The sequence below is a fragment of the Helianthus annuus genome, chromosome 5 (genome assembly GCF_002127325.2).
Source record: "Helianthus annuus cultivar XRQ/B chromosome 5, HanXRQr2.0-SUNRISE, whole genome shotgun sequence".
Taxonomy (NCBI): Eukaryota; Viridiplantae; Streptophyta; class Magnoliopsida; order Asterales; family Asteraceae; genus Helianthus; species Helianthus annuus.
Window position 1 is genome coordinate 138,679,527 of NC_035437.2, and position 72,089 is coordinate 138,751,615.

Sequence of the window (72,089 nt, forward strand, 5' to 3'; positions counted from 1 at the left end):
CTGAAGTGGAATTCCCCTCCTCGGGTGGACATACGAGCACCCGATCTTCTACGCCTTGGCGGATCAGGCATTACTGGTTGAACCGGTGGCGGAGGTGGTGGCGTAACTGCCACGAAGCGTGGATCCTCATAGGGATCTTGTTGTTGTTGCTGTGGTGTCTGATGAGATGGCGTGAAGTACCACTCATGTTGGTTGAACAACGCCTGGAAGCTATCTGGGCCCTGATAAGGTGTGCCATGGAAAGAAGATCCATCTGAGATCTCGATAGGATGTGTGGGCGTACCACGAGCAGGTTCGATTGGATCAGTGTCCTCATCCATATGGTCTTCTGAGAAGTGATCATGTGGTCCTAACGGAACAAAGCCTGCAGGTTCCTGAATGTAATCTGCTGGGTTAAACTGGCCTCTGAAGTAAGGAGTGGGATCGTCAAAAGCACGGTGCGATACCGAACGCTGCAGAGGTATGTAGGAGGGTTGAGGGTTATTGGGATCATTTTCGGAATCTGGCCCAAACGAGTGACGGTACGATGGTGTTGAGCTGTGCGAGGTGGAATGTCTCGCAGGTTCGAAAAGGTTTCTCCGTCTTTGCGGTTCTTCACTCCTTGTGGTCGAAGGAGCTCGCGTATTTGAAGGTCCAGCTTCGTGATCATGGTGAGTAACGATCTCTCCTCTGCCTCTTCTTCCTCTTCCTCTTCCTCGGAAAATTACAGGTGCCATATTCCTGCTTTTAAAACTTTAAATAACAATGATAATAAAAAGACAACTTGGAATAAAAATTCGAATTTGTCCTAAGTTCTTGTCTAGATTCAAGTATGTGCAATTGTGTCACTGAGATCAAACACATTACGATAGTGTTTAATTCACTCAATGTTGGCTCTGATACCAACCTGTCACACCCCGATTTCCACGTGTATCACCGGTGGGCCCGGTGGGGGATTACCGTGATGTAGTTGGCAACAATATAGTCAAACCACACAATTATATGAATGCACAGCGGAAGCATAAAGATAAATATAATTCAACCATTGATTGTAATATCGAATGCATCACAAATAGTCGAATGGTATCCACAGGGGGATCAAAATAATAGAAAGTATTGTTCAACAGACAAGGCATCAAAAGCTTGTGAGACTCTTTAAGATGCTAAGGAGCTATAGCCAGCCGATTACGTTTAGTACCTGCATTTAATCTTTTTGGGAAAATACATCAGTTTACACTGGTAAATACATTCAACCGACACTTTTGTAAAATGTTTATTAAAATTGATTTGAATGCACGAGGCACAAACTCTTTTATAACTTGGGAGAATTATTTAATATTATAATCTTGTGAACGAATTACATGTTCCTTTTGCGTTCGGTAGCCCGGATCTAGTCCGGGTTAAAGATCAATAGACACACCACATAGCATATAACACCGTGGCGGGTAACCAACGGCTATGCCTTTATAATTATGGACATAATGCCGGGTGTACGCCTACACCCGAATGTCAAGGTCGTGGCCATTTCGTAAAATGCTGCCAAGGATATCCGGGACATGGTCATTAACCCCCCAAAGGCTTTTAAGTAACAAGACTGTTTAAACGAGCCGATCAAATTATTCAATTAACCACCAAACGATGGAAGATTTGATGCTCGATCAAGCGGTATTTTATATATACCGTAACCCAAGCCCGTATAACGGAAAATAAGTTAAAAGTATTTACCTTTGCAAGTATAGTCCTTTATTGATTAAATCACAGATATCTTTTACTGGTCTCCTAATCTGGAACGAAGGTTTTAAAATAACCTATTAGAATCCTAACGGGTCTTTATATTAGTCGTAGCCTAGACCGGTGAGTTTCAACGGATAGATACGGTTTAATCACGTGAAAGGCGAAAACCGTGAATGGAATGTGATTCTGACCCAACAAGTTTGAAGGCTTGTTTTATATGGGTTTAATATTCACACTCTGGATTTTGGGGTCAAAACAATATGGTTTGACCCGTATCGGCTAATTTATGTAAACTAGTTACATACGCCGAACCGTGCGCGCAATAGGCGCAACGGGTAACCGTAAGAGTCCTACACTGATTTCCTAAGTCAATATGCCTTAAAGAGGTTGTGGTATCAGTAGGATACCTCCCGTGATGCCCGTAACGAGTTTAAGTTCATTTTATGCCCCGAAGGGGTATTTCGGTCTTTTTAAAGATTATAAAAGAGGTTTCTGAGTTCTACAGGAAATCTGAGTTTCCCGATCAGTTTATAAAGTTCAAAATACTTTATTTATTATTTAAAATCAGTAGCAACTAGAATCGGGTCAAAAGACCTTATAGAACTCAAGTTATGGCCGAAAAGGGCATATTCGGTATTTACCGAACCGTTGCCATAACCGCAGGTTATGAGCAGGTTAAAAATAATTAAAAATATTTAAAAATCCCAAAATATTATTTTACATCAGTGAGTAAAAGGTTTGGTGTCGAAATCCGGGTTTAGATAGGCGTTATGCTAATTGCGCTATTTAATTACTAAAGTTTCGCAATTTGCGCTATTTAGCATAACTCCTATTCTGGACCTCGGATTGTCATGAAACTTTAGGGACATGCTTAGAATTTAGTAAGCAAGGTTATGGTCCCTTCACGTGTCCGAAATACTCGTTTTATTTTGAAAAGGGCGTTACGGTCAACTTTTAAGCAATTAACGGAAAGGCGTAAAAGACTCGGACAAACAACGAACCGGTCACAAAGGGTGGTACCATCACGTGACCTGGTCCTAAGAGAGTCCTAAGGCATATCTACATTGCACTAAAACGGGTCAGAACTGAAGTCAAAGCAAAAGTCAAACTTTTGCGACATTCGGCTCCGAACCGGGTCAATATAGCAAATGGCCGGACCAAACAAGCTTAGACAAGTTTATATACTTAATATCATGTTTTATGAACATCAAAACAGGTTACATATCTCCTACATTACAGATTATGTATAAAATCACAAAATAGCTTTCTGTTGACTTTTTCCAAGCATGTTTGACTCAATATTTGAATTAGTTAGAGTGGTGATCAGGGGGAACCCTTTTAGGGGTTTATTACCCACATAAATACCAACACATAACTACTTTTGATTCGACAATTCACTGGACCATTCATGATTTATCGCAAAGTCAATCGTTAGTTACGACGGATTGACTTTTAATGCTAAACTAAGCAAAAACAAAGCCATAGAAGGTTTGGCATACTTACAGAGGCTTAGTGCACGACTTAGGATTATAGAAGAACACTTGGGAGCTTCAGTAATGATCAGAAGATGTGTTTTGAGGTGTGTTTCAATTGTGAACTATGTATGGCCTTTTATAGTGCAAGAATGGCCTCTAGATCATTACAACTCAGGCTACAAGTGAGTATGGATGTTCAGCAGGTGGCCCTTGATGCTAGGAGGCAAGTAGGGGGCGCCCATGCTTCACTTATTGCACTTTTGATCGTTCACAACTTCAAACAACAAATCTGTCCAAAGTTTCTGCATCTGGGTGGTTCACGCGGCCCGCATGGGAGATCAGGCAGCCTTGTACGCGGGCCGCCTGGATCTTTATGACAGACGCGTATAATCAGGAGGCTCGCGGTTAACTTACCCAAATCCTTAACGCGGCCCGCATTAGGTCGGTTTTTCAAGATTTCTAAATCTTTTATAATCATTAACGAAATCTTTGTAATTAATAGCCTGACCTTTCGGTTTTGAAGGGGTAACTTTGCGATTTGGCCCTTGATTATTTACAACTAAGGGCCTCGTGTTATTTACCCGCATTGTTAAGTCCCCGGTTAGTTTAATTACTATCCGGAAAGCCTTAACTTTCATTGTCGACGCTTTTAACCCTTCTCGTACGAATTTGATCATAACTTTCTCGTTTTAAAACGGAACTTCGCGGAATTTATACAGTACATTCTAGTGAGCGTATTTTACTGTTACAAAGCCTCGGGTTCGTCAAAGGGTCACTCAGAGGTATAATTAAACATGTTGACACAGTTAACCCCTGCAGCTTGTAATCTCTCACTTTCTTCCGCGTTTCGCTTCCGTACGATCCATGATTTATTCGTTTGAAGGTACGAGCATCGTTTTAGGGTTACTATACAGTATACTTACCCTTGTTTGACATTTATAACCCTCGAATTTACATACTTTCAAGGTTTGTCAACTTTAGTCCTTTATTTAATATTAAATGCCACGTGTAAACTCAAGACACGTGTCAATACATTATTGGACACAAAATTTCGAGGTGTTACAGCAGAGTACCCATATAACCTTTTCCTTTGTTCTCAACACCGGTTGCAGCTCTGGCCGGTGTGCTTGATTCACCCTTCTTGTTCACATTAATGGTACCTTGCTTGAAGTTTGAAAATTTCCTTTTGTTTTCACCAGACGACTCCACATGAGTCTCTTTCTTCTTCTGCTCAGTAACTGAAAACTTGTTCAACCGAATGGCTTCCTCGGTGAGTGCCACACTAAGATATATGGCTTCTGTGATCGTCGCAGGCTTGGACGTAGTCACCATGCTCATGATCTGAGGTGCCAATCCCCAGATAAAGCGCTCAACATGTTTGAACTCGGGTGTGACCATGTACGGCACTACATGGGACAAATCATGAAATCTCTGAACATATTCTGCAATCTCAGGACATTCCATTTTTAGGTGCCAGAACTCAGTCTCTAGCTTCTGTATTTCAGCACGCGAGTAATACTTCCTTCTCATGAGCTCCTTTAGCTCATTCCATGATAACGCATAAGCAGCAACTTCACCTAAAGTTTGCACTTGCAGATTCCACCACGATAGGGCTCCATCTAGAAACAGCCCTGAGATGTAGGTCACTTGTTGCTCGGGAGCACACTTGCTCATTCTAAGGACATATTCTATCTTTTCAGCCCACCTAACAAACGCAACAGCACCTACTGTGCCGTCGAAATTCACGGGCTTGCAATCGAGAAATTGCTTGTAAGTGCACCCTGCACAAACGTTAGAATTTACAAATGGTATTAGCGGACGTGCTATAAATATCCAAATGTATAGTAGTACATCTCAAACGACTTAACATTACCATTGGGTGGATTGTTATTGCCGTTGTTGTTTGAGACATTTCCACTCGTCTCTGCATGAGAGGCAGCATATTGTGCGATAGCTGCGGCAATGATCCCTTGGAGTTCTGCCTCAGTAGTGGGCATGCACGGGTCACGTCTTGGAGGCATCTTCTAAAAGGGTGATCATATTGGTCAGGTCATAGTAAGTAAATAATATGCGTACGTAATAACATTCACCAATCACATAACATCACATGTTATAAAATTAAAACAATCAATCCAACAATGCATATAATGAGAATACTGCGATTGAGCTATCATAAAATCAAGACCACAATACAATGTTTACAAGTTTTATAACTGTATCGTACATCAAAAGTGACTAAGGGCCACATCGCCCTTGTCTGAACTATCTAGTCATCTACAATAACCATAAACTAAATATCAAAAGTCATGACATCAAAATGCGGTCTTCAAGATGCTGTATAGTCGGCACAATCGCGGTCTTCTCACCAAAAGCCTACCTGCATCAAACCAAAATGCCTATGCTGATGGCGGAGGAGGAGGAGGAAAATGAGAGAAAAGTAAACGACGCATGTGTAACTAGTCCTCCTCTAAGGCACGACAGGCACGACAAGACGGACGTGGAGCTCTCTCCAAATCCTGAATACGACGTGTCAATGCATCCTGCTGCATCATCAAGGATGTAAGTATGTCCTCCGTAGTGTACCCAACATGGTACGGGTGGTACGGATCAGACAATGGCATGAAAGGGGGCGTAGTCCATAGAAATGGCTCGCTTTATGGTATGAAAGATGGTGCAGTAGGTGGTGCAACTGAGATGTGAACGGTAAAGATGATGACAGTACGGGTGGAACAAAAACAGGCGGCTGCCTCGATGACCCCTCTCAAGGACGAGGTGGCGGTATGTCCTGGAGGAACGTAATGGGAAGATCAGTGTGATGAACATCCGTGGTGTGTTGGGGAGACAATGGGATATCAGTGGGTGCAGAAACAGGTGCTACTGGAGGAGTAACAGGTAGCACAAACGGTGGGTAATCGTCATCATCATCGATCCACCCGTTGCGGGTGTCGGCGTAGCGAGGGTCTATGTGAGCAGCAAAAGGTGCACGGTCAAACAATACCGGCAAGGGATCAGGTAACGGTGCATCAACAACAGGATCATCCACCAATGGTGGAGCAACAACGGGAAGATCAGCAATGGGTATATCATCAAGAGGTGCAATGGATGGTGCACCCATATCAGGCGGTGCATCGGCTGGGACCTCATCAAGAACAGGGTCATGGTCAACAACAGGCTCTGGGGCCATGACGGGCTCGGGGTCAACAAGATCCATATCAAAATCAGCAGGAATGTCAAACAAAGGATCAATAGGAGCTACGGGCGCCTCTAAGGGCTGGTCCATGTGAATAAACTCGATATCATGGTCAGGATCGAAGTTAGGGGGAAAGACTGGATCAAAATCATCATTGATCTCGTGGTCGAACTCGAACTCGTGTGATGGACCGGGTGCAGCTGACATCGCCATGTCGGGGTCGGCGTCAGAAGAGTGATGCTGCACTCCCTGGTCGTGCAGAGACGCAGATGCCACAGACTCCAATGAGTCTGGGACAGGTGAACCAACAGGAAGCTCCTCTACAGGGGCCTTAGCAATAGGAAAAATTGCATCAGCATTAATCGGGGCCCCGCCCTCATAGTCGTCCTCAGGCGGACCTTCCTCGAACAGATCAATGTCGTCATCAGATACGACATCGAGTGGCACATCCACCATGGGGAAAGCAGTAAGCGGAACGGGAGCAGGGATCACCGCAAGAGGTAAATCCCCAACAAGAATGCCATCAGCAGGCTCAACTCCGATGTCTGGCAGCGCGAAGGGCATAAAATCGTCGTCATCTGTACTCGTGGTGTCTGAGGTGTATACGTCCCCCTCTGATGGTATCTCGTCATCTGACACAACTGCCATGGGGTCTACTGTGTCTGATACTCCTGTGTCTGAAGATGAAACCATGGTGTCTGTAACACAATCACATATATGCACAAATATCAACATGAAATCAAATAAACATGTAAGTCGCAATAAAGCAAACAAGTAATTCTCCTAGTCTCCTAGACTACCCTCCCAGTCTCTCAGACTGAACTTCCTGGCCTCTCAGACTAACTCCCTGGTCTCTAAGACCAACCTCCCCAATCTCTAAGATTGAACCCTTCAGTCTCTAAGACCGAACCTCCCCAGCCTCTAAGGCTGAACCTCCCTCAGTCTCTAAGACTGAACTCCCTCAGTCTCTAAGACTGAAATATAATTTTGAAAAAGCGTATTTGTGCCTTTTATTTGTAAAAATGTTTTGTGCACTGTATCTGGACGTTTTAGTGTATGCAATGTAAAAATGTTTTCGTGAGAGCCCTAGTGATCATAGTCTAGACTCGAGAAAGAATCCTAGTTCACTATGAACCTGGCTCTGATACTAAGCTGTCACACCCTGGCTTTTGCGGAAGCGTTGGTTTATTTGGTGTGACTTCTTAATACCATAGCATAATCACAACAATGCTATATGAAAGTAAAACACATGATGTTCATCCATTCATAAGGTTTTTAAAGTTACCATGACAACATTGTTTTAAAAAGTCGACACATAAGACTTAATACAACCACGACATAAACTAAAAACATGTTCATACGATACGACAAAAGACTTGACTAAAAACACGGTTTAAGACTTGTAACCCGTCCAGGCAAGGGTCACACTTCCTAAACTCGGATGACATCATTATTCCTTACGAAGCTTGACGTGATTGCATACCTTGCCAGATCCACTAATTTCCTGAAATACATGTAGCTTGAAAAATCAACAAAAGTTGAGCAAGTTCATGTAAAAGTGAGTATGCATAAACCTTTAAAGTATGTATAAAAGTCTCTGGTATGTAGCAATAAGGAAAAAGAGATCACCAATGGGTTGCAAAGCCACTGGTATGTGTGAGAAAGTGCAGGGAAACTCAAACCTAGCAAATTTGTTACCGGGCTTCGGCTGGAAGACACAGTCACCTCTATGGGCCGCCCCGGCCTCACGGGTGTGGGCTCGCTACACCCAAATAGATCTATCACTCTTGTATCCCTCGGTCCTAACAACGAGGATTAATGGCCTCAAGTGTTGTACCCGCCCCTCACATGATCTAGTAGTATAAACCCTCCCTACGCTGACCATACCATGTAATAAATGTTTGTAATAATTGTCGCATGTATTTTACCCCCGAAGTATAAAACTCAAAACAGTAAAGAGAAAAGGGGGACATGAACTCACAGAAGTGCGTATCCTGAAACGTCAATCTCAAACTCGATCCGTTGCGTGACGACCTACACGTACTAATGCCTATTAGACGGATGGCCATGCCTTGGCTTAGGGTTTAACGTTCTTGGAAAAATAGTTAGGCAACTATTTTGTATTCACACTTCTTAATTATTTAATAAGTGTATTTCCTTCCCAAGGATGGGGGTATTTATACATGTACGCTTTATAATTCCGAAAAATATATTTTAAGTACCATTTAGAAAATATATTCTAATCACTTGTCTAAAACATTTTAATTCCAAAATATATATATTTTTCCCAAAAATATTATATTTTACCTCATACATTTTCCAAAATAATACTTTATCAAAATATACGTATGAGAGTATTTTCCGAAATATACATAAGTTACGTTTTAGCGTGTCGTAAAGCAACAATACTTGTGTAACTTAAATATTTATTTTGTGTGAGCGTTGGTATTATTTTGGAGTCGTAATTTCATGGTATTTTCAAGTTATATTATTTTTACCCTAAAAATAATATATCTAGTGCACAGAATAACAAACAATCACACAAGTATTTTAGTATAAAATATATATTCTAAATATATATTTAACATATTTTATTTACGAAAATCCACCTCCGGTAATTAGTAATTTTTGAAATAAAAATGATGGCGAAGTTTATTTAGAAAAATAAAGTTAAAAATATATTTGTAAACTCTTGTTAGAAAAATATTTCTAAGTGTTGAAATTCTAGAAAATTTTCGCCAGAGTTTCCTTTGTAAATGGAGGCGTCCATGCTTACTAGCATATCATTTTCTTTTGTAAAATCATTCAATCAATCATCATCCAACAACATACAATTTCTAATCATCAATCTTGACAAAAATAAGCATAAATCATAAGCTTATGGGCTTGATATATTTATAAAGGCAAGCAGTAACTTACTAGCGTGATTAGTGAGTCTTGTTACATTTAAAAATGTGGTTAGTTTCTTAAAAACTTTATTTTTAAAGGATTTGGACATTTACAACTTCTAGTCATGATTTCTAAAAATATTTCTTTGTGAAATTTCTTTTTACACAAGTGTTTACACACCTGTTTACTTACTAAAAATGCGTAAATTTTATGTAAGATCCAAGTGTTATCAAGAGTAATATTTTCCACTTGGTTCTTTCGAAAAACCACTCATAGATCTTTAGATCTACAAGTTTACAACTCATTTTGGTCTTCATTTTTCAAGAAAACATGTATGTAATCAAGTTCATAGCTTATGTGTGGATGATTTCATCATCCACAACATTTTTAACATTCACATCTTGCTAGTTCATGTCTTTAAACATGATCTAGCCAGTCTATGTGATGAATCATATCATTCTATCTAACAAACAACATTCAACAAGCATAACAACATAAGAACAACATGATTTTATCTTCATTTTATCACTACTTCATCACTAGTTAGTTTATACTTCAAGACTTTGATTATGTTCTTTAGAGTTTTTAACATTTCACCATTCTTTTTGCTATTAACCAACAAAAATATGAACAAGATGAAGATCTAAAGCACTTACTACTAGCACAAGGCTAGGGGGGTTTCAAAGCGTAAAAGTGATGGATAAAAGAAAACAAGAGCAGTCCTTGAGCTTCCGAACACACCAAGCTTAGTTGTAGGGTCTCTTGCACCTTTGGGTATGTATAGATTGCTTGAAGGAAGCTTGATGATGGTGGTATGATGGTGTGGTGGTGGCGGCCGAACACAAGGAAGGAGGAGAGGGAAAGAGTTTGTTTGGTGTAGTGAGAGCTCAAGACTTATGTCTTTATTTATAATCCAACTTCCATGTTTAACCATTGTACATAATGTTTCATTAACCAACAACATCTAAATAAAATATTGAAAAGAAAACCATGGGTGGGTCACCCTATGGTGACCGTCGCCCAGGGGGGGGGGGTATGGGGTTGGGTTGTAATGTTATGGTTACCATCTAGTTAGTATTTAATTGTTAAGTTAGTATGTTATGATGCATTGTTATTTTTAAGGTGAGTTAGGGTGTTCGGGGACCCTAACTAGCTCAGAAAAGTAAAAACAATGCGTTTGGCAATATTTTTATGTTTCGGGTAAAGTCCGGTTGTTCGGTTGGGTGTTGTTCCGTTAAAGTGCTAAATTAATCTTTAAAGTGTCTTTTATGTTACTTTTAGTGACACATTTAATTCTCAACACTTTGGAAAATATCTAGGACTATTTTGTCAAGTTTTTGCACTTTACTAGCATTATTAAATGCTGAATTTTTGTTATTTAGTGCAGAATTCTGCACTTGAAGTATGTTTTAGGCACTTCCGGGCACTATAACTATCACCTAGTGACGCAGTTTTATGGTACTCACCTCCCTACACTCTCTACTAGTGTAGTATTCTATCTCTGGCTCATACTGGCCTCAAAAAAATGTCTGTCTAGGTGTTGGCATTGTCAGCATGTTTTCTGGGTTATCCGCTCACTGTGCTAACTGCGCTTTGTGCATCAAGTTTGTCACTATTGTTTGTATAAAATAAATGAAGTGACAGTATAAAGTATGATGCATATGTATGTATGTAACAGAAATCAGAAAGCAGTTTAATCACAGTTGTAATCAAGCACAGTCATTAAGCACAAACTAAATATTAATTAATTGTACGGATACCTGGAATTGTGAGGGTTGTCACATGTAAGAGGAGTTGGGTTGATGGGTCTTGGGCCGGAAGGCGACAACTTAGAGGATATGCTCTTTGTCCCACTGGTGTCTACCGCTAGAAGGAGTTGGGTTGATGGGTCTTGGGCCTGGAATTGTGAGGGTTATCACATGTAAGAGGAGTTGGGTTGATGGGTCTTGGGCCGGAAGGCGACAACTTAGAGGATATGCTCTTTGTCCCACTGGTGTCTACCGCTAGTGTCTTCTAGAAGATCCCCGGTGCTGGCGCACCGTGATTGGAGTCACGTGTCCCTGTTGTCGGCCTTGTTGTCCTTCTGCCATCAGTAGGTAAGTGGAGATCGTGGGGCAGGTGTCGCCGCCCCCTGATTGGTGCCACGTCGACGTCCCTTGTGTACTTATTGTCTCCTGCACGTCAGACGATCGTGGAGCACGATAGAGCACAGCCTGGTGGACGCCAATGGGCTCTTTCTTCTGCCACTTGTACGTTGAGTACTTTCTGAAGTGGCCTTCGCTCTAACTCCTGCGAGACCCTTGCTGAGCACGTAACTAGCCCGCACAGGGTTATGGTTGCTGAAGGCTTTTATTCAAAATGCTAAGTGCTGAAACTGATGTTCTCTCTTGTTTGAACCTCACGCGGGGTGAGCCTTTTACATTACATTACATTACATTTATATTTATATTCTTATACCTTACATTTTGAAAGGACTTGTAGAGTAACTTATTTTAATTTGTATTTTTAATTACTTTTAAATTGAATTGTTAATGGAGTTCATCAAAAGTTATTTAGTTTTTTTCTTTAATTTTATAATTATTTTTAATTACTTTTGAATAGATTAAGTTTTTTTCTTTATAACTTAAAATTATAATGTTTCTAAAATTCTGAGTACGCTATTAAGATGTGCTTATTTTTATCTATCTTTAGACATAAATTTTATTTAAAATCGAGCCATACACAGTAACATAAAATGATGCAGTTTGCCCCTTTCCTTATTTAAGCAATATAATATGACGTTTTGGAAGAAGTTTACTCTTTTCGTTATTTGAGTAATATAATATGACGTTTACTAAACTTTTGAATATATCATTACGACGTGTTTATTTTTATCTACGATTCAATAAAATTTTTATTCGAACGAACACCGATACCGGTGTTGTATTTGGTTTAATGGTTTTCTAGACATGGTGATACAAAATTCGTTGAGTTATTTATGTACAGCTACATTGTTTACCTTTTTTTGTTATTTGAGTAACATAATATAAAATTTTGAATACACCGTTGCAACATGCTTTTTTTAACCTACGATTCGATAAAAAAATTAATCGAATGGGTAAATGTAGTTGAATTTTTTTGTTCTATATGGTGAATAACCGAACCAATACTACTCGAACCATATCGTTACCATTAGCGTATTCGTTTTTAATGATTTTCACGACGTAATGGTACAAAACTGATTAAAAATAAAGTTTGTATTGGCAACAGAGTATTTTTAGTACTATATGTTATAACAAGTGCCAGGGACCGAACTGTGGCCACCGAAACAACATCGGTATCGGTATCAATATTTGTTTATATAGTTTTCGATCGATGTAAAACACGCGCCGATATCCTTTTGGGTGTATCTCTTTTGGTTTCAATAAGAACCGAGCCGATACAGTTTTGATACATTAACGAACCGAGTCAATGCCGATCGTAAGCCCGTCGCGAAGCGCGGGAATCCCACTAGTACATTTTTACTTTTTAACTTTTAGTAGTTACATTTATAACTCGTTAACTTTTTAAAGACTTTGTAATTAAGTTTTACGTGGTTATTTTTATTTACGTATCGGTATAAATTCAAGTTAGTTTATGTTTCGACTTAAATTTTTCCTAAAAATGAGTTGGATCGAATATTATATATTCTTATGCTTATTATTATGTACGGTTTCTATTTTTTTTTTTTTTGTTTTTGAAAATGTGTTGGGTCAACTATAATACATTTTCATGCTTATTTTTATGTACATTTTCAACCGGTCTGCGTTTTGACGCAAATTTCATTCGAAAACGAGTCGAGTCAAATATAATACGTTTTCATTAGACGATATCAATTTGAGTCACTTTACGTTTTGACACCGCCGCAACGCGCCGTACTATTCTTTAACTTAAATAAACATTATTTTCTTACTGCTTCTTTTTATGCACGTGTCGTCATAAATTCAAGTTGGTTACGCCTCGACATAAATTTTTCTTTGGAAATATGTCGGGTCAAATATAATATTTTTCGTGCTTATTTTTATGTACATTTTCGAGGGGCCTACGTTTTGATGTAATTTATTTTCTGAAAACCAGTCAGGTAAAATACAATACATTTTCATTAGACATGTATAAATTCGAGGTATTTTACGTTTCAACGCCGCGGCAACGTATTACGTTTCCATTTAAGTTTTGTCAAATATCGGGTCGCCCCGTCACAGAGCGGGGGTGTAACCGACTAGTTTCTTCAAAAGAAAAGGTTATCTCATAAGCCTATTTCTTCCATTGTCAATCTGATCAAAGCATATGGGCTCATAACTTGTGTGAAGTGGCCCATTTCCAATCCAACAATGAATCACAAATTCACAATTATCCAATATCCACCATGCTTGCGCTTGCCACGAGATAGCACATTAGCACGTTTATGAAATATGGGAGGTAATCCTAGTTTATGAAAATAACACATTTTATATAATTTAATTAATTGTTTTCCTAATTTCTCATGTGTAAAAAAGTATAGTTGTTATAACACGAAAAATTTTAAACTTATATAGATTTTTCAAATCTCATTATTAGAAAAAAAAAAGAGTAAATTGCCATTTTAGTCCTTGAGTTTTGTCCAAATTTGTCATTTTAGTCCAAATAGTTTTTTTTTTCGCCTATGAGTCCCTGACTTTTTCACTTTGTTGCCATTTTGATCACATTGACCAACTCCGTCCAAAAACTTCATTTTTAACCAGGGGTATTTTAGGGATTTTCAATTTAAAACTTTCAAATTGCCATTTTGATCCATTCTTTTTTATTTTGAAAAAATAAAAAGTAATATATAAAAGAACCTTTAATTTCTAAAAACAAAATATTCAATAATATATATTAAAAAAAACCCCCTTAATCTTATTCTTATAATAATTATTATATTATTCTTATAATCTATACTTTATTATTATACACAATTATATATACTGATATTATATACACACACATATACTTTTCCTCTCTCTTTCTTGACTATCACAATCACCTCCTTCTCTGTTTTTGAACAATATATCGAGGGATTTGATTGAATAACATGAGATTATGAATTGGGGGCTTAATCAAAATAGAGAACTCAACCAAAACCCACCACCCATCACCAAAAACACCCACAAGTCTGCAACTGTCTCCTCAAATCTTCCCTAATAAACCCTAAAAATCAAAATTAATGGTGAACAACATACCAATCGACATCCCAGCGGAATCGTTGGTGATGGTGGGGTTGGTGGTGACGGTAATCGTTGAATCCGGTTCCTCTCCTTTGATTTTGACATGTCACCTGCGTTTTGTTCCGGTGAAGAGGAAAAAAATGGTTGATATAGCCAACATGTGCCACTAGCTTCCATTAAGATTAATGGTGGCATGCGAGGAAGAGTAGTGGTGGATCTGGCCGAAAAAGGTAGAGATGGTGTTGTGGGATAAGTGGTGGCAGTGGTGATGGTGGTGGAAGGTGTTGATGGTGTTGTGGGGTAAGTGGTGGCGGTGGTGGAATGTTGAGAGAGAGAGAGAGAGAGAGAGAGAGAGAGAGCGTGTGCGGCATGAGAGAGAGTGTGGGGTTGTGAACGGTGGTGATGGTGAGTGGTGGTGAATGGCGGTGGCAGTGGTGGTGCACGGTGGTGATTGTTGTGGTGGATGAGAGAGAGGGGGTGGGGGTTGTTTTGAGTTATCTGTATGTACATATGTTATAATAATTAAAGGGGTTTTTTTAATATATATTATTGAATATTTTGTTTTTAGAAACTAAAGGTTTTTTTATATATTACTCTTTATTTTTTTCAAAATAAAAAAAGAATGGATCAAAATGGCAATTTGAAAGATTTAAATTGAAAATCCTCAAAATATCCTTGGTTAAAAATGAGGTTTTTGGACGGAGTTAGTCAATGTGATCAAAATGGCAACAAAGTGGAAAAGTCAGGGACCCAGAGGCGAAAAAAAAAACTATTTGGACTAAAATGGCAAATTTAGACAAAATTTAAGGACTAAAATGACAATTTACTCAAAAAAAAAAAATTATATAAATTTTCAAATCTCGTTATTAGAAAAGTGGCTGTTAACATATGAAAATGATATAATTGTAAAATCAAGAGTGTATTAATTTTTAAATCCTTCAAAATTCCATTTCATAACAATCCCAATATCCTATTATAATACAACCTACGTTTAATTTTTACATCATCATATATGTAACAACCTAAAATTTTGATGAAAATAAATTTTGTTAATATTATTAAGAAACATAGCGAAACTAGTTAGATCATACGGTGTGACTGTTGTTTAGTGGCGTTTAGGCCTTTCCACGCCGGACACACCACCTTGGCAACGGCGTTGAGTTTGGAGCTAGAGGATTTCCACCGGCGTGAAGGTAAAGAGTTGGCTCATTGGTGCGACATGTAGCCGTTGGACCCCAAAGGCACAATTAAAACAAAAAAAGATTTTTCAATTAAAAAAAAGATATTTTAACCCACCTATATAAAAAACTCAACCTTTTCACCATTTTTCACCTCACTCTCTTCTACCCAACTCAATTTCAACCTTCATTTATATAAAACCACTCAACTTTTTTTAAAAAAATAATACATCCATACAACCACAACTTCGATCCAAACAACCCCTATGGTGTGGGTGAAGTACCGAACACTATTTCGCCTCAAGGGTCTCAACCGATGCGCACCCTTGACGCTGAAGAGAGGGAAATGTATGAGAAAATGAAAAAAGAAATAAAGGCAAAATATCGTACTTAGTTTCAGCTGTTTTTTTTTTCGTTTTTTTAGCTTTCCTTTTTTTATAATTTATGTAAACTTTTCTTTTTAATTATGTAATCGTTTTTTATTTAAATCATGTAATCCTTTTTATTTAGATTCTGTAATTTTTTTATTATTGCTAATTGTTGTTAAACAAATTAAATACATTTTTATAGTTTTGAATATAAAATAATAACAAAAAGTGAGTGTCACATGTCGAATAACGTCATTCTTCCACATCTCATGTTTTTGCACCACAGCACTTTTTTGACACGTACTGACGTGTCGTCCACATGTCGCATAACGCTCCATTTTCATGCCCCTCCACACCGTATATTGTTAGAATACTTTAATACCGAGTGTGAAGTGTGAACTCATCGCAATTCTCCAAATTCAAACAGTTCTTGATTACATAATACAACTTCATTATAAAAATAGAATATACTTCTCGTCCAATTATGTCTTGAAAAGTACTTGTTAGTACATCTTCAATATTCACATGACAAACTTCACCTAAATTCACATATCACACATGTTTAGAGAAAGCCAAGTAGATGCTAAAAAGTATCAACTCCCAAAACAATTTAGAAAACCTTTTGTTCTAAAATAATTAAAAAATATCCGGAGATCGTTTGTTTAACTTGTGGTCTTATTAGGGCTCAAAGTTGGCAACTTGTGTAATCTCCAATGCCTAAGAACATGTATAGTGGGGCGTTTTTTTTTAAATAAATTCAAAAAAAAAAAACGTCAAAAACGCCCCTTGCCCATTACATAGGGCGGTTTTGAGCATTATTTTTTAAAAAAATTACATCGCCGTTTTTAAAACAACGCTCAAATTGGAAGAGAACATGTTGACTGGCCAATGGGAGTGGTCCACTAGTAGTTTCTTTTTCTTTTTTTAACCTCCTCTCTATACAAAAATAATTGTTTAATAATTGGAAGGGACATTATTGGGCATTATTCCCACTACGCCACTTTTACAATAACGCCCAATAATGCCCCATGCTGACTGGACTGCCACGTGTCGCAAAATGCCCCATAGTGGGGGCATTATTGAGATAAACAACTACACATGGTCTAAGTGTAATATCGAGGCTACAACCTGGTTTACCCAAAATCTTCCTTTATATTTTAGATTTGGATTAACTTAATAACCCGTTCAAGGGGAGTCTAATCACTTGATTTAATCTCATTATAAAAAGGCCGGTGGGTATGGTGACGGGGCTTTATACCACATCCTGCAAGTTAAAGGAAGGAACCTTAAAGCCTTCCTGTGTGACGTGGACGTGAAGTGACACTGAGGTGGCGTGATAAAGCCTCTAGGGGCTTTATCACACCCTCCAGCCTAAGTATCATCATCAACCGATACGGCGATACATTATTTAGAAGTTTTGTAACAGACTCTAATTATAATAAACAAATTGTATAAGAAGTGCCTACACAACCCAATATATCCATAAATTAAGAGTGTAACTTGCAAGTAGTTGAGCTATTGTTTCAAGCTGGTAATAGAAATGAAACATCTCCTTCTAAACTGGTATTGCCCAGTGGTTTTGTAGGTAGATATGGACCCTACACATGTAAAAGGAAAACATTCTTCAATATCAAGTTATTCTTGATCCCCCTTTCTATTTTTAGTTGTGCTCATCTACCACTTCTCAACTACCCTTCTTTTCATCTCATTATCCTCCAAAAATTCTTTAGCAACATCATTAACTTATTTTCAATGCTAAAAAAACAATATTTTAATGTAAAATTGGAATAATACTGTTTAAATAACTAAAAGTGATCTAGAAACATACATGTGATGTTATTATATATGTATATAGTTTGGGAAGTTGTTGACCTGTGGGATTAAGCAAGGATCACCATATTTATCACCATCAAAAGTTGGTCATGATACTAACAAACACCTCTTACTTTAATACTAATATAATATCAAGTAATCTCTAAGTAATCAACTCTTAAATTCATAATTTAATTTTCACTAAGATGTTAGAACTATTACTATGTTAACTTACAACTCATTGAACAAGTTTAACTGCTAAAATAGTATTCTCTATTTGTTTAAAAATTATTCTTACCGAAATAGATGTAAATGAACAACACACATATAATGTTTTGCTTTTTTTTTTTTTTTTTTTTAGTATGATCTCCTATATAAACATATTTTTTTTATAAGTTTAGCAAGTTTAACATGTGCCAATTGATAGAAGTTTGAGTGAGGAGATGGGGTTTGTTGGTTTAGTACCCCACAATCTAAAAATAAAATGGGATGATTGTAGCTTAAGATTAACTTAAAGGTAGATTATGTATGTGCGGAGGCACAAACACAAAAGGAAATGATATATTCATGATCATATTTGGACCTATATAAGAGTAATTGGTAACTAATTTTGTTGGTTAATTTGGAGTTTTGGAGGTTACAATAATCTCATGGATTAAGCTTTTACTTTGTTTTTTTTTTTTTCTTTTCTTGAAATGGCTTTCTAAATATACGTTAGAAACCGAATATACATTACAAACAAAATATATACGTTAGAAACAGAATATATACGTTAATAACTTAATATATATTTCATCTGAGTTTTTATTACTATAACCATCATACATGTTAATATAGAAGCAAGCACCGATTAAGACAATATAGTCTGATAGGAGTGGGGTAACAGAACTCTTCAATTTAAGGAGTGCGGTGATCAAACACAAGAAAGTCCCCATTAAAAAAAATAACCATCATACATGTGAAGTTACGTATTACCATAAATGTTGTAAAATAGTGGGACTCCCCCGTGGAGTTTGATCGTCTTTCCCCGTGGTAGGCGGCGTGAGTTTGGTCCTTATCGGCTCGATTCATCGGAAATCATAAAAGCAAAGATCGATAAAAGCGAATATCAATACCGGTTCCAATAATACCAATTAATAAAAGGAAAAAAAGGGTTTTACCCTCACGCTACGTGCCAGGAGTTTAATTTCTTCCCCATACTACGCGACGTGACTTTGGTCCATGGCCGGCCCTAGGGGTGGGCAGGGAGGAACACCGGCCAGGGCCCGATATTTCGAGGGGCGCGTTTTTTTATGAAAAAAACTCGATATGTATATGTAAAATAATTTTTTAATCGGGTGCATCCATACAAACACCGACATAGGCCCCCTTACAAAACTATTCTTATGGTTTAGATTAGTTATTAATCCCATTGGCATTAGGTTTAGACCTTTAGTGAGCCAAATACCCAATTTCGTAAAGCCCTAAGGGCACATTTTTTCGAGCTCGAACAGGGTACACGAATTCTCAGGGCCGACCCTGCTTTGTCGTTATCGATTCGACTCATCGGATACCATAAAAGTGAATACCGATACCAGGTTTTTCCATGCACTACACGACGAGAGTATGATCGGTTTTCCTTGTTGTTACGCGACATGACTTTGGTTGTTATTGGCTCAACTCATCGGAAAACTATAAAAGCGAATATCGATAAAGACGAATATTTTTATCGGATCGGATAATACCAATTAGAAAGATAGGTTTTCCCCACCGCACTACGCGACAGAATTTTGATCGTTTTCCTCCTTATTACGCAACATAACTTTGGTCATTGTAGGCTCTACTAATTGAAAACCATAATAACAAAAATCGATGAAAGCGAATATCAATACCAGTGAATGATATCAATAAAAAAAAAAAAAAAACACCACAAAAATAATAAAATATAAAAGACAAAAGAATAAGAGTTAATTGCCAAAATCGTCCATGAGGTTTGGGCACGTTTGCAATTTTCGTCCAAAATGACACTTTTGTACCAAATTGCCCCCAACGTTTGTAACTTTTTGTCATTTTCATCCAAACCACTAACTTAGTTTATTTTTCTGTTAAGTTGAGGATATTTGGATGAAACTGTCAAATATAAAACCACAGGGACGATTTAGGCAATTTACTCAAACCCTTTTTAATTTCTTTTATTTAATTATTTTTGTTACATATATAATAAAAAAAATATACATGAAGTTTTTAGAAGAAAAAAAATTAATAGTTTTGTCACATAATTTTTATAAATTTTCATCCAAATCACTAACTCAGTTTATTTTTTCTATTAAGGTGAAGAATGTTTTAAATTTTATAAATTAAGACAGAAATTAATTTACAGCTTCTTTATATAAATCAGTTTTGTTAAGAGAAAACGTCATTGGTGTGCAACACATAACAATCGATTACAACTTTTAGTATTTATCAGTTGTAGAGATAGAAAAAAATTGTAAAACGTTACATATTTTTTAAATATGTTGAGCACCTAGGAAATATGTTGGTTGAAATAAAATATTTATTTAATTAAGATTATGAGGGTAACTAACTAATACTTATTCTGAGTGGCTTGAGTAAAGAAACTTTTGGTTCATAACATTATAATTACAATTTGTTAGGTAATTTTAAGGTTTGGTAACGATACGTTGTTTGATAGGGGGCGGGGGGCACTGGCTTCTGTTTTTCCTTAGGAGCGAATTTAAAAAAGTAGAAGATGAATTACAAACTTGTTACATATGATAAGATTTTTTTATTTGACCTTTTTCAATAAGGTCACCAGCATTTAGTTTTATAAAATTTAGACGTTTAAGGAGATTTTATTTTTATAAAACTGATCTATATAAAAAATTAGTAATTAATTTCTGTCTTAGTTTATAAACATCATGCGCCTTAATAGAAAAATTAACTTAGTTAGTGGTTGGTTGAAAATTTATAAAAATTATGTGAAAAAGCTATTATTTTTTTCATATAAAAATTGCATGTATATTCTTTTTTATTATATATGTAACGAAATTAATTAAATAAAAGAAATTTAAAAGAGTTAGAGTAAATTGCCAAAATCGTCCCTGTGGTTTTATATTTGTCAGTTTCATCCAAATATCCTCAACTTAACAGAAAAAATAAACTAAGTTAGTGATTTGGATGAAAATGGCAAAACGTTACAAACGTTGGGGGCAATTTGGTACAAAAGTGTCATTTTGGACGAAAATGGCAAATCTGCTCAAACCTCAAGGACGATTTTGACAATTAACTCAAAGAATAATAAAAAAGTTCATAAAAGGCGAAAGGAAAAGAAAAAGACAAACACTGTTCTTAAGAGGTTCATGTTCCAATATTATAATATAAATATAGTGAATACAATATCTCTTAACGTACAATAAGTACGAGATGAATAATAATGTACGTGATTAGTTTTATAACATGCGTGATTCGGGTTTTATCACATGCGTGATTCGGGTTTTACCACATGCGTGATTTCTGATTTTGTACATGCGTAATTATGTTCATGCATGATTATAGTTTTCAACATGCGTGATTATGTTTTTTAACTGCGTGATTAGGGTTTTAAGTTTTATAATGTGCGTAATTTCATCTCATACGCATCATACAAGTAATATTGTATGTTAACTAATCCCTATAATTATAAATATAATAATATAATATAATAACAATATGTTTACATTTATTTGTTTATACATGAGAGCACGTTTTCCAAAGTTTTACAAAAAAAAAATTCATGTATTTTTTATTTTACGTATATCGTTTATTATCTATACATATAATAAAGTAAACCAATGTGTGACACGTGTCATTCATTGGATGCACTTATTTTTGGGTTTTCCTGCCTTTTTTCATATTTATTTTCTAATAATTTATCTTCTAAGGGTGAGAGGGGCACTCCCCTAAGAGGGGAGTCCCCTCTCTTACGCATAACCAATCCTCGTGTGCCACGTCAACTCCCCTCTTAAACTCCCCTCACACCCTCAATTTGATGGCGCCACTCCCCTCTTAACTCCACTTGTTTTTTTATTCAAAAAAAAAAAAAAAAGGAAAAGGTTTTGATTGGTTGAAAATCAGGCTGGCCGACCATCTCCCCCTCTCCTTCATCGGTGACTTCTCCCCGCTGCCACTCACCGAATTGGGTCACCGCAGGGATGGCGGCGGTGTTCCCGCTCGGGGAATAGGGTCACCGAAATGCCTGCCCGCTGGTGCCCCGGACCCCCTAATTTGTAGATAATATTAAATAGAAAAATGTTTATCTGATAATTATAACCCTTTTATTGAAATTTGAAAAGGGTTTCACGCTTTTTTGGATTTTATTAAAATTCATGACTACATTATGTAATTATAAGTTTGAATATATATGTCAAAATTAAAAATTATTCTTCAAAAATTCAGTAACATCCATACTCTATATATACATTTAGAAAAATGTTAATAATTGCAAATAATACTAAATAGAAAAATGTTAATTGAATACAAAAAAAATATAGGATATCATCAAATGTATATCGATTACTTAAATGAGTATACACATGCATGGGCGGTGATAAGGGTGTGCGGGGAGGACCACCGCACAGGGTCTGTGATTTCGAGGGGCACGTGTTTTTTATAAAAAAAAAAAACCCGATATCTATGTTAATTTTTTTAAAATAGCATACCAAACATGCTCTTAGTGAGCCCCATACCCATTGGCATTAGCTTTAGGGCATGTTTGGCTAAGTTTTCTGAAAAAATTTATTGACTTATTAGCTTTTTGAAAAGTTATAATCTACAAAATGATGTTTGACAATATGGGTGTATGTGAGAGGAAAAAACCAATAAGTCAATAAGACACTCCATACTGACTTTTCCAAAACCCCAATAAGTCTATAAGTTGTTTCAAAAAACATAACCAAACGTGCTCTTACTGAGCCCAATACCCATTTTATTTTAAAATTAAATAATAATATTAAAACATTACGAAAGAACATATTTTTTCGAGCTCAAACAGGGTATATGAATTCTTACAGACGATTCTGTACACATGTATGAGATTTTTTTACTACTATTATTATTAGTTTCATTATTTATCAAATATATATAAATGTCTCCGTCTTTGATTTGCATTTACAAGAAATATTTATTATATAGTTTAAATTGTTCAACCCGTATAACATACGGGGAACTAACCTAGGATTTATATAATATAATTCGATGTAGAATATGCGGATTTTAAATAAACTCTATTATATCAATAATAAAAAGTTTATTCTCAGTGATTTTTGCTAAAAGTAAATATTATCATTTCTTCTTCTTGTTTTTTTTTTTTTTTTTTTTTTTTTTTTTTGTACGTAGAGAACATATAGTTTATGAAAACATCAAACTCATAAAAATAAGAGTAATAATAATTAGTATTAATCATAATAATTATTATATATACCTAATCACACACAATTCAACAACATCTCTTAATCTCCCCCTTCATTCCGACATTCTCCGACGGTCATATCCTCATTCCGACATTCTCCGGCGGTCATATCCTCGTTCCGATCACCGGCCAATTGTTATGCATACCACATTGTAACCGCCTCTTGTTCTTTCAGTTCAAATTTCACATTCAAATTTCAAAGTTGCAATTAGTTTATAATCATTAATGGTTGCTGATCTGTCTTCTACCCCTACAACACCTAAACCTAAGGTGTTACCTCCGGCATCGGCTCCGGCAAAACCTAAGCGTGTGCCACTAGTGGTGAGTGATAACAATAACAATGGCGGTTCTCTACAACGCCGGCCGAAACCTAAAAATGTTACTTCACGGTACTTATCTTATTCAAATTCCGTTACCACTGCTACAAAGAGATTTCCGTCACTGTCTCCGGCGACTAACCGTCGAGATCAGTCCGTTGAAATGTCAACAAGCGCGAAGATGTTGACGAAAACGTCCGCACGAAGTTTATCTGTTTCGTTTCAAGGTGAATCTTTTGCGCTTCCGGTTAGTAAGGTCGGAAAACCGGCAACAAACGGTTTAAAAACCGGTACACCGGAACGGAAGAAAGCTCCGTCGACGGTTACTACAGGGAGATCACGGCGGGAGAGTTTTATGACGATGAGTGTTGATTTCACCGGAGAAAAGCCGGAATTAAGTAAATCAGAAACCGCCGGCGAAGTTAGGGTTTTACAAAAATCTATAACCGCTGAGACGAAATTAGGTCATAATAAACCAGAAACTGTACGTGAATGTGATAATCCGAAACTAACTAGATCTATAACCGCTGAGATGAACTTAGAACATAATAAACCAGAAATTGTACCTGATTTTGATAATTCTGATCATACTGATTCCGATCCGGAGAGTATTTCCTCCGGCAGCACTGTAGGTCATGTTCGAGGAGGTCCTCGTGCTATTGTGGTGCCGGCTAGGTTTTGGCAGGAAACGATTAATCTGCTACGCCGAGTGCAACCGCAACCGCAACGGAAACCAGTACCGGTTTCATCACCACCGCCATTGTTGAAGAATAATAAGATGAGCTATGGATATAAGGTTTTACATGACGGCGCGAAGGTGGCACCGCGAGGATCGTCATTGTTGAAGAATGATAGCTTGGGGAACACGGTTTCGATTTTGAGTTTTTGTGCGGATGCGAAGAGAGGGAAGGTGGGGGAGAAGAAGCTTCTAGATGCGCATGTGTTGAGAGTGTTGCATAACAAACATATGCAGTGGCGGTTTGCTAATGCTAAAGTGGATGCTGCCATGGTGGTCCAGCGAGCAGCTGCTCAGGTAACCGCCTTTAAAATCATTATTTGTAATTACGTTATTGATTACATGTAGAGTTAATTTAATTGCTTTTATGTGGAACTAGTGGGATACCCCTCACGCTACATTTCAGGAATTTGGTCGGTATCGCTTCGGTTTTTTATGTTATGGGCACTCGTAAATGGTGAACGAGGGGGCTAAAGTTTTGACTCTTGAGGGTAGACAAAGGGGAGGGTCACGATGCTGGATAAAGAAATTTTGTTACCCAAAATATTATGATCATAAGTTGACCCAATTATCAAGACTCATTTTCTATTCGGGTCACAAGTTGACCCAAGTTACTAACCGATCATAATGATTTTTTTCGTTTCTTCTCTCCTTTAATTTAATGATTGACTTTCTTATTGGATAAAGAATGTTTGTTACCCAAAAATATAAATAAGATAAAAGTACATGTTCTTTATACAAAATTTGCCTTTATAAGCAAGTGGTGTTACTTTGGTTTTTACTTTTGGAACAGTTTGTTTTATTTCTCTTTCATATAATTATTTGTTTCAGAAAACTTTATACAATGCATGGGTGACTATTTCAAAGTTGTGGCATTCTGTCATATCCAAACGACTCCAGTTGCAACAATTGAAGCACAACTTAAAGTTGCACTCTCTACTCAAGAAACAAGTAAGACTTCTGAAAATTCTAACTTCTATAGATATTCTCAAATCTTGAAAAATCGAAATCGGCAGTACAAAACTTTTTTTTTTTTGAACGGCTAAGGTTTGAACATGGGACCTGACCTCTCCTTAATAGGCATGTGCCTCAACCAAGTGGACTGCCACACATTGGCAGCAGTAAATGCATGATTAATGACTAAATAAATACATGAATTTATGAAATCTTTGATTCATGCATTTCTACAATCAATATCATGAAATTTGGGAAATCATCAAAATCAGGCAGCTTAAGGCGGTTTGTCTCAACATCCAGGCCATGCTCATTTGGTCCATATTTTCGACTGTAACTCCAAATGGATCAAATGTTATACCTGTTTCAAATACGAAAAACAAATTTTGGATCAGCTTCATATCAAAATGTGATTTGGATTATAAATTATATTGCCTTTCCATATGTTACATTTATTCTTCATTTTCTTATATCACAAATGCAGATGTTGCATTTAGACAATTGGGATATAACTGAAAGAGATTACTCTATCTCCTTAGCTGATGCTATTATGGCTCTGGAGTCAAGCTCTCTTTGTCTCCCAGTTATATCTGGTGCAAAGGTATGAAACTGATTATATCTTTTTTAAAATAAAAAGTGTATATATTTAACATTCATTGGTTTTACTATACAGGCAGATGTTCAAAATTTGAAGGATGCAATTTGTTCAGCTGTTGATGTGATGCAGGATATGGCTGTCTCCATATACTCTTTAGTAACTAAGGTTAATTGATTTAGATGTTAAAAATATATTTCCCATTTAAAAAATATAATCTTCAAAAATTCAATTTTACTTTTTTTTTCTAAAACTATTAGATTAAAAAAATATAATATATTTTTGTAACAGGTGGAAAATGTGAATTTCATGGCATCTGAACTCGCTAACGCTATGAAAACCGAATGTTCTTTGCTTGATCAGTGCAAGGATCTGTTATCAACTTTGACACTCTTGGAGGTAAGTCTCCAAGCATGGGAAATTTCTGTTCATGATACAATGAGTCCGAATAACCGTACCAATTGAGAAAGCATTGGTTCGGTAATGGTTATTTTTGATAACCAAGTTTTATGGTTCGGATATTGGTTATATGCATATAGATAACAGAACAAACAGTAATAGTTTTTGGTATATGATATAGCACCCATTAAAAGAGACTTATTTTTCATTTGACCCAAAACCTAATAGAAAAATAAGCACCTTTCTTATACTAGAAATCAAAACATCGGCTATAGATCCGGATTTGGCTCATAACTGAACCGATCCAACCATTTAAGTTGCAGTTTGATATTTGATAGATTATATTGCTATTTCCTTGTTTCAAGAACTGACACAATTGAAATAAATCAGCAGCAGGATTGTAGCCTGAGAGCACACGCATTACAACTCATGCCTGTAGCCACAATGACACAACGACCAGAGATGATGCCCTTTTGACTGCGCAAATTACTAACCCGATACTGGAATTTAGACACGACCAATTCCTGTATAGACGAGGAATAAGTTTTAGTATTCCGCATATATATACATATATCTTTTTCTTGTACAAATTTTTATTTTTTGGTACCGGGGGTACTTGGCATGATTTGAAGTGTTACAAAATGAGGGCGGCTTAGGGACATGTCCTATGTAGACGCGTATACAAACATACATATGTAAGTCTAACGGCATAACGAACTCATGTGTTTTCATGTATGAAATGCTATGCATAACTATGTAGTGACTAGTGACCATGACATTTCATGACGAATGAAGTATATGACGGGATTTTATGAACATATTGCAACATGCACGTACATGTGTAGGTACTTTTATTTTGCTTTCATCTACTTTTATGTTATCATTGTAGTTAACTAGGTGAATTCCCGTGCATTCTAACGGGGCATTAAGTTGGTATCTGCTTGGTTTGTAACAGTATCCGTACGATACCGTCACTCGGTATGACGGTATAGCAACCGAAAGATATATGACCAAGAGGATACTGACACATGTTTTGTAATGTTTGAAAACCATAGGAAAGAATACTTGTATTAGTTCAGGTAATAGTATCAATGTCATTAAGTCAGATTTGGTTTTGTTCGTCACAACCTCGGATGGTAATGGCTCGATTTGTCGAGGTAAAAAAATTAACATGTATTAAAACATAGTATTTGAATTTTAATAAAGCATTATATTAAATTACTAAAATAATGAAAAAGGTTAATAAAATGTATATTTGTGCTTTGATCACTTGTACGTTACTATTCAGAACTCGATTTTAAAAAAATTTGTATTGATACGTGAACAAAAATAAGTAGATTGTAACGACACACTCTAAATTATATAAAATATTGTATTTTAAAAGTTACAAGAGGAACAAAATAAACTAAAAAGTAATTATAACATAAAATAATAAAAAGTACATATAATATAAAAAATAATTAACTATATGACAAAGAATAAAAAAATAGTTGTAAATTTACTTCATGACTTTGGTTGTATCTATATGTAAAATTAAAATAAGTTAATTAAATATGGAATATGGGTCTTTTTCTTTAGTTAGAGACAAAGGTGAATATGAAAAAAATCCTAAACATGTAATTGACAAATAAAAAAATAAAAGAAAAGAGAAAAAGGTAAATATGAACAAAATCGTAAGCATGCAATTTACAAATAAAAAAAATCAAAAACTTATTGTACATCATCCACTTTGCAAATGCAGGTATATTAGTTTTTGCCCCGCCCGTGTTGCGGGGCAATAGATCGAATATTTCTCTCTCATAACATGTATGTCTGTACAGAGAGTAAAATCGTAATTATATTTTGAACTGGAGGCGAAATCATAATTTTAAACTGAGAGCAAAATCATAATTTTGAGCTAGGGGGGAAAACATAATTTTATTTTGAAGTATGAGAAAAACGGAATTTTGAGCTGAGGGCAGAATCGTAATTTTGAGCTAGAGGAGAAAACAACATTTTATTTTGAACTGGGGGCAAAAACGTAATTTTAAACGGAGGGCGAAACCGTAATTTTAAACTGGGAACAAAATTAAAAATGAGTTTTTGAACCGAGGGCAAAAGCGTAATTTTGAGCTAGGGGCAAGATTTTGAGTTGGGGGCAAAAACGTAATTTTAAACGAAGGACGAAAGCGTAATTTTAAACTGGGAATAAAATTAAAATAAAAATGGGTTGGTCTAATAAGAAAGTGCCAGGCAAACATAATTTTAAGCTGAAGGTAGAAGCGTAATTTTGAGCTAGAGGAAAAAACAACATTTTATTTTGAACTGGGGCAAAAACATAATTTTAAACGGAGGGCGAAATCGTAATTTTAAACTGGGAACAAAATTAGAAATGAGTTTTTGAACCGGGGGCAAAAACGTAATTTTGAGATAGTGGCAAAATTATAAATTTATTTTGAGCTGGGGGCAAAAACGTAATTTTAAACGAAGGACGAAAGCGTAATTTTAAACTGAAAATAAAATTAAATAAAAAATAGGTTGGTCCAATAGGGAAGTGGCACTATTACCTGAGCTTGTAAATGTATTGCCTGGCACTGTTCCTGAGCTTGTAAATATATATGTAGGTAATATAATATATTTTAATTCGTTATATAAGAAAGTTTATTTTACCAATTTGCTTTTAAAACAACATATAGATTCAATACACATGTTGTAACACCTCGAAAATTCACGCCCTATAATATATTGACACGTGTCATAAGCTTGAACGTGTGAAAGAATACTCTAGAGGGATTAAAGTTGACAAACATGGAAAGTATATGAATATAAGGGTTCAAAATGTCAACGATGGATAAAAATATTCTAGAATAGCCCTACAAAATGTATATACCTTCAAACGAATAAATCATGGATCATACGGAGCTAAATATGAAAGAAAGTGAGAGATTACAAACTACAGGGGTTAAATGTGTCAACATGTTTAAGTTATACCTCTGAGTGACCTTTCAGCAAACCCGAAGCTTTGTAACGGTAAATTATGCTCACTAGAATGCACGATAAAAATTTCATAAAGTTTCGTTATAATATGAGAAAGTTATGATCAAATTCGTATACGAGGGATTAAAGCGTAAACGTTGAAAGTTGTGACTTTTCGGGTAATAACAAAGTGACCAAGGATTTAACAAAGTGGGTAAAAGTCTTGAAGCCCTTGTAAGTAAATATGAAGGGCTCATAATGCAAGTAATAACCTTTCGAAGAGCCAAGAGCCAAGAGCCAAGCTGTAATAATTGAAAGATTTGAAATCTGACAGCAGATCTCAGGCGGGCCGCGTAAGGCTTAGCAGAACCTTACACGGGCCGCGTCAGACGCCCAGATGCAGAAAACACAGGCAGCAGCCTGTTCAGCCTTGTAACCGACTTTAAAAGGTCTTTTCACCAGCATAGGCGACCCCTAACAGTTCCTAGGCACTAGAGAACACTTATAAAGATCTGGGATCAATGCTAGACTTGCTTGTCATCATCATAATGGATTAAAGGCACTATATAAAGGCCTTGTGTTGCAACTTTGATCATTCACTCCCAACTCAACTTCTGATCATCTCTGGAGCTCAAGGGCTTTCTCTAATTGAGTTTTACTTAGTTATTACCTTAAAAGTCAAACCGTCGTAATTAATGTTTGACTTAGCAATTAATCACTAATGGTTCAGTGTTTAGTCGAATCAAAGATAGTTATAAGTTGGTGATTATGTGGGCATTAAACCCTTAAAAGGGCACCCTCTGATTCCCGCTCTAACTAGATCAAATGTCGGGTCAAAGTTGTTTAGAAAAAGTCAACAGAATGCTAGTTTTCGAATTAACGCGTAATTAACAATGTAGAAGACGTGTAACCTATTTTATCACTCATATAACTTGGTAACAAGTATAAGAACTGGTTCAAGCTTGTTTGATCAGACAATTTTCTGTTATAACCCGGTTCGGAACCGAAAGTCACAAAACTTTGACTTTTGCTTTGACTTCAGTTCTGACCCGATTTGGTATGATTTAGATATGCCTTAGAGCTTCCTTAGGACCAAGTTACATGATGGTATAACCCTCTGTGTTTGGTTCGTTGATTGCTCGATTCATTTACACATTTCTGTTAAATGCCTAATGTTGACCAATATGCCCTTTTGACCATAAAACGAGAATTATGGATATGTGAAAGGACCATAATCTTTGTTACTGATCTATAAACATGTACCTAAATTTTCACATCAGTTCGAGGTCCAGAATAGAAGTTATGCTAAATAGCGCATTTAAGAAACTTTTTGTTAATTAAACGGCGCACTTAGCATAAAGCCTATCTAAACCCAATTTCGACACCAAACCTTTTACACACTGATGTAGCATAATATTTTAATATTTTTAAAGTTTTTAATTATTTTTAACCTGCTCATAACCTAAGGTTATGGCCTTGACTCAGTAAATACCGATTATACCCTTTTCGGGCATAAAACGAGTTCTACATAATGTTTTGACACAAATCCAATTGCTACTGATTTTATATAATAAATAAAGTATTTTGAACTATATAACCTGATCAGAAAACTCAGATTTCCTGTATAACCCGGAAATCGCTTAAAATAGCCTTTTAAGTGTAGTTAAACGCATAATTTGGGTTTAAAACCATTTTGTCATGTAAAGCTTATTACCTACTGATATAACTTGTTAAAGTAAGTGGTTTTACTGATTACTTCAGACCCGAACATCAGAATTGTAAATATTCTCTTTTATAATCTTTAAAATGACCAAAATACCCCTACGGGGCTTATATTTAGATTAAACTCATTTTGGGCATAATGAAAGGTATCCTACTGATATCACAACATATTTAGGGCATATTAACTTAGGAAACCTGTAAATGACTCTCATGGTTACCCGTTACGTTTCCGGCGCGTTCGGTACAATTTATGTAACTAGTTTGCATAAATTAGCCGAAACGGGTCAAACCTTATCGTTTTTATCTCAAGATCCAGAAGGTGTTTAGTTCACCCATATTATACAAGTCTTTAAACTTGTTGGGACTAAAACACATTCTATTCCGGTCTTCGCCTAATCGTGCGTTCGAACCGTATCTTTCGTTAAAACTAACCGGTCTAAGTTTAGGCTTAATTAAAGACCCGTTAGGATTCTAATAGGTTATTATAAACCTTCGTTCCAGAATAGGAGACCCGGTAAAAGCTACACGCACTTGCTATTTGTGATTGATACTTGCAAAGGTAAATACTTTTAACTTAATTTCCCTTATACGGGCTTGGGGTACGGTAAATAAAAATACCGCTTGGTCCAGCATTGAATCTTTAATCGAATAGAGATTAAATCATTGATATGCTCCGTTCTGAAATGTGTTGTTTGCTTAAAGCCTTTGGGGGGTTAATGACCATGTCCCGGATATCCTTGGCATCATCTTACGAGATGGCCACGACTTGAGCACAGGGTGTAGGCGTACACCCGTCAGTGCATAAATAAATAATGTGGTGTGTCTATTGATCTTTAACCCGGTCTACGGATCGGGCTACTGAACGCATAAGAAACATGTAATTCTTTTACAAGATTATATTCATATAATTATCCCAAGTTATAAAAAGTCTGTGCCATGTGCATTCGAATCAATTTTATTAAACTTTTCAAAATGAGCCGGGTGAATGTATTTACCAGTGTAAACTGACGTGTTTTCTCAAAAAGGTTAAGTGCAGGTACTACGCGAACTAGGCTGGCTTTCTCCTAGCATCCACAATAAGCCTCGCAAAATTGGATGTCAAAATTGTGGAACAATGTTTCCTGTTTATTTTGATTCGCCTGTGGATTACTTTCAACTGTTGTGATACTTGATATTACAATTTATTGAAGTTGAAATATATCTATCTTTTGCTTCCGCTGTGCATATTTAATATTGTGTTGTTTGACTATAATGTTACCAACTACGTCATGATAATCCCCCACCGGGCCCACCGGTGAAACGTGGAAATATCGGGGTGTGACAGGTTGGTATCAGAGCCAACGTTGAGTGAATTAAACACTAGCCTTATGTGTTTAATCTCAATGACACAATTGCACATACTCGAGTCTAGACAAGAACTTAGGACGAATCCAAATTGTTGCTTTAGTTTGTCCTTTATTGTTTGTTATTTATTTCAATTGTTTAATCAGAAAATATGCCACCGTGATTAAGAAGAGGAGGAAGAGGCAAGGGGCCAATCACTGCCCCAAATGATCACGAGGCCGGGCCTTCTCACCTGCGAACTCCTTCCACTACAATGAGTGCCGAACCTCAGAGAAACAGGAGGAACCTTTTTGAGCCCGCTAGACGGTCTATCTCACACAGTTCAACACCTTCTTACCGTCACTCTTTTGGGCCGCACTCGGAAAACGAACCCGATAACCCACAACCTTCATGCATACCTCTCCAGCGTTCCGTTTCGCACCGTTCCTTCGGCGACCCTACTCCTGTCTTTCAGGGCCGGTTTAACCCGGCAAACTTTATCCAAGAACCAGTGGGTTTTAACCCACTAGGACCAGAGGACCACTTCTCAGAAGATAATGCAATGGACATGGACGAGGACACGGATCCCGTCAAACCTGCAAGAGGTACCCCCAACCATCCTATCGAGATCTCTGATGGATCATCCTTCCACGGAACACCCTATCAGGGTCCAGACAGTTACCAAGCAAAGTTCAACTAATATGAGTGGTACTTTACACCCTCTTACCATTTATCGCCTCATGAGCAGCAACAGCAGCAGCAGCAGGATCCCTCCGAGGATTCACGTTTCGTGGCAGTCACACCACCGCCTCCACCGCCACCAGTTCATCAAGCACCTCCAGAACCACCAAGGCGTAGGAGAACAGGCGCGCGGATATCCGCACGAGGAGGGGGTTTTCACTTTAGCACCCCTCGACATTCCAGTGGCAGTCATTACCCGCCACTGCAGGAAGACCCACAAATGGGTGGGCCCTCAAACCCAGTTCAAGAGGTGAATTCTGCACCAGTTGCACCACCACCGCCACCATTTGGTTATGATAACCCGATACCTACATACGCCGGTTCCACGGCATATAACCCATTTGAGCAACCGGCTCACACTCACTATAACTATATTGACGCCGACCCATACCTAGTAGCAGCGGCCAACTACAACGCCCTTCATCCTGAAGGACCATATGGAACTCCCTGGGGAATGGGATACCCAGCTCATGGGTATCAAACACCTGTTCAACCTCCGATTCAACAGCAGTCGCAGCCGCCACGTTTTTCCCCACCGGAGCAAGAAGAAATCCTCCACCGGTTAAACAGGGTGGAACGAGATTTTGAAGAAGAGCGTAAGAACAACCGTGGTTTCCACAAGGGCCTAGCAAGCTTATTGAAGGGGAAGAAGAAGAGGGATCATTAATCCCTATATGTATTATTCCCTATTTCAATCAAGTCCCTGCGTGGACATTTATCTGTGTATTTAGTCCCTGCGTGGACTTGTCTTTTTAGTCCCTGTGTGGACTTGTCTTCTTAGTCCCTGCGAGGACACCTATCTTAGTATTTGGTCCCTGCGTGGACTTGTATTTCTGTTTAGCCTCTGCGTGAGTAATTTGTCTATTTGAAAAGTCCCGTTTAGGGCAATGTGTAATCCTTTTTAATATGTAATGGAATGCTAAATTTATAAATTTCATTTTGTCATTATATGCATAAATAAATAAAAAATCATTCCTTTTAAAATATATCTGCCTGTTCAAATATTAATTTAGAATCTTAACAGTATAACCTAGCCTTCGTGTCATGATAAGACCTGGCCAAGATGGTAAGACCTGGTTAAAAGATTCAAATCTCTATTAACGTCTGAAAACATGTTAACACTCTTGGCAGACGTGATTCGCTAAAAAAAATCACACACGTCATTCCTATATAAGGATTCTTCAAAGATTCCTAAACCTAACTTCGTGATCTACAAATCACGGGTTAAAATCATCAATTAAGATGATCGTATATTAAACATCCATAGGTGATGTAGTGCCTACGGGCCATACTCATTATCGTATAAGACAAAAGACAGTAGTAGTCTACGGCTCCCTGTCAGAGAAAAGGTAAGGAACTATATTCAAACCTTCATGCCATGATTCTCTGAAAATCATGACTTATGATTTAAAAATGTCCCTCTGACTAGGCCTTTTGTGCTAATAATACTATTATTGTTTGTAAATAGGATAATTAAAAATAAAAAAAAATCCTAAATAAAACCAAATATGGTCTATGTTTACAATGGTTAATGAATTGCCATAAAAAGACAATTCCATAGTAAACCAGTGTCAATATCTTATGTAACAGTTCAACTACATGGCTGACTCGGATGAGATCAACAGTCACCCAAGGGAGAATCACGATAACGCCCAGATTAACATAGCGGGTGCAGAACTCCAAACATTAATTGACAATGCTGTTGCAAAAGCCTTGGATAGGCAGTATAGTGAGTCGAGCGGTACTCGGAGTAGGACCCTATCTGCACCGCATTCCAAGCCTAAGACTCATTCTAAGGCCCACAGCAAGCCATCACCCTCCAAGAAAGAAGAACCAAAGAAAGACGATGACGATCGTCACTCATCAAACCGGCAAAGTGTCCCATCTCAAAGGATCGTGCTGAATCAAGGACCCCGTGATAAGGGTTGCTCCTACAAATACTTTGTGTCATGCAAACCCAGGGATTTCACCGGGGAAAAAGGGGCTATAGACTGCATGACATGGTTGGATGAGATGGACACCGTGGTTGATATCAGCGGGTGCGCTGAGAAGGATGTGGTAAAGTTTGTGTCTCAATCATTCAAAGGTGAGGCCTTAGCCTGGTGGAGATCATTGATTCAAGCTACTGGGAAGACTCCACTGTACAGTATGACATGGGAACAATTTGTTGCCCTCATCAAGGAGAACTACTGTCCTTAGCATGAGGTAGAGAAAATTGAGTCGGATTTTCTGTCATTGGTTATGGAAGAATCTGGATTGCCAAGCTTACCTTATGAGCTTTAATACAATGTCAAGGTTGGTTCCTTATCTGGTGACCCCGGAACCCAAAAGAATAGCTCGTTTCATTGGGGGCTTAGCCCCGGAGATCAAGGCAAGTGTAAAAGCCTCTCAGCCAGCTACTTTCAGATCGGTAGCTGATATATCTTTGTCCCTCACACTGGACGCGGTCAGGCAGAGATCGCTGAGGAACACGGATGCCGAGAAAAGGAAGCGTGATAATGACAACTCACGAAGGTCAGACAAGAAGCACCGGGGAAACAATGACCACAAGAAGGGGTCTGGTTCTAAGAAGGATGGGCATCAATCTAGAGATAAGCCCAAGTGTAAGACTTGTCAGAAACACCACTTTGGGAGGTGCAGACTTGACCCAAAATCCTAATCTCAGCCAAGGCCTTGTGGGATTTGCAAGTCTTTGGATCATAAAACCCTGGAGTGCAAGAAGCTGAAGGACGCAACGTGCTACAGTTGCAACGAAAAAGGGCACATTAAGACAAATTGCCCAAAATATGCAAAGAAAGCTGATGAAGGAAAGAGGACCAATGCTAGGGTCTTCAGGATGGATGCAAAGGAAGCTGTGCAGGACGACAATGTGATCACAGGTACCTTCCTTATAAATGATGTTTATGCGAGAGTGCTGTTTGATTCAGGAGCTGATAAATCTTTCGTAGATAATAAGTTTTGTAAATTGTTGAATTTACCTGTTAAAACCTTAACTGTAAAGTATGAGGTGGAATTAGCAGATGGCACCTTAGAAACCGCCTCAACCATTTTAGATGGATGTTTTATATCCATTAAGAACCACTCTTTTCCTTTGTCCCTACTTCCTTTGAAGTTAGCCGGTTTTGACATAGTTTTGGGTATGGACTGGTTATCTCATAACCAGGCCCAGATTGTCTGCAATAAGAAGCAAGTGGTGATCAAGACTCCGTCTGGTGAATCACTTACCATTCAGGGAGATACCCATTATGGACTGCCTGAGCAAGTGACTATGCTCAAGGCCTCTAGGTGTTTGAAGAAGGGTTGTGTCATCTACATGGCACAAGTGACTATTGATGAGCCGAAACCCAAGATTGAAGATATCCCCGTCATTTCTGAATACCCTGAAGTTTTTCCTAGGGAACTACCTGGTTTACCACCAGATAGACAAGTAGAATTCAGAATTGACATTATCCCTGGAGCAGCACCAGTAGCAAGGGCGCCTTATAGGTTGGCACCAACAGAGATGAAAGAATTGAGAACACAACTGGATGAATTGCTAGCCAAAGGTTTCATTAGACCTAGTTCGTCTCCTTGGGGAGCACCAATCTTATTTGTCAAGAAGAAGGATGGATCGATGCGTCTGTGCATCGATTACCGTGAGCTTAACAAGGTCACTATAAAGAATAGGTATCCATTACCCAGGATCGACGATCTGTTTGATCAACTTCAAGGGGCAAGTTACTTCTCTAAGATTGACTTGAGGTCAGGTTATCACCAACTGAAGGTTAGAGATGAAGACGTACACAGGACTGCATTTAGGACCCGTTATGGTCACTACGAATTCCTATTGATGCCTTTCGGGCTCACTAATGCACCAGCGGCATTCATGGATCTCATGAACCGTGTCTGTAAACCGTACTTGGACAAATTTGTCATCGTTTTTGTCACACCCCAACCGATGGCGGAAACATCGGGATGAGACGAACAAATTGCTCAAAACAACATAACACTAAATGTGACAATATAAATTAAATCATTTTATTAAATTCTAAAGTAGGGTACATAGTTCCAAATAAATAAACATAACATTCGATAATTATCAAAAATGCTAAGTGGGTTTCTAATGTCCATCCTAGCTTGATTCTTGTTTTCTTGATCATTCAACCTGCAATATGTATTAAAATAATGTCAACAAAAGCATGTTGGCGAGTATACAAGTTTTCATACATAGCCTAGTACGTGTTTAAAATGTTGCTCATATCCAAATGTGAAATACAATATCATGTTAACAGTATATACTCGAAACGATGTTACTCTATGTGCCCAAACCAAAGTTTAACGCAATTAAAGTGTACCCAAACGAATTTGAGTAGGTTGACATAGTTTAACCTAACAATACCTGCTCATAGAACAGGAGGGGCGTTTCTCAACCTATAGCGCTACCATTGTTAGGGGAGGCTTGTACGAAGTTAATGAACACATAGTCATTAGGTGTTTACAGTAGCATAACATGTCTAACATGATTAAAATGTATCACATAGAGTAAGGATAGAGTGTGCATAAAATGTTTGATGTGTTGTGTGATGTTTGATATAGAATACATATTGCACCCAAAAGTGTAAAACGAAAATGGGTCATGTATACTCACAGTGATTGCGTTGCGATTCTTGTAAAGAGAATATGAGGATTGTTCCAAGTGTCGCTGCACAAGAGGATTACCCTATTAATTTTGAGGTTTGGTTAATATTGGGAATTTGGAGATTATTAAATAATAAGGCATGAGATAAACATATGTCCCATATTTTTATATTTAATGAAATATGTGCCAATTTATTTATAAATAAATGAGTAAAATAAATGTTGATTTTTATATGGTAATACTACTGATTTTACCAAAATAATATAGATATTATTACTAAAATGGATTATATATAAATAATGATTTCTAATACATATATATAAATATTATAGATAAATAATAATAAATCTGATAATATTTATAATTTAAATAAAATATATTTGTTACATAATAATTCTGAAAATATATAAAACAAAATTCGGCTTTTATATATCTATCTACTATAATAAAAGAAACCAACTTTTGGACACATGTCATTCATTGAAGGTATCATTAAATCTATAATTATCTTATATTAACTAAATAAATAATAAATTAATATTAAATCTTATCATACTCTAATAAAATATTATCCTTAAATATATAAATAATAAATTAATATTAAATGTTATTCTAATTTATTAAAAATATAATTTTTTTATTATTTAGTATACAAAATTATATTTATTCAACTCGTGTAAAACGCGGGATTTTTAAAAATATAATTTTTTTATTATTTACTATACAAAGTTACATTTATATAATCCGTGTAATACACAAAGTTTTTAAAGATAAAACTTTTTTTTATTTGCTATGTAAAATTAGATTTATTCGTGTAATACACGAGGTTTTTTTTAAGGATATAATTTTTTATTATTTGGTAAATTTTTCAACCCGACTATACACGATTTTTTTAAAGATACAACGTTTTTAGCATTTAATATACAAAATTACATTTATTTAATCTATATAATACACATGGTTTTTTAAAGATATAACTCTTTTTTAGATTTATTCAACACGTGTAATATACAGGGTTTATTATTTGGTAGATTTATTCAGCCCTATTATACAAGAGTTTTTTTTAAAGATACGACATTTTTAGTATTTAGTATACAAAATTACATTTATTTAGTCTGTGTAATACACATGGTTTTTAAAGATATAACTTTTTTATTATTTGATATATGAAATTATATTTATTTAACCCGTACAATATACGGGTTTCATAAAGATATAATTTTTTTTATTATTTAATATATAAAATTACATTTATTCAACCCGTGTAATACACGGGGTTCTAACCTAGTATACATATATATATATATATATATTTAAAATGATAATTCTGAATATAAAATAAAAATTCTGATTTAATTAGAAATTAAATGATAATTCAGATTTAAATAAATAATAACAATTTCTGTTTAAAAATATAGAATATAAATTCTGAATATTATTTTTAAATAATATTTCTGTTTTAAATTTTGAAAAATAAATAATATACATTCTGAAATTTATAAGTAAACCTGATTTAATAAATAATGTTTCAGATAAAAATAATTCTGATTTAAATAACAAATCTGATTAATTGAGTAATAATTCTGTTATGTATAATAATAATAATAAATCTGAATTAATAAAATAAAATTTCTGAAAAATAATAAATTCTGATTTAATATATAAATTCTGAAAAAAGAAAACTGAAATATAAATTTTGAAATTGGATAAAAACTGAAATAAAAATTCTAATTTAAATAATAAATCTGAATTAACAGAAATGAATATTCTGTTATAAAGTTTAGAATATATTAACATTTCTGTTTAATATTATTAATAAATAAAATCTGTTTATAATAATAATAATAATAATAATAATAATAATTATCATTATAACAATAACAGTAAATCGGGGGGGATAGCCGGAGGAAAAATATACCGGACTGGATGATCGGCGGCGAAGGTGGAGGCACGGCGAAGTGCGATCGTCTTCTCCGGTGAGGATGGTGGGCTCCGGCGACGAAGGTTTCCGGCAGTGGGGGTGGTGTGCGATGTCGAGGTGGTTACGGTGAGGAGAAACGGTGAGAGGTGCCGGGTATTTATAGGGGGTGTCGGGTGGGTCGGAATAATGGAAAGGTTTCGGTAAAAGGCAACTGGGTATGTTTGGTAACCGGAATGGCAATCAATCAAATGATTGATTGCCGGAAATCATGGTCGGAACGAAATGGAAGGTTTGACCGGAAAGGCGCGTAGGTTTGGGCGGTTGATTTGAATGAAAATGGTTTAAACTAAAACGCGCATATAATGAATTAATTTTAGTAAACTACCAGCTCAGGAAAGGAGGATAAACTGGTTAGTGTGTTGTTTGTTATACTTGAGGTCACCGGTTCGATCCCCGTTATGCGCATAAAAGTCCCTTTTTTTTTAAATAGCCAACCAACTAACTGGGTTAGCCACTAACTGAGATTTCTAACTCAGTTAGTGCTGCCCCTTAATAAAATTAACCTGGTTAGGCTCATTTAACCGGGTTTTCACTAACGGGGTTAGATTAACTAACAAAAAGCCTAAAAAAATCAATAAAAATTTAGTTTTTAATATATATTTATTTATTTATTTAATTTTAGTTATTAATTTATTTATTTAAAATACTAATAAAATGGTATAAAATCATTTTAACCCAAATTTTGATATTTCAACCGAATTAACGTACGAATTCCCAATTTTCGTACGGTTTAGGGTAATCTCTTGGCAACGATGAATTTAAGAGCTGAGATTAAGATGGAATTTCACTGTTTTTACGTGCTTAACATAGTTTCACCGTGTTTCAACGTGCAATAGCATAACTTAGTATTAAAACAAGCATATGATCAAAACGATGCAATTTTTCATTATGATTCAAGTCTCGAAATTCGATTAAGTTAACTGAGAGTACAATTGTCTAAAATAGGACAGTACAAGTCAACAAGCTATAAATAGAAAGTTCAAAAACGCGAGGCGTTACAGTTTTCATTGACGACATCCTCATCTACTCAAAGAACCAAGCTGATCATGAGAAGCATCTTCGATGTATTCTTTCACTACTTCAGCGGGAAAAGCTTTACGCCAAATTCTCGAAGTGTGAATTTTGGCTTCGAGAAGTCCAATTCCTTGGACATATGGTTAGTGAGCGTGGTATCCAAGTGGATCCCGCTAAGGTGGAAGCTGTCATGAATTGGCAAGAGCCGAAGACACCCACAGAAATTCGCAGCTTCTTGGGATTGGCAGGATATTACAGGCGTTTTATTGAAAAATTTTCAAGGATTGCTGCACCCCTAACTTCTCTGACTAGGAAGAAAATTAAGTTTGACTGGGGACCGAAGCAACAAGAAGCCTTTGATATCCTTAAGCAGAAGCTAAGCAATGCACCGGTGTTAACATTGCCTGATAGAATATAAGAGTTTGTGGTATATTGTGATGCATCACACACCGGGATGGGATGTGTGCTTATGTGTGTAAAATGCAACATATAAATTACATCAAATGAGGCATAAAACTAACCCTTTTTAAGTACTAATGTTGGAAAAAGTGTGTTTTTGTCTTCCTTTTGTATTTTCAGGATTAAATGAGCTCAAATTAACAAAAAAAGCAAAAAGACAGCTAAATCTAACATAAATACAAGAAAAGGATCGAAAGTGGACTGCCCGACCCCTCGACAGCATCCTCCCAAGCAAAACAAGGAAAACAGAAGGCTGAACACGCCCCGTGCTCAGCGAGCACGGGGCCGTGCCCAAGAAGCAGCAGAAAAGACAAACCTGTAGAAGCTTCTATTGCTCACCACGGGGCCGTGCACAGTGAACACGGGGGCGTGCCCAAAGTACTGCAGCGCATTAATTGTAATTGCGAAATACAATTAATGAGGAGAGATAGTGTCAGACAGGCACGGGGCCGTGCCCAGGCCTCTATTCAGCCTATAAATAGGAGTGCTTGGATTCATTGCAACTCATCCCTTGGCACACCACCTCTCTCACACTTTATCCACCACCCACCACCATCACAACACCATCATCCATTGTCCATCATAGAGTGTGTGAGTCGTCTCGGGATCCAAGATTGATCGTAAGAGTTCTTGACAATCAAGGCCATGTTTGCCTAAGCCTCTTACATCACTTGGTGAAGACAAGTGTTTAGTATAATACTTTTTATTTTTAATCTTTTGCACTTCTTAATTGGTTTTGTATTAATGACTTTAATAACTAGTTGCTTATGTTGAAGGTGATTCTTCCTTATCGTTTATCCGTGGTGTCTTGGCATTATTTTACTGTCTATATCTCCACGGTCTATATGGAGGTATGTTGGCTACCTGGTCGGGGGTTAAGGGAATGGTTTGGTAAGGGTCTTGCCCTTGTTCAACGTTTAGAGTTCCTGCAAGGGACCTGGTTCAAATTTAGTAGGACCTCCTTCAATACCCAAAGGTATTGGATGGCGGGGGTCCAAACTCTTTGATCCCCTCATAAGTTAACTACTATTAATACTATAACCCGACTATTTAGGACTGTATCCCTGCTGACTCAGACTACTTAGTCGAGGGTAACGTCACCTCCAAAAGAGGGGCCTATCATAATTTGCATTAATAACTTAATTAATTATCTTTCAATAATCCGACCCTTTAGGATTGTATCCTTGCTGACTCAAACTACTGGGTTAAGGGTAACGTCGCCTTCAAAAGAGGGGCCTACTACAATAACTAAGATAATCTCTTAAACAAGTGCAAAAGTGCGAAAATAATCAAAGGTTATACTAACACACGAGTCGGATCCAAGTGATTCATCTTGTCTATCTGTTTTTATTTTTATTTTATTTTTCAGCATTTAGTTAGTTTTATTTTCTTAGTTTAAAAATCTTTTTCTAACATTTTGATTTGATTAGACGTTGAGGATAAACCGGTACTAAAAGATCTTGTGTCCTTGGACGACCTCGGTATCTTACCAACACTATACTACGTCCACGATGGGTGCACTTGCCCATATGTGTGTTTAGTGTTAGTAAATATCGTGTTTTATAAATTTAAAACTTGGCTAAAAATTGTAAAAGGGGCTTAAAATATATATCTAAAATATATTACACTACACACGCATCAAGTTTTTGGCGCCGTTTCTGGGGACACAAGGATCTTAAGAAAGTTAGGAATCAACGGCCTAATCATTTTTTTTATTTTCTTTTAATTTTTTTTGGATTTTCTTAGTTTTTCAGCTTCTGCAGAGCTCAGCACGGGCCGTGCCTGGTCGGACACGGGCCGTGCCCAGCATTGTTACTGACAGTTTTTAGTTTTCCAAGTTACAGAAGGCTGACCACGGGGCCGTGTCGGTGCAACACGGGGCCGTGTCCAACTCTCCAGTAACTGGGATCTGGAAAACAATAACTGTAACTCCGACCACGGGCCGTGTTCAATGAACACGGGGCCGTGGTGAACCTTCTGACCAACAGTCTTTTTTGTTTTTGTTGCAGGACTTGGAACCAGACGCCACCTCTACGTAGTGTATGAGCTCCAGTTCTAATAAAGACATAAAAGAACCTCTAGAAGAACCCGAACGCTTTCTCGGAAAAAGACTAAAAGCTAAAAGCCAAGAGAAGGTTTCGGGGAACCCACTTCCAATGGCGGACCAACGTACCCTCATGGATTATCTACGACCCACCGTAGGTAATCTCGGCGCCACTATCAATGCCCCGAATGTTGAAGCCAATAACTTCGAACATCGGCCGCATTTGATACAGATGCTTCAAAACTCTGCAACCTTCCATGGGCTTGCGGACGAGGATCCCCATCTACATATTACTAATTTCTTAGAAATATGTTATACCTTTCGGATCAATGGAGCATCAAATGACGTCATCCGCCTCCGAATATTTCCTTTTTCACTAAAAGACCGAGCAAAAGCTTGGCTTAACGCCCTCCCAGCTGGATCGGTAAACACCTGGGATGAACTAGCCCAAAAATTTCTATATAAGTATTTCCCTCCCGCTAAAACGGCTAAATTAATGACTGAAATTAATACATATTCACAAGAGGACGGGGAATCCTTATATGAAACTTGGGAAAGGTTCAAGGAGCTATTGCGAAAGTGTCCACATCACGGCCTTGCGATATGGGAACAACTATCCACTTTCTATAATGGGCTGTTGCCACACACAAGGCAAACACTTGACTCTAGCTCCGGGGGACTTTTAGGTAATCGCCGCCCGCATGAAATATATAATCAAATTGAGGAAATTGCTCAAACCAATTTTCAGTGGCACACTCCCCGAGGCAATAAATCCATTGCCCCGGGCGCCCATAAGGTTGATGAAAGCACTTCTTTACAAGCCCAAATCGAGGCCCTTTCTTCAAAAATAAAAAAATTGGAAATGATAAAAACGGTCTCGGTTATGGCTTGTGAAGGGTGTGGTGGGTCACATGAAAATTGGAGTTGTATGAAAGAAACAGACGATCAACAAGAATCGGTAAACTACATTGATAATAGACCTAGGCCGTCGGGTCCTCCAACGGGCACCTACAACCAAGGATGGCGAAATCACCCTAACCTTGGTTGGAGAGAACCCGGCAATGGTAGTAACCATCAAAGGATAAACCAACGAACAAACTTTCAACAACCAAGAAATGAGTCACAAAATTTCCCTCAACAACAAGGTGGACGAGAAAGGCTTGAAGATACTATATCTCGCCTCATCTCTAACACTGAAAAGAAAAACTCGGATAGGTTTCTACAATTAGAATCAAATTTTAGAAATCAACAAGCTAGTATTCAAAACATCGAAAAACAAATAAGTCAACTAGCACAGAATTTCTCCGAGAGACCACAAGGCACGTTACCAAGCAATACCAAAACAAACCCAAAGGCACAAGTTCATCTCATAACACTACGGAACCGCACCGTGGGTCCTACGGAAGGCCCGCCGCCTACCGAGGAGACCGTAACACCGCCCTTACAAGAGAAGGGTTCCCCTCCCTCATCAGAGCCAACCAAGGCTCCTCGAGTTCCGTACCCCGGTAGGTTAATCCGTCAAAAGACCAATGAGCAATTCGCAAAATTCGAAAGTTTACTAATACAATTGCATGTCAACATTCCTTTCATTGACGTCCTAACCCAAATGCCTAAATACTCTAAGTTCATGAGGGACTTCCTCACTCATAAAAGGAAAATTGAAACATTGCAATTAGTTAACTTAGGCGAAGAATGCTCTGCCCTCGTACTCAACAAACTCCCCCAAAAGAAAATCGATCCCGGAAGCTTCACAATTCCTTGCTCGATCGGGGACTCCCCCATGCGTAATGCACTAGCCGACCTTGTGGCTAGCATTAACCTCATGCCCTCATCAATGTTCAAAAGACTCGGCCTAGGAAAAACGAGTCCTACAAAAATGAGCATACAACTTTTGGGGATGATGAAGTAAAGTTCGGGGTTGGGAAGAGAATAGAGGACGATGACCCGGTCAATTACATGAAGGTTATTGATTCGAGTTTGGATGATGCTCTCCGACGGTGCAACATGGGATGCAAAACATCCCACTCAGAAAACATATAACCTTGCCTTGGGTCTAGCCAAGGACCCTTATAAACGTGGCGCACCACGGAGGCAATCTGCGGAACTATCCTTAGTTTAAGTTTAATCTTTTAGCTTTAATTTGCAGGAATAAAACACACTCATGGTGGTCAAGGATGACAAGGGAAACGAGAAACAAAACCCCATGCACGAAAACAAGGCCATCCGACAACAATTTCCCCATTACAGTAAGTTCAGCATGGGCCGTGCCCAGCCAACACGGCCCCGTGCTAAACATCCTGCAGACAAATGCCCAGTTCAGGTAACTGGACACGGGCCGTGTTCACCGAACACACCCCCGTGTCCAGGCTTCTGTTTCTTTTCTTTAATTATTGTTACTGGCACCTGAACACGGGGCCGTGCCCGGTCACCACGGGGCCGTGTCCAGACTGCCAGTAACACAAAAATTTTGCTTTTAACACCATTTTGCACATTCAATCAACCTAAAAATTTATTTTTGGGACACATTGAGGATAATGTGTAATTTAAGTGTGGGGGGGATGCTAAAACCTTGAATTTTGCAAGTCCTAATACCAAGCCTTACACAAAACTCTATTGGAACCGCTAATCACCCCAAAAATTTTTCAAAAATTTTCATTTTTTTTTTACTTGTCTAAGTTTAAGTTGGGAATTCTAAGACTAACAAGGTTATATTTTTATAAGTTTACAACCGATAGCGTCGTGATAAAAAGAACCAACATAAAAAAATTATGAAACGGCATGACAGGCTTAGTTAAAATTCGATTATATATACTTGATCACATAAAAACCCATTCCCATAAAAGTGGGTTTTGAGCCTTTATTGAGCATACAAATATACATATTTACGCTAAATGCTCATTTTTCGTTTCTTGTGTGAATAGCCGCTTGTTTCTTACGACTCTAGAACTTGCCACGACAATTCATTCCCGGTCCTTACCAACTTAAACCCAAGTAAGTAAATGATGGAGGCATTAGGACTAACCCTTTTTCTTTCAACACCATTATTTTTATTTTTCTTTTCACCTACCCAAAAATTCCCCCTAGTTAGCCCCTTTGAGCCTAAACCTTTTCATTTCTTAACCCAAAACCCTTTTTACCCACCAAAAACCCTTTTTATTTTTACCTTTTATTTTAGTAACAAGCTCGGTCTTCGTGTGACAAAAAAAATTACAATGAAGTTAGAAATAAACAAACAAAACTCCTCAAACAAAAGCTTGTTTGAATAAATACTTCATTAAAAATAAAAAGTCACAAAAACAAAATATTTTACGAAAACCGACGCTTTTTACGCTTTTCGCCCTTTTTTTCTACTAACCACTAACCCAACCACCCACCTTTAGCCCAAGCCTAACCCTTCACCCGAAAAGTCCTCCTGATATTTACAAAGGTATAAAGTTAAAAAGGAGGAGGATTGATTGTTTGGCAAGCTTATGGTAGGAATAAGTTCCATGCCGCTCTCGAGTGATTCACTAAAAATACACCTTCGGCTGAGTGTGAGTGATTTCTCCCGTGAGGTATGTGAACTTGTATATAAATGGAATTTTAGAAAGTATGTTATGCCTTAATAAATAATTTACCTTATGAAAAGTTTTTAATAAATCATGACAAATAGGATTGTAAATAAGTAAAAATAAAACCTAAACCATCTTGGAAAATCCCGACACTCTATGACGAGCTCAAAACCTTCTCTTCTACCCATTCCATTTTGGGAGTGTAAGCCACATATTAAAGAGTTTTGCTTGAAGACAAGCAAAAATTCAAGTGTGGGGATATTTAATGTGTGTAAAATGCAACATATAAGTTACATAAAATGAGGCATAAAACTAACCCTTTTTAAGTACTAATGTTGGAAAAAATGTGTTTTTGTCTTCTTTTGTATTTTCAGGATTAAATGAGCTCAAATTAACAAATGAAGCAAAAAGACAGCTAAATCTAACATAAATACAAGAAAAGGATTGAAAGTGGACTGCCCGACCCCTCGACAGCATCCTCCCAAGCAAAACAAGGAAAACAGAAGGAAGGCTGAACACGCCCCGTGCTCAGCGAGCACGGGGCCGTGCCCAAGAAGCAGCAGAAAAGACAAACCTGTAGAAGCTTCTATTGCTCACCACGGGGTCGTGCCCAGTGAAAACGGGGGTGTGCCCAAAGTACTGCAGGCGCATTAATTGTAATTGCGAATTACAATTAATGAGGAGAGATAGTGTCAGACAGGCACGACGCCGTGCCCAGGCCTCTGTTCAGCCTATAAATAGGAGTGCTTGGATTCATTGCAACTCATCCCTTGGCACACCACCTCTCTCACACTTCATCCACCACCCACCACCATCACAACACCATCATCCACCACCATCATCCATTGTCCATCATAGAGTGTGTGAGTCGTCTCGGGATCCAAGATTGATCGTAAGAGTTCTTGACAATCAAGGCCATGTTTGCCTAAGCCTCTTAGATCACTTGGTGAAGACAAGTGTTTAGTATAATACATTTTATTTTTAATCTTTTGCACTTCTTAATTGGTTTTGTATTAATGACTTTAATAACTAGTTGCTTATGTTGAAGGTGATTCTTCCTTATCGTTTGTCCGTGGTGTCTTGGCATTATTTTACAGTCTATATAAAATAAAAGATTTTCACCATTCATATCTCCACGGTCTATATGGAGGTATGTTGGCTACCTGGTCGGGGGTTAAGGGAACGGTTTTGTAAGGGTCTTGCCCTTGTTCAGCGTTTAGAAGTCCTGCAAGGGACCTGGGTCAAATTTAGTAGGACCTCCTTCAATACCCAAAGGTATTGGATGGCGGGGGTCCAAACTCTTTGATCCCCTCATAAGTTAACTACTATTAATACTATAACCCGGCTATTTAGGACTGTATCCCTGCTGACTCAGACTACTTAGTCGAGGGTAACGTCACCTCCAAAAGAGGGGCCTATCATAATTTGCATTAATAACTTAATTAATTATCTTTCAATAATCCGACCCTTTAGGATTGTATCCTTGCTGACTCAAACTACTGGGTTGAGGGTAACGTCGCCTTCAAAAGAGGGGCCTACTACAATAACTAAGATAATCTCTTAAACAAGTGCAAAAGTGCGAAAATAATCAAAGGTTATACTAACACACGAGTCGGATCCAAGTGATTCATCTTGTCTATCTGTTTTTATTTTTATTTTATTTTTCAGCATTTAGTTAGTTTTATTTTCTTAGTTTAAAAATCTTTTTCTAACATTTTGATTTGATTAGACGTTGAGGATAAACCGGTACTAAAAGCTCTTGTGTCCTTGGACGAACTCGGTATCTTACCAACACTATACTACGTCCACGATGGGTGCACTTGCCCATATGTGTGTTTAGTGTTAGTAAATATCGTGTTTTATAAATTTAAAACTTGGCTAAAAAGTGTAAAAAGGGCTTAAAATATATATCTAAAATATATTACACTACACACGCATCATGTGCTTATGCAGAAAGGCAAGGTTATTGCCTATGCTTCTCGACAGTTAAAAGTGCATGAAAAGAATTACACCACCCATGACTTGGAGTTGGGTGCCGTTGTATTCGCACTGAAGCTATGGAGGCACTTTTTATATGGCATCAAGTGTGTGATCTATTCTGATCACAAGAGCCTCCAGCATCTGTTTAACCAAAAGGATTTAAACTTGAGGCAACGGCGATGGATGGAAACTTTGAATGATTATGATTGTGAGATAAGATACCATCCTGGCAAGGCGAATTAGTCGCTGATGCCTTGAGTCGAAAGGAAAGGGTGAAGCCTATAAGAATCAATGCCAAGAGCATTGAGATAAGGAATAGTTTAAATGAAAGGTTGTTAGCTGCGCAGAAGGAAGCTGTGCTGGAAGCTAACTATCCTGGTGAAAAGCTGGGGGTAACCGAAGAACAGTTATCCTATGGAAAGGACGGAATTCTAAGGTTAAATGGACGAATATGGGTTCCAGTTTATGGAGGACTTCGAGATGTTATCCTCCAGGAAGCTCACAGTTCCAAATACTCCGTTCATCCTGGAGCTGACAAGATGTACCAGGATTTGAAGGCAAACTTCTGGTGGATAGGCTTGAAAAAGTCTATAGCTACCTATGTAGCTAAATGTTTGACATGTGCGCAAGTCAAAGCTGAACATCAGAAGCCGTCAGGTTTGCTGCAACAGCCTGAACTTCCCACGTGGAAGTGGGAAATGGTGACGATGGATTTCATCACCAAGTTGCCAAAGACAAGAAAAGGAAATGATACGATATGGGTGATAGTTGATAGGTTGACTAAGTAAGCACATTTCCTACCCATTAACGAGACTTATAGCTCCGACATGTTAGCCCAATTGTACGTAGATAAGATTGTCTCTCTACATGGCGTACCTGTGTCTATTATCTCTGACAGAGATACTAGATACACATCTCACTTTTGGAAGAGTTTCCAACAATCTTTGGGCACGCGCTTAAATTTCAGTACGGCTTACCATCTTCAGACGGACGGGCAGAGTGAGCGTACAATCCAAACCTTGGAAGACATGCTTCGTGCATGTCTGATTGACTTAGGTGGTAGTTGGGATAACCACCTGCCATTGATCGAGTTCTCGTATAACAATAGCTACCATACCAGCATTAAGGCTGCACCTTTTGAGGCCTTGTACGGTAGGAAGTGCAGAACGCCCGTTTGTTGGGCGGAAGTTGGAGATGTCTAACTGACAGGACCGGAAATAGTCTTTGAAAGGACGGACAAGATTGTCCAGATTCGTGAACGCCTGAAAGCTGCCAGGGATAGGCAGAAAAGCTACGCAGATCTAAAGCGTAAACCTCTGAAATTCGAGGTAGGTGATAAAGTGTTGCTTAAAGTTTCACCCTGGAAGGGAGTGATGCGATTTGGTAAGAAAGGTAAGTTAAGCTCGAGATACATAGGACCATTCGAGGTCATCGAATGTGTCGGATCAGTTGCTTATAAGTTAAATTTACCTGAAGAGCTCAGTGGTATTCACAATGTATTCCACATCTGCAATCTGAAGAAGTGTGTCGCTGATGATTCGCTAGTCATACCACACACAGATGTGCACATAGAAGAGAGCTTGAAGTTTGTTGAAAAACCTGTGTCAATCGAGGATCGACAGGTTAAGAAGCTTCGAAGGAAGCATGTGTCGATTGTAAAGGTTAAATGGGATGCCCGTAGAGGTCCCGAGTACACATGGGAGGTAGAGTCCACAATGAAAGAAAAGTACCCTCATTTGTTCCAGTAAATCTCGAGGTCGAGATTTCTTTTAAGGGGGTGAGGATATAACACCTCGAAAATTCACGCCCTATAATGTATTGACACGTGCCATAAGCTTGAACGTGTGAAAGAATACTCTAGAGGGACTAAAGTTGACAAACATGGAAAGTATATGAATATAAGGGTTCAAAATGTCAACGATGGATAAAAAATATTCTAGAATAGCCCTATAAAATGTATATACCTTCAAATGAATAAATCATGGATCATACGGAGATAAATATGAAAGAAAGTGAGAGATTACAAACTACAGGGGTTAAATGTGTCAACATGTTTAAGTTATACCTCTGAGTGACTTTTCAGCAAACCCGAAGCTTTGTAACGGTAAATTATGCTCACTAGAATGCACGATAAAAATTTCATAAAGTTTCGTTATAATATGAGAAAGTTATGATCAAATTCGTATACGAGGGATTAAAGCGTAAACGTTGAAAGTTATGACTTTTCGGGTAATAGCAAAGTGACCAAGGACTTAACAAAGTGGGTAAAAGTCTTGAAGCCCTTGTAAGTAAATATGAAGGGCTCATAATGCAAGTAATAACCTTTCGAAGAGCCAAGAGCCAAGCTGTAATAATTGAAAGATTTGAAATCTGACAGCAGATCTCAGGCGGGCCGCGTAAGGCTTAGCAGAACCTTACGCGGGCCGCGTCAGACGCCCAGATGCAGAAAACACAGGCAGCAGCCTGTTCAGCCTTGTAACCGACTTTAAAAGGTCTTTTCACCAGCATGGGCGACCCCTAACAGTTCCTAGGCACTAGAGAACACTTGTAATGATCTGGGATCAATGCTAGACTTGCTTGTCATGATCATAATGGATTAAAGGCACTATATAAAGGCCTAGTGTTGCAACTTTGATCATTCACTCCCAACTCAACTTCTGATCATCTCTGGAGCTCAAGGGCTTTCTCTAAGCATCCCTGGTCGCGCATAGGTCTTTGGTAAGTATGCTTAACCTTTCCTAATTGAGTTTTACTTAGTTATTAGCTTAAAAGTCAAACCGTCGTAATTAACATTTGACTTAGCAATTAATCACTAATGGTTCAGTGTTTAGTCGAATCAAAGATAGCTATAAGTTGGTGATTATGTGGGCATTAAACCCTTAAAAGGGCACCCTCTGATTCCCGCTCTAACTAGATCAAATGTCGGGTCAAAGTTGTTTAGAAAAAGTCAACAGAATGCTAATTTTCGAATTAACGCGTAATTAACAATGTAGAAGACGTGTAACCTATTTTATCACTCATATAACTTGGTAACAAGTATAAGAACTGGTTCAAGCTTGTTTGATCCGACAATTTTCTGTTATAACCCGGTTCGGAACCGAAAGTCGCAAAACTTTGACTTTTGCTTTGACTTCAGTTCTGACCCGATTTGGTATGATTTAGATATGCCTTAGAGCTTCCCTAGGACCAAGTTACATGATGGTATAACCCTCTGTGTTTGGTTCGTTGATTGCTCGATTCATTTACACATTTCCGTTAAATGCCTAATGTTGACCAATATGCCCTTTTGACCATAAAACGAGAATTATGGATATGTGAAAGGACCATACCCTTTGTTACTGATTTATAAACATGTACCTAAATTTACACATCAGTTCGAGGTCCAGAATAGAAGTTATCCTAAATAGCGCATTTAAGAAACTTTTTGTTAATTAAACGGCGCACTTAGCATAAAGCCTATCTAAACCAAATTTCGACACCAAACCTTTTACACACTGATGTAGCATAATATTTTAAGATTTTTAAAGATTTTTAATTATTTTTAACCTGCTCATAACCTAAGGTTATGGCCTTGACTCGGTAAATACCGATTATACCCTTTTCGGGCATAAAACGAGTTCTACATAATGTTTTGACACAAATCCAATTGCTACTGATTTTATATAATAAATAAAGTATTTTGAACTATATAACCTGATCAGAAAACTCAGATTTCCTGTATAACCCGGAAATCGCTTAAAATAGCCTTTTAAGTGTAGTTAAACGCATAATTTGGGTTTAAAACCATTTTGTCATGTAAAGCTTATTACCTACTGATATAACTTGTTAAAGTAAGTGGTTTTACTGATTACTTCAGACCCGAACATCAGAATTGTAAATATTCTCTTTTATAATCTTTAAAATGACCAAAATACCCCTACGGGGCTTATATTTAGATTAAACTCATTTTGGGCATAATGAAAGGTATCCTACTGATATCACAACATATTTAGGGCATGTTAACTTAGGAAACCTGTAAATGACTCTCATGGTTACCCGTTACGTTTCCGGCGCGTTCGGTACGATTTATGTAACTAGTTTGCATAAATTAGCCGAAACGGGTCAAACCTTATCGTTTTTATCTCAAGATCCAGAAGGTGTTTAGTTCACCCATATTATACAAGTCTTTAAACTTGTTGGGACTAAAACACATTCTATTCCGGTCTTCGCCTAATCGTGCGTTCGAACCGTATCTTTCGTTAAAACTAACCGGTCTAAGTTTAGGTTTAATTAAAGACCCGTTAGGATTCTAATAGGTTATTATAAACCTTCGTTCCAGAATAGGAGACCCGGTAAAAGCTACACGCACTTGCTATTTGTGATTGATACTTGCAAAGGTAAATACTTTTAACTTAATTTCCCTTATACGGGCTTGGGGTACGGTAAATAAAAATACCGCTTGGTCCAGCATTGAATCTTTAATCGAATAGAGGTTAAATCATTGATATGCTCCGTTCTGAAATGTGTTGTTTGCTTAAAGCCTTTGGGGGGTCAATGACCATGTCCCGGATATCCTTGGCATCATCTTACGAGATGGCCACGACTTGAGCACAGGGTGTAGGCGTACACCCGTCAGTGCATAAATAAATAATGTGGTGTGTCTATTGATCTTTAACCCGGTCTACGGATCGGGCTACTGAACGCATAAGAAACATGTAATTCTTTTACAAGATTATATTCATATAATTATCCCAAGTTATAAAAAGTCTGTGCCATGTGCATTCAAATCAATTTTATTAAACTTTTCAAAATGAGTCGGGTGAATGTATTTACCAGTGTAAACTGACGTGTTTTCTCAAAAAGGTTAAGTGCAGGTACTACGCGAACTAGGTTGGCTTTCTCCTAGCATCCACAATAAGCCTCGCAAACTTGGATGTCAAAACTGTTGAACAATGTTTCCTGTTTATTTTGATTCGCCTGTGGATTACTTTCAACTGTTGTGATACTTGATATTACAATTTATTGAAGTTGAAATATATCTATCTTTTGCTTCCGCTGTGCATATTTAATATTGTGTTGTTTGACTATAATGTTACCAACTACGTCATGATAATCCCCCACCGGGCCCACCGGTGAAACGTGGAAATATCGGGGTGTGACAGGTTGGTATCAGAGCCAACGTTGAGTGAATTAAACACTAGCCTTATGTGTTTAATCTCAATGACACAATTGCACATACTCGAGTCTAGACAAGAACTTAGGACGAATCCAAATTGTTGCTTTAGTTTGTCCTTTATTGTTTGTTATTTATTTCAATTGTTTAATCAGGAAATATGCCACCGTGATTAAGAAGAGGAGGAAGAGGCAAGGGGCCAATCACTGCCCCCAATGATCACGAGGCCGGGCCTTCTCACCTGCGAACTCCTTCCACTACAATGAGTGCCGAACCTCAGAGAAACAGGAGGAACCTTTTTGAGCCCGCTAGACGGTCTATCTCACACAGTTCAACACCTTCTTACCGTCACTCTTTTGGGCCGCACTCGGAAAACGAACCCGATAACCCACAACCTTCATGCATACCTCTCCAGCGTTCCGTTTCGCACCATTCCTTCGGCGACCCTACTCCTGTCTTTCAGGGCCGGTTTAACCCGGCAAACTTTATCCAAGAACCAGTGGGTTTTAACCCACTAGGACCAGAGGACCACTTCTCAGAAGATAATGCAATGGACATGGACGAGGACACGGATCCCGTCAAACCTGCAAGAGGTACCCCCAACCATCTTATCGAGATCTCTGATGGATCATCCTTCCACGGAACACCCTATCAGGGTCCAGACAGTTACCAAGCAAGGTTCAACCAATATGAGTGGTACTTTACACCCTCTTACCATTTATCGCCTCATGAGCAGCAACAGCAGCAGCAGCAGGATCCCTCCGAGGATTCACGTTTCGTGGCAGTCACACCACCGCCTCCACCGCCACCAGTTCATCAAGCACCTCCAGAACCACCAAGGCGTAGGAGAACAGGCACGCGGATATCCGCACGAGGAGGGGGTTTTCACTTTAGCACCCCTCAACATTCCAGTGGTAGTCATTACCCGCCACTGCAGGAAGACCCACAAATGGGTGGGCCCTCAAACCCAGTTTAAGAGGTGAATTCTGCACCAGTTGCACCACCACCGCCACCATTTGGTTATGATAACCCGATACCTACATACGTCGGTTCCACGGCATAAAACCCATTTGAGCAACCGGCTCACACTCACTACACCTATATTGACGCCGACCCATACCTAGTAGCAGCGGCCAACTACAACGCCCTTCATCCTGAAGGACCATATGGAACTCCCTGGGGAATGGGATACCCAGCTCATGGGTATCAAACACCTGTTCAACCTCCGATTCAACAGCAGTCGCAGCCGCCACGTTTTTCCCCACCGGAGCAAGAAGAAATCCTCCACCGGTTAAACAGGGTGGAACGAGATTTTGAAGAAGAGCGTAAGAACAACCGTGGTTTCCACAAGGGCCTAGCAAGCTTATTGAAGGGGAAGAAGAAGAGGGATCATTAATCCCTATATGTATTATTCCCTATTTCAATCAAGTCCCTGCGTGGACATTTATCTGTGTATTTAGTCCCTGCGTGGACTTGTCTTTTTAGTCCCTGTGTGGACTTGTCTTCTTAGTCCCTGCGAGGACACCTATCTTAGTATTTGGTCGCTGCGTGGACTTGTATTTCTGTTTAGCCTCTGCGTGAGTAATTTATCTATTTGAAAAGTCCCGCTTAGGGCAATGTGTAATCCTTTTTAATATGTAATGGAATGCTAAATTTATAAATTTCATTTTGTCATTATATGCATAAATATATGAAATAAATAAATAAAAAATCATTCCTTTTAAAATATATCTGCCTATTCAAATATTAATTTAGAATCTTAACAGTATAACCTAGCCTTCGTGTCATGATAAGACCTGGCCAAGATGGTAAGACCTGGTTAAAAGATTCAAATCTCTGTTAACGTCTGAAAACATGTTAACACTCTTGGCAGACGTGATTCGCTAAAAAAAATCACACACGTCATTCCTATATAAGGATTCTTCAAAGATTCCTAAACCTAACTTCGTGATCTACAAATCACGGGTTAAAATCATCAATTAAGATGATCGTATATTAAACATCCATAGGTGATGTAGTGCCTACGGGCCATACTCATTATCGTATAAGACAAAAGACAGTAGTAGTCTACGGCTCCCTGTCAGAGAAAAGGTAAGGAACTATATTCAAACCTTCATGCCATGATTCTCTGAAAATCATGACTTATGATTTAAAAATGTCCCTCTGACTAGGCCTTTTGTGCTAATAAATCTTTCGTAGATAATAAGTTTTGTAAATTGTTGAATTTACCTGTTAAAACCTTAACTGTAAAGTATGAGGTGGAATTAGCAGATGGCACCTTAGAAACCGCCTCAACCATTTTAGATGGATGTTTTATATCCATTAAGAACCACTCTTTTCCTTTGTCCCTACTTCCTTTGAAGTTAGCCGGTTTCGACATAGTTTTGGGTATGGACTGGTTATCTCATAACCAGGCCCAGATTGTCTGCAATAAGAAGCAAGTGGTGATCAAGACTCCGTCTGGTGAATCACTTACCATTCAGGAAGATACCCATTATGGACTGCCTAAGCAAGTGACTATGCTCAAGGCCTCTAGGTGTTTGAAGAAGGGTTGTGTCATCTACATGGCACAAGTGACTATTGATGAGCCGAAACCCAAGATTGAAGATATCCCCGTCATTTCTGAATACCCTGAAGTTTTTCCTAGGGAACTACCTGGTTTACCACCAGATAGACAAGTAGAATTCAGAATTGACATTATCCCTGGAGCAGCACCAGTAGCAAGGGCGCCTTATAGGTTGGCACCAACAGAGATGAAAGAATTGAGAACACAACTGGATGAATTGCTAGCCAAAGGTTTCATTAGACCTAGTTCGTCTCCTTGGGGAGCACCAATCTTATTTGTCAAGAAGAAGGATGGATCGATGCGTCTGTGCATCGATTACCGTGAGCTTAACAAGGTCACTATAAAGAATAGGTATCCATTACCCAGGATCAACGATCTGTTTGATCAACTTCAAGGGGCAAGTTACTTCTCTAAGATTGACTTGAGGTCAGGTTATCACCAACTGAAGGTTAGAGATGAAGACGTACACAAGACTGCATTTAGGACCCGTTATGGTCACTACGAATTCCTATTGATGCCTTTCGGGCTCACTAATGCACCAGCGGCATTCATGGATCTCATGAACCGTGTCTGTAAACCGTACTTGGACAAATTTGTCATCGTCTTCATTGACGACATCCTCATCTACTCAAAGAACCAAGCTGATCATGAGAAGCATCTTCGATGTATTCTTTCACTACTTCAGCGGGAAAAGCTTTACGCCAAATTCTCGAAGTGTGAATTCTGGCTTCGAGAAGTCCAATTCCTTGGACATATGGTTAGTGAGCGTGGTATCCAAGTGGATCCCGCTAAGGTGGAAGCTGTCATGAATTGGCAAGAGCCAAAGACACCCACAGAAATTCGCAGCTTCTTGGGATTGGCAGGATATTACAGGCGTTTTATTGAAAAATTTTCAAGGATTGCTGCACCCCTAACTTCTCTGACTAGGAAGAAAATTAAGTTTGACAGGGGACCGAAGCAACAAGAAGCCTTTGATATCCTTAAGCAGAAGCTAAGCAATGCACCGGTGTTAACATTGCCTGATGGAATAGAAGAGTTTGTGGTATATTGTGATGCATCACACACCGGGATGGGATGTGTGCTTATGTGTGTAAAATGCAACATATAAATTACATCAAATGAGGCATAAAACTAACCCTTTTTAAGTACTAATGTTGGAAAAAGTGTGTTTTTGTCTTCCTTTTGTATTTTCAGGATTAAATGAGCTCAAATTAACAAAAGAAGCAAAAAGACAGCTAAATCTAACATAAATACAAGAAAAGGATCGAAAGTGGACTGCCCGACCCCTCGACAGCATCCTCCCAAGCAAAACAGAAGGCTGAACACGCCCCGTGCTCAGCGAGCACGGGGCCGTGCCCAAGAAGCAGCAGAAAAGACAAACCTGTAGAAGCTTCTATTGCTCACCACGGGGCCGTGCCCAAAGTACTGTAGGCGCATTAATTGTAATTGCGAAATACAATTAATGAGGAGATAGTGTCAGACAGGCACGGGGCCGTGCCCAGGCCTCTGTTCAGCCTATAAATAGGAGTGCTTGGATTCATTGCAACTCATCCCTTGGCACACCACCTCTCTCACACTTCATCCACCACCCACCACCATCACAACACCATCATCCATTGTCCATCATAGAGTGTGTGAGTCGTCTCGGGATCCAAGATTGATCGTAAGAGTTCTTGACAATCAAGGCCATGTTTGCCTAAGCCTCTTACATCACTTGGTGAAGACAAGTGTTTAGTATAATACTTTTTATTTTTAATCTTTTGCACTTCTTAATTGGTTTTGTATTAATGACTTTAATAACTAGTTGCTTATGTTGAAGGTGATTCTTCCTTATCGTTTATCCGTGGTGTCTTGGCATTATTTTACTGTCTATATCTCCACGGTCTATATGGAGGTATGTTGGCTACCTGGTCGGGGGTTAAGGGAATGGTTTGGTAAGGGTCTTGCCCTTGTTCAACGTTTAGAGTTCCTGCAAGGGACCTGGTTCAAATTTAGTAGGACCTCCTTCAATACCCAAAGGTATTGGATGGCGGGGGTCCAAACTCTTTGATCCCCTCATAAGTTAACTACTATTAATACTATAACCCGGCTATTTAGGACTGTATCCCTGCTGACTCAGACTACTTATGTAACGCCCGGCTCTTTTGTACTTTCCATTTATAGAAAGTTTTGTTCGTATTTCTATTTTTGGAAACCTTGTATTCTTGTAATCGCTCCTTTCTTTGTAATCATTATCAAATCGAGACTTGGATCATTAATGAAGTTTGTATTTTGTTACATTTATGATATACGCATTCTATGTATGCTCGTATGTTCGACTTCGTGAATCAATCAATGTCTAATCGTTATTCTTGGAAACTATGTGCGAAACTTGTAATTAATCTAAACTTATGCATTGAACGTCTTTTGAACAAGAACGATACTTGGTTATGACATTTATACGCTTAAACATACTTTGGTTATGATCATCATGCTTAACTACACCTTATACTATGCTTTTATATCAAAACAAGTCCCTAAACTCTCAACTTTGCACCTAAAGGAACCAAATATAAACTTCAGGGGCCTAAGTGTAATAAAACGAAAGTCAGACAAACCTACCCGCCGCGCGACGCGAGGGGGCTAGGCGTCACGCGACGCCCCTGTTTCGGCAGACTTGTGTTTCTTTGAGCTGCATGCACGAAATCCCATTAATCTAACCCACCCAATCACCTTTAATCCACCTCTAATCACCTCCAATCATCTTCTAACTCCTCCATTATAAATACCCACCTTCTCCAACCCATTTGACACTTTCACAACTCTCTAATCTTCACAAATTCACTCTCAATCTGCAGTAAATCTGAGTTTTGGACAGATTCTTGTAACTTCACTAAAGTGAGTGTAACTTGCTTATTTCTTAACCAAATCACTTGGTTCTTCTTCCTATTGCTTTGTTATGTCCTTGGGTTTGAATCCTTGGTTTTTCCTTGGAAGAATCATGCTTGGATTTGCCCTAAAATGGACTAAAACTTTCTGTTTTGTTTATTATTAATCAACAACTTGTTATTTCTTATCCAACTTGTGTCTGACACATCTCACACCAATGTCCTAATGCTTACAACCTCTCCTATGGTTGGGTAAGCTTAAAAATATGGTTGAGACACTTAAAATCAGAGGATTAAACCTCATAAACTTGGTGTTTTGATTAGGGTTTTAACCCACAAGTCATGTCAAACGTAGACTTTGATGCATGAGTGATTATGGAACAACTTGGGTTGTCCAAACATACAATCCTCACATGATTTGATGATTTCTCTTAGCTTAGTTCATTTACATACTTGTATAAACCTTAGTTCGTGACCCTCCTTGGTTGTTTTTACATCAAGTGTAGTGGTGAACATCTAAGGGGTATCTAAATGGAAGCTTGTCTTCCTACCCCATACATGACATCTATGACATAACTTGAGGTACCTAAATGAAGAATAAACCTTCTACCTCTTACTTGAATATCTAAAATATATATATATATTCTACAAGTTAAATAATATATATGTACATACGCCTCTTTGATAATCATCTAAGGACCTAAACCTTGCCATGATTCTTATGAGTGTTCAACTCATGAAATCCATATAATCCTTGTGGTTACCAAGTGTCATGCAAGTGTTAAAGGGAAGATGAGTATTTTGATATTATATTCTATTACATTTTCGTGTCACCTTAATTCCGAATCTTCCGAACTCCCCAAACTCATACGCTTTGTTTCTTTGTGTAGAAGAACAAGGTGCTCCAACTAGCTAACTCAACTACCAACTTGCTCTCGGATTCTCAAGTTTAAAGACTTGCAAACCGTGAGTATACTCGCATTTTCCCCTTTTTACTTTTACCACTTTTGGGGTGTAACATGTTTACCTATTGAAACTTACACATGAACTTTTGTCTGAACACATGAACATTCCTATAACATGCTTGTATATGTGATGGCTTGATACTTTAAATTTGGGTGATTCTTATGTGTTGAACTTATCATTTGCTTCGTACAAGCCAAACCGTGACATATGTAGCGCTATAGGATTAACGACCCGCCTCTACTGAAACTTTGGTTATGTCATGAGCAAGTTGCGTTTTCTTGGTTTGATATGTTAGACACATGCCATACTTAATGTTTATCTTGAATCGCATGCTTGCTATGAGGAATTGTTCACACTTTTATCTTATGCTATGTATGTACCAAACTTGTATACTCGCCTTTGCTTTTGCATTGAATTGTATTTTAAACATGTTACAGGTTGATGATGATGAAATGAAAGAGGTAGCACGATGCCTAGATACATACTTTAGACGTTAGGTTTAATATGTTGTATCGAATTTTGGTTATGTTGGTTTGTTATTTTTGATTAAACTTGTTATTATTTGGGATCTTGTATTGATGACTACTTGAAGTTTGGAAATGAAATTTGGATTATTAAATTATTGTCACAAATAGCGTTATGATGTCTCGAGCAATCTTCACACTTCGTCTCATCCCGATGTTTCCGCCATTGGTTGGGGTGTGACAACTTAGTCGAGGGTAACGTCACCTCCAAAAGAGGGGCCTATCATAATTTGCATTAATAACTTAATTAATTATCTTTCAATAATCCGACCCTTTAGGATTGTATCCTTGCTGACTCAAACTACTGGGTTGAGGGTAACGTCGCCTTCAAAAGATGGGCCTACTACAATAACTAAGATAATCTCTTAAACAAGTGCAAAAGTGCGAAAATAATCAAAGGTTATACTAACACACGAGTTGGATCCAAGTGATTCATCTTGTCTATCTGTTTTTATTTTTATTTTATTTTTCAGCATTTAGTTATTTTTATTTTCTTAGTTTAAAAATCTTTTTCTAACATTTTGATTTGATTAGACGTTGAGGATAAACCGGTACTAAAAGATCTTGTGTCCTTGGACGACCTCGGTATCTTACCAACACTATACTACGTCCACGATGGGTGCACTTGCCCATATGTGTGTTTAGTGTTAGTAAATATCGTGTTTTATAAATTTAAAACTTGGCTAAAAAGTGTAAAAGGGGCTTAAAATATATATCTAAAATATATTACACTACACACGCATCAAGTTTTTGGCGCCGTTTCCGGGGACACAAGGATCTTAAGAAAGTTAGGAATCAACGGCCTAATCATTTTTTTTATTTTCTTTTAATTTTTTTTTTGGATTTTCTTAGTTTTTCAGCTTCTTCAGAGCTCAGCACGGGCCGTGCCTGGTCGGACACGGGCCGTGCCCAGCATTGTTACTGACAGTTTTTAGTTTTCCAAGTTACAGAAGGCTGACCACGGGGCCGTGTCGGTGCAACACGGGGCCGTGTCCAACTCTCCAGTAACTGGGATCTGGAAAACAATAACTGTAACTCCGACCATGGGCCGTGTTCAATGAGCACGGGGCCGTGGTAAACCTTCTGACCAACAGTCTTTTTTGTTTTTGTTGCAGGACTTGGAACCAGACGCCACCTCTACGTAGTGTATGAGCTCCAGTTCTAATAAAGACATAAAAGAACCTCTAGAAGAACCCGAACGCTTTCTCAGAAAAAGACTAAAAGCTAAAAGCCAAGAGAAGGTTTCGGGGAACCCACTTCCAATGGCGGACCAACGTACCCTCATGGATTATCTACGACCCACCGTAGGTAATCTCGGCGCCACTATCAATGCCCCGAATGTTGAAGCCAATAACTTCGAACATCGGCCGCATTTGATACAGATGCTTCAAAACTCTGCAACCTTCCATGGGCTTGCGGACGAGGATCCCCATCTACATATTACTAATTTCTTAGAAATATGTTATACCTTTCGGATCAATGGAGCATCAAATGACGTCATCCGCCTCCGAATATTTCCTTTTTCACTAAAAGACCGAGCAAAAGCTTGGCTTAACGCCCTCCCAGCTGGATCGGTAAACACCTGGGATGAACTAGCCCAAAAATTTCTATATAAGTATTTCCCTCCCGCTAAAACGGCTAAATTAATGACTGAAATTAATACATATTCACAAGAGGACGGGGAATCCTTATATGAAACTTGGGAAAGGTTCAAGGAGCTATTGCGAAAGTGTCCACATCACGGCCTTGCGATATGGCAACAACTATCCACTTTCTATAATGGGCTGTTGCCACACACAAGGCAAACACTTGACTCTAGCTCCGGGGGACTTTTAGGTAATCGCCGCCCGCATGAAATATATAATCAAATTGAGGAAATTGCTCAAACCAATTTTCAGTGGCACACTCCCCGAGGCAATAAATCCATTGCCCCGGGCGCCCATAAGGTTGATGAAAGCACTTCTTTACAAGCCCAAATCGAGGCCCTTTCTTCAAAAATAAAAAAATTGGAAATGACAAAAACGGTCTCGGTTATGGCTTATGAAGGGTGTGGTGGGCCACATGAAAATTGGAGTTGTATGAAAGAAACAGACGATCAACAAGAATCGGTAAACTACATTGATAATAGACCTAGGCCGTCGGGTCCTCCAACGGGCACCTACAACCAAGGAGACCTACAACCAAGGATGGCGAAATCACCCTAACCTTGGTTGGAGAGAACCCGGCAATGATAGTAACCAACAAAGGATAAACCAACGAACAAACTTTCAACAACCAAGAAATGTGTAACACCCCGTGTTTTCCAAAAGCCAAAGTCAAAGTCAAGTGTTGACTGTTATTGGAATTAAAGATTAATAAAGATTAATTTCATTTTAGTTTCATTTTGATTTTCGTATTATTTGGAGTAAGTGTTGTATAATCAAACTAATCGACCGATAATCGAACTGTGAATCAACGACCGACTGTGAATGATAGGAAGTAACAACGCAATAAAGCTAATCAATCAATAACCAAGGTGAATCGAATCAATCATCAAACTCAAGTGTGGGGATTTTAGTACTTTTATTACGTGTGTGTGTGCCTTATGTGTTACTTGTGCATGTTTATTTTTATGTTAAAGTGTGTGGTGAATCAATCAAATCAATCAAGACTCAAAGGTGAATCAAACTCAATCGAAATCGAATCCAAATCGTGGTGTAAGGATGCTTGTATGTTAGATATAGTAGTTGGAACTAAAAGTAATTTGATTAGGAATTCTATCATTCTCAAATCATCGTTCATCGAACTCGAAATATCAAAAAATCGTCGCGAAACACTCAAAACCAGGCAAGCCGATCGAACAGGGCAACCTGATCGAACAGGCTAGCCGATCGAACAGGACTGTTCGATCGGACAGCTGCTCGATCAGGGATGCTGTTCGATCAGCTGACCTTTCCTCTTTTGGAAGCCTATAAATAGGGCTGTCCTTGTCAAGCTTTCCACTTTTGGAAAAGCTCTGATCGACCAGCCTCTTCTTCTCACTAAATCTCAGATTTCTCTCAAACCGGTAAGTATTTCACTCCAATCCTTGTACGTTTTTGTTCATTAATCGATTCTCCATCTTTCTATCTTTCAAAATCTGAATTTCACCCATGAAATCACCAAGATCTAGGTGTTCTTGAGTGATGTCATCATGGTGTTCTTGGTGTTCATCAAGAACTTCATGTTCTTAACTTCATTCAACCATGAATAAGCTAGATCTAACCGATTTCCACATCAATAACTTAAAATCTACCAAAGATCTTAACATTTCACGGTGGAAAAGAGTTTGAAGATGGGTTTTCATCTATCTTTCAACTCTTTTACACTCAAAAAGGTGAAAACGAGACTTGAACCGATTTATAAATCAATCTAAACAAACACATGGTTCAAGATTCGGATTCTACCAAGAGATATACCGATTCCGGGTTAAACGTTAAACTTGGATTCCAAACCGTCTCTGACCGAGTTTGGGTGATTCCTGCTCGAGTCAGTAGGCTAAGTGGGGACTTCAGCTTGTGGTTCAACTCGTAGTCAAAATATCTCTAAAACATCAACAATTAACGGGAATAACCAAGTGTTAGGTGAAAGGTTAACCGAATCGAGAAGCTGGCCGAACGGCTAGGCTGTTCGATCGAACAGCCCAACCGAACGACTATGCCAGCCGATCGACTAGGCTAACCGATCGACTAGCACTTAGTCCCACAAACTCATGAAGTGTAGTATTGACGAGGTACTGTTCGATCGACTACGCCACTCGATTGTAATCACTACTGCTCGAATCATGAGATACTATACTTCAAAACACTTAGACTTTTTCGAAACATTGGAATGTCACCCGATCGAGCATGCCAACCGATCGAGTGACATATTTGAAAACAATGCAATGCTAACCGATCGGTTGGGCTAACCGATCGAACAGCTGTTCGATCGGCCAACTTGAAAGGTAGTACAAACCATCATACACAAACACATCCTTCACATCAAAGGAAGAAACAATCCACTTGAAGGAACCAGCCGATCGAGCCAGCCAGCCGATCGAATGGATGTTCGAACGGACTTTCAAACCAATCGAACAGCCCACTCGATCGAACTGCTGTCCGATCGAATGGCCTACTCGATCCAAGTACATTGTTTACTTTTTCCGCGTTACTCATCGTTGTGTTATCAAACTATTCAGGCTAACCTATTCTCAGTGCTCCCTTCAATCCACATCAACCACTGTGAGTATACTCGATCCCTTTTTGCTTTCAGCACTTTTGGGTGTTACATACGTAATCTATCAAATTCACAAACAACACAAACTATTTGAACGCTAACCTACTTGCATGTATTACTTGTCTAAATGATTGCTGTTTATTATGTTTACACGTGGAGTGCTATCTGCCTGCTTTAGCAACGTAGTACTATAGTTTGGACTCAGCGCCCGTTCACACGGGGGTTGCTAAGGACAATTACTTGCATGGATTACGGTGGTAATCATGTATTGCGAACTGTCTCGGACAGTCAACTCGAAGTCATTGGTATCGATGGTCCCATGTTGATAATTTACATGCATCGTTTGCCCTTGTGTACGTGCTTGGTTATGCGTAAACTATTCGAACTCTATATGCTATATCAAACTTGTGTACTCACCTTTACATTATATGTATTGACTTTTATTTTAACGTATGTGACAGGTGTTTAAGCTACTAGCGTGCTAGGGAAGCGAGGAAATAATAAGCTTCTAGGAGCCTGTGACCTTAGGACAGTGACCTCGTACCTGTTCCAGGGCCATAATTATCTGTAGATCTTGCACTGGCACCTGTAGTCAGTAAGATCTACCGTTAGCTGTCTAGAAGTCTTGAGACAATATTTACATTCGGTTTGTAATAATTAAACTAGAGTTGTCGGAACAGTTCCCATATTGTTTAGTTGATTTCTATGATAACTTGATATTATTTGGGACACGGTATGGGACGTGTTGTGTAACTGAATTGTATGTTAGTTGTTATGGAAACTTCTGAACAATCTGTTTCGCTCAGTGCCGCACCCCGATGATTCCGCCATCGGTTGGGGTGTGACAGATTGGTATCAGAGCCATAACTATAGGGAATTAGGTTAGACACGATCTAGTCCGGATCGCTGTCTTAGAGACCTAGACTATAGTTAGGAACCAAGAGACCAAGTTTATGTGCTTATTTTGTGTTGTTTCCTTCTATTCTATCATTACATCCGAACTCCGAGCCAAATTTTGTAGTTTGGACGGGATTAGGAGTGAAACCCGCAAATTCCTGCCTAAATTACAAATTTTTGTCAATTATTTTGTGCGAATTTCTATCAACAAACGGGGGAGAATTATACCAAATCAGGGCTGAAACCCTTAATTTGATGAAAACTTTCCTCTAAATTTTCTTAAAACAAGGAAGAAATTGCTGAGCTAGGGGTGAAACCCTAACCTTGGCAGTTATTCCAACTTCATTTTATCTCGTCAGGGCAATTGACGGACTCCAACGACCTGAACTCACGAGTATGGCCTAGAATGCGCATGCATAATGCCCAAGAATCGAGGCAGAAACATGTCCCCTAGAGTCGAAAGTGACGACAAGTCAACTGTGAATAGTTAAATTGCCATGGTTAGTCAAAGTCTAGTAGCCGCAGACAATCCATTTTCCGATTTTAAGTGTTGCTTCGTTGATTTTATGTGATTTATCTATTTACGTGTTTTAAGATTCGTTGATTACTCCATTTGTTATCAATCTGCGTGACCTTTGTTGCTATTCTATCCCGATTCGAATCCATGATGATGTGATCTAAACGAAACCAATATGCTATGCTACGCTACGCCATATTATGCTACTCGATGTGTTGAATGTGACCGCTATATTCAAAACTTAGAGGCGGTTAGGAAACTAAGTGTGTTACTGCGTACTGTTAGGAGGAATTACGTGACATTAATTGCCTCTGTGATAAAAATGCGTACGTGTTAGGAAATTAAGTGCTCTATTTGCTTAATTGCTTATGTGCCCTATTTGCTTAATTGCTTATGTGCTCTAATTGCTTCTGTGCTTATGTGCCTCTATGATTATGTGCTTATGTGATTATATGTGTTACGTGACGAGAGATGCGACGTGATTCTAAGCTTTAGAGATCTAAGAACGTGTGAGACTCGAATTCGTTGTGTTGAGCCTGTGACGATGTCTATTGCAGACCATGTCGTCATCTGGACAACTAGATCACACTCGCGTCTTACCCGCCAGGAGAAAAGAGATCGACGTTTGGCTGCTATCATCTCTAAGACCGTGGCGAAAGCCGTCAGTGATGTGTTCGAGAACGCAAGCAAGTCATCTGAGGAATCCCGAACCCTCACGCCCAAAGACTCCAACAAAGCTACTTTTAGCTTCAAACAATTCAAGGCATGTGGGCCAAAAGAGTTTACCGGCGAAGATGGCCCTACGGCTCTGTTTCATTGGTTTGACTCGGTAGAAGTCACCCTTCGTCAAAGCGGATGCCCAGATCACCTCCGTACTCTCAATGCTACTGGCGTCTTCCAGTCCCGTGCTTTGGACTGGTGGACTGCTGAAAGAAACAAGCGCGGGAACGACGCTGCATACGAGCTGACGTGGAAGGAATTGAAAGCGATCATGATGGACGAGTTCTGTCCTCCCCACGAACGCCAAAAGTTGGAGGATGAGTTCTGGAGTATCAAGCAAAAGGAGGGAGACAATGCTGGTCTCACCGCTCGTTTCAAGCAATTGAGTATCATATGTCCCGACCAGGTCAAGACTTCTGACATGACCATCAAGAAATACATCCGTGCTCTTCCGGATTGTGTCGCAGATTTTGTTCACGCCGCCAAACCCGCAACGATCGAGGAAACCTACCTACTCGCTGCCGAGATTAACGACAAGCGAGTTAAGGCTGGTGTCTGGGATAAGCCATCCAAGTCGTTGCATCAAGTTACCGCAGCATCAACCGACAACCCTACTACTCAAGCCTCCAAGTCCTCGAGAAGAAGAAAGAAGAACAAAAGTTGCGCTGCCGCAACCACTGCTGCTCCACTACAGTCTGTACCAGCCCAACAACAACAACCACAGCGCACTGCGCCAGTGATCAATGCGCCGCCGGCGAAGCGTGCGTACACCGGCCCCCACCCACTCTGTGCTACATGTTCCTATCATCACCCGGTGGGTGTGGCCTGCCGATTCTGTGCCCACTGCAACGTTTACGGGCATTTTACTGCGAGTTGTCGCTATGGTCCTCGTCAAGCTCAAGCCCAAGTCACTGCCAACCAAGCTCTACTCCCTGCTCCTCAAGCTCAACAAGCCGCTCAGGCCCCAACAAACAATGTTCGGACCTGCTTTGCATGTGGTGACCCTAACCACTTCGCAAACCGGTGCCCGAACAGGGTGGTGAAACAAGAAGCTCAACAACCCCAGCAACAACAACAACAGCCTCAACAACAAGCCGCTCACGCCAGAACTTTCAACATCAATGCACGCCAGGCTCAAGCTGACAACAACGTGGTCAATGGTACGTTCCTTGTGAATGGTATATATGCATCATGTTTGTTTGATACTGGAGCCGATAACTGCTTTGTGTCCTTTGAATTCGAAAAGCTTCTTAGACGTAAGCGCTCTTATCTTTCGTCGTCCTTCGAAGTAGAAGTCGCTACCGGAAGAACCATTGCTGTCAATTCTGTGCTCCGTGATTGTACTCTCGAGCTCAACAATCATATATTTCCGATTAATCTCATTCCAATGCAACTCGGAAGTTTCGATGTCATAGTAGGCATGGACTTTCTTCGTGAAAACCGTGCTGAAGTTGTGTGTTCCGATAAGATGATTAGATTTGTGTTAGCTAGTGGTGATATTCTATGTGTGTACGGTGAAACTACTGCAAAAGATCTCAAGCTCATGTCCTGTCTTCAAGCTCGCAAATATCTCCGCAAGGAATATCGAGCCTTCTTGGCCAACATTGTTGTAGCAGAGACGGACAAGAAAAGGAAAGTTGAAGTCAAGGATGTTCCTGTTGTCCGAGAATTTCCTCAGGTGTTCCCTGATGATCTTCCCGGATTACCTCCAAGCCGTGATATCGACTTCCGAATCGACCTTATTCCAGGAGCCAACCCGGTGGCCAAAGCCCCGTATCGACTCGCTCCATCTGAGATGCGAGAACTCTCAAACCAACTCCAAGAGTTACTTGAAAAAGGCTTCATTCGCCCGAGCACTTCTCCTTGGGGCGCACCAGTCCTTTTCGTCAAAAAGAAGGACGGGTCGTTCCGAATGTGCATCGATTACCGGGAATTGAACAAGCTGACCATCAAGAACCGATACCCCTTACTAAGAATCGACGATTTGTTTGACCAATTACAAGGTGCTCAGTGTTTCTCCAAGATTGATCTACGTTCAGGCTACCATCAGTTGCGGATTCAAGAGGAAGACATACCCAAAACCGCTTTTCGAACCCGATACGGCCACTACGAATTTGTTGTCATGCCTTTTGGTTTGACCAACGCACCCGCGGTCTTCATGGATCTGATGAATCGCGTGTGTAAACCGTTCTTAGACCGTTTTGTCATTATATTTATCGACGATGTACTGATCTATTCCAGATCGAGGGCCGAACATGCGCAGCATTTGCGATTGGTTCTCGAGTTGCTTCAGGGAAACCAACTCTACGCCAAATTCTCCAAGTGTGAGTTCTGGTTGGAGGAGGTTCAATTTCTGGGTCACATTGTGAATAGTCGGGGTATACACGTTGATCCTGCAAAGATTGAGGCAGTCAAGGGATGGGTTACGCCAAAGAATCCGTCAGAAGTTCGCTCTTTTCTCGGATTAGCTGGCTACTATCGACGATTCATCGAAGGATTCTCAAAGATTGCTGTACCGCTTACCTCCCTTACCCATAAAGACAAGCCTTTTGTGTGGGGAACCGCGCAGGAGACTGCTTTCCAAACCCTCAAACACATGCTGTGCCATGCACCAGTTCTTGCACTGCCGGACGGAAGCGATGACTTCGTTGTCTATTGTGATGCTTCAAACCTTGGACTTGGCTGTGTTCTCATGCAACGAGACAAGGTTATAGCTTACGCATCTCGACAGCTCAAAATCCACGAGAAGAACTATACAACCCACGACCTCGAGCTAGGCGCAGTTGTCTTTGCCTTAAAGATTTGGCGACACTACCTGTATGGTACAAAGTGTACGATCTTCACCGATCACAAGAGCCTACAACATATCTTTAACCAGAGAGAACTCAATATGCGTCAACGCTGATGGGTAGAACTTCTCAACGATTACGACTGTGAGATCCGTTATCACCCAGGCAAGGCGAATGTAGTTGCAGACGCCCTCAGCAGAAAGAATTACGTGATAGGTGTTCGAAACATCCAGGCTCAGTATAACCTCGAAGCTCTCATCCGCGAAGCACAACACGCTTGCTTTAACGAGCGTACATTGAAGAAAGAACGAATCCATCACGATGGAACTCAGCTCGTGAGCAAAGCCAACGGGATATTCTATTATCTGGACCGAATCTGGGTTCCGAGGAGGACAGAATTGCGAAAGATCATCATGAACGAAGCCCACAAATCCCGGTATTCCATTCATCCCGGTGCGGACAAAATGTACCAGGATCTTCGCTACAAGTACTGGTGGCCTGGGATGAAAAGGGATATTGCTCTATATGTTGGTAGCTGTTTAACTTGTGCAAGAGTCAAGGCTGAACACCAAAGACCCTCTGGCTTACTCGAACAACCGCCGATACCCGTATGGAAGTGGGAAAGCATAGCTATGGATTTCATAACTAAGCTTCCGACCACGCCATCAGGTCACGACAGTATTTGGGTTATAGTCGACCGTCTAACCAAATCAGCCCACTTTCTGCCAATACGAGAAGACTATAAGGTGGCCAAACTAGCCCAAATCTACACCGACGAGATCATTAAGAATCATGGTACGCCTCGAGACATCATTTCTGATCGCGACGCTCGGTTTACATCGAGATTGTGGGAAACTTTTCAAGCAGCTCTTGGTACGACGCTGAATTTGAGTACCGCATTCCACCCGCAAACCGACGGGCAGACGGAAAGGACAATTCGTACTATTGAAGACATGCTCCGTGCGTGTGTTATCGATTTTGGTGGTAGTTGGAGCAAACACCTACCGTTGGTCGAATTTTCGTACAATAATAGCTATCACTCCAGCATCGAAATGGCACCTTTCGAAGCCTTGTATGGTAGGAGATGTCGCTCGCCTATTGTATGGCACGAGGTCGGTCATTCACAATTGACTGGGCCCGAGATTCTGCAAGAAACGACTGACAAGATCCACCAGATAAGGGAAAATTTGGTGAAGGCCCGGGATAGACAAAAGATGTACGCCGATAAACGACGCAGGCCCCGCGAATTTGCAGTTGGCGACTACGTGCTCCTAAAGGTATCACCTTGGAAGGGAGTAGTCCGATTCGGCAAAAGAGGGAAACTTGCGCCTCGATTTGTTGGACCTTTTAAGATTCTGGAAAGGATCGGTAAAGTTGCCTACAAACTCGAATTACCGGAGGAACTCAGCAATGTCCACCCGACTTTCCATATTTCAAACCTTCGAAAATGCGTAGCCGACCACGACGCAATAATACCACTCGACGATCTTCAGGTCAATGAGACGCTACACTTCGTGGAAAAGCCTGTCGAAATCATGGACCGACAGACCAAGCAACTCAGACGCTCTCGCATTCCTATTGTAAAGGTACGATGGGAAGGCAAACGAGGCGCGGAGTTCACTTGGGAACTCGAAAGTGACATGAAGGCCAAGTACCCGCAGTTGTTCAGATAGATCTGAAGCATCAAATTGGTAAAATCACACGGCGATGTACGGTTCTCGGCCTAATTTCGGGACGAAATTCCCTAAAGGAGGGGAGACTGTAACACCCCGTGTTTTCCAAAAGCCAAAGTCAAAGTCAAGTGTTGACTGTTATTGGAACTAAAGATTAATAAAGATTAATTTCATTTTAGTTTCATTTTGATTTTCGTATTATTTGGAGTAAGTGTTGTATAATCAAACTAATCGACCGATAATCGAACTGTGAATCAACGACCGACTGTGAATGATAGGAAGTAACAACGCAATAAAGCTAATCAATCAATAACCAAGGTGAATCGAATCAATCATCAAACTCAAGTGTGGGGATTTTAGTACTTTTATTACGTGTGTGTGTGCCTTATGTGTTACTTGTGCATGTTTATTTTTATGTTAAAGTGTGTGGTGAATCAATCAAATCAATCAAGACTCAAAGGTGAATCAAACTCAATCGAAATCGAATCCAAATCGTGGTGTAAGGATGCTTGTATGTTAGATATAGTAGTTGGAACTAAAAG

At 38.8% G+C, this 72,089-nt stretch overlaps 2 protein-coding genes, 1 long non-coding RNA gene and 2 other non-coding genes across 6 annotated transcripts; 1 reads left to right on the plus strand and 4 right to left on the minus strand.

Moving 5' to 3' along the window:
• Positions 1-5,949: 5,949 nt before the first annotated feature.
• On the minus strand, positions 5,950-7,071 carry LOC110933161. Its single transcript, XM_022176397.1, has one exon. The coding sequence runs from the start codon at positions 7,069-7,071 to the stop codon at positions 5,950-5,952; it is 1,122 nt and encodes a 373-aa protein (XP_022032089.1).
• Positions 7,072-16,207: 9,136 nt separating this feature from the next.
• On the minus strand, positions 16,208-24,222 carry LOC110881954. The gene is made up of 2 exons (XR_002559951.1): positions 24,135-24,222; positions 16,208-16,553 (listed from the first exon to the last, which is right to left on the minus strand). It is a non-coding gene; the product is annotated as an uncharacterized LOC110881954 (long non-coding RNA).
• LOC110881943 (protein SNOWY COTYLEDON 3) lies at positions 23,187-27,068 on the plus strand. 2 transcript variants are annotated; one of them, XM_022130075.2, is made up of 6 exons: positions 23,187-24,601; positions 25,136-25,255; positions 25,743-25,859; positions 25,932-26,021; positions 26,145-26,252; positions 26,646-27,068. In XM_022130075.2, the coding sequence occupies exons 1-6, from the start codon at positions 23,477-23,479 to the stop codon at positions 26,727-26,729; spliced, it is 1,644 nt and encodes a 547-aa protein (XP_021985767.1). In that variant the 5' UTR covers positions 23,187-23,476; the 3' UTR covers positions 26,730-27,068. The 2 variants fall into 2 exon arrangements, with proteins under 2 accessions (XP_021985767.1, XP_021985762.1); XM_022130070.2 differs by having other exon boundaries at positions 23,191-24,601; positions 26,643-27,068.
• A 16,531-nt stretch (positions 27,069-43,599) lies between these two features.
• On the minus strand, positions 43,600-43,706 carry LOC118492781. Its single transcript, XR_004894783.1, has one exon. It is a non-coding gene; the product is annotated as a small nucleolar RNA R71 (small nucleolar RNA).
• An 18,649-nt stretch (positions 43,707-62,355) lies between these two features.
• LOC118492782 lies at positions 62,356-62,462 on the minus strand. The gene has a single exon (XR_004894784.1). It is a non-coding gene; the product is annotated as a small nucleolar RNA R71 (small nucleolar RNA).
• Between the last annotated feature and the right edge of the window lie 9,627 nt (positions 62,463-72,089).

Coding starts and splice junctions, on each gene's coding strand:
- LOC110933161 (XM_022176397.1), bottom strand. CDS start 7,071: ATGGTTTCATCTTCAGACACAGGAGTATCAGACACAGTAGACCCCATG.
- LOC110881943 (XM_022130070.2), top strand. CDS start 23,477: ATGGTTGCTGATCTGTCTTCTACCCCTACAACACCTAAACCTAAGGTG. Junction 24,602..25,135: donor TCCAGCGAGCAGCTGCTCAG/GTAACCGCCTTT, acceptor TATTTGTTTCAG/AAAACTTTATACAATGCATG. Junction 26,022..26,144: donor TATACTCTTTAGTAACTAAG/GTTAATTGATTT, acceptor TTTTTGTAACAG/GTGGAAAATGTGAATTTCAT.